Source organism: Mustela lutreola, chromosome 2 (genome assembly GCF_030435805.1).
Source record: "Mustela lutreola isolate mMusLut2 chromosome 2, mMusLut2.pri, whole genome shotgun sequence".
NCBI lineage: Eukaryota > Metazoa > Chordata > Mammalia > Carnivora > Mustelidae > Mustela > Mustela lutreola.
The window spans coordinates 138,434,188-138,506,276 of NC_081291.1; the positions used below are offsets into that span (position 1 = coordinate 138,434,188).

The window sequence follows — 72,089 nt, forward strand, 5'->3', positions numbered from 1 at the left end:
TAAAATTCAAGTATAATTGACATAGTGTTATATTTGTTTCAGGTGTATAATATAATGATTTAACAAGTCTATACATTTCTTAGTGCTCCTCACAATCAGTACTCTTAATCCCCTTCACCTGTTTCATGCATTCCACCCCCACCACCACCACCACCACCACCACCTCCCCTCAGGCAACCACCGCTTGTCTGTATTTAAGAGTTTAGGTTTTTTAAATCAGGAAGCTATAGGTTAGCAAGGATGTGGAGAAAGGGGAACCATCCTACAGTGTTGGTGGGTATGCAAGCTGGTGCAGCTACTCTGGAAAACAGTATGGAGGTTCCTCAAAAAATTGAAAATAGAGCTACCTTATGACCCAGCAGTTGCACTACTGGGTATTTATCCCAAAGATACAAATGTAGTGATCCAAATGGGCATGAATGTTTATAGCAGCAATGTCCACAATAGCCAAGCTATGGAAAGAACCTAGATGTCCATCAACAGATGAATTCATGAAGATGTGGGGTGTGTGTGTGTGTGTGTGTGTGTGTGTGTATAAAAAACACACGATGGAATAATATGCAGCCATCAAAAAACCTGAAATTTGCCATTTGCGATGACGTGGATGGAACCAGAGGGTATTATGGTAAATGAAATAAGTCAATCAGAGAAAGATAATTATCACATGATTTCACTGACATGAAGAATTTGAGAAACAAAACAGAGGATCATAGGGGAAGGGAGGGAAAAATGAAACAAGACAAAATCAGAGAGGGAAACTCTTAATCTCAGGAAACAAATTGAGGGTTGCTGGAATAGAAGAGCAGGGGAGGGATGAGGTGGCTGGGTGCTGGACATTGGGGAGGGTATGTGCTATGGTGAGAGCTGTGATTGTGTAAGACTGATGATTCACAGACCTGTACCCCTGAAACAAATAATACATGTTTTTTTAAAAAAGAGTCTAGGTTTTTTTTTCTCTTTTTTCCTTTGTTTGTTCATAAATACAATTATTTAATTAACATCCACATTTGAGTATCCAACTGGCATCTCAAAGCTAACATTTCCAAGAGATTCCACATTTTTCCTCAATAAGCCCCACCTCTTGATTATGTGCATGAAGGGGAAAAAGATCTAAGGACACCAATAGTTTTGCAAAAATCACTTTAAAATATTTGGGTTCTGTAAATCATTCAACAAACAGTATGATACAGATGCTGAGTTAAGTGCGGAAGATCCATGAGAGATGAGACAGGACCACCACTGTCAAAAAACTCAGTATAGTATATAGCCATTACTACTTACAGTTGTCCAAACTTGGCATCTTGTTGCTTTGTGTTTCCTCATTTGAAACATAATAAAAATAATTATATTTTTCTCATACGATCATTATGTGAATCAAATAAAGTACTATATATAAAACTATTCCAGTGCCTGGCACATAGAACCCACTGAATTACTTTTAATTTTTTTTAAGATTTTATTTATTCATTTATCAGAGAGAGAGAGAGCACGCACACAACAGGGGGAGTAGCAGACTGAGGGAGAAGCAGGCTCCCTGTCAAGCAAGATGCCTTATGGGGGACTCAATTCCAGGACCCTGGGATCATGACCTGAGCTGAAGGCAGACGCTTAACCGACTGAGCCACCCAGGCATCCTAATAAGTGGTTAAAATCGTATCCTGTTGTCTCCTGAAATTCCAAGTGTCATTTTCTTTATGCCTCAAAGGGAGACAGAAATATAAATAAATATGGAAATTATGCAAGACACTTGAGAGTCATACATAAATTAGTGTAAGTTCTGAAAGAAAATGTTCTCCAACAAAAAGCCCAAACCAAACAATTGCTACATAAACATCCGCTGCAGAGGACATCTTTTTCTCCAGTCTATGCTTATAAGCCTTTATCTTATTCATCTTTGTCTTCTGGTCCTCTCTTGCCTCTCAAGTATCCTTCATTAAAAAAGGCACTCCACGTCGAGAGGCATCCTCATTCTTTCTTCCTCCTACACACGAAGGATCTGCTATCTTAAAAAGCTGAGCCAGCAGAGTGATGGTGTCTAAATGCCAATTATAGAAAGTCATAAAGGAAGCCTATCATTTTGCCAAATACTTGGCAGGCACTCTGATTTCCAGACAGTAGGATTGTTTTGCCTCCCCGGCCACAAGCGCAGAGTCCTTACAAGTCTGTCCTTCCCCTAGGAAGGCTGAGGGACCCAGGAAAGGAAATTGCCTTGAAGCAGGGCTGTTCTGCAGGGTTTCAGGTACCTGTGGAGCTCAGCTGTTTTCAATCATGGTTCAGAAAAGCTCAGTCATGTCATGAGTTGTTTGAAAATTCCCTTAGAAGCTCTTACTGACCAAGCTAATCTCCACCTGTAGTTTCTTCTAAGACTCATCCCCCTTTTTGCTAATTTTAATGTATCCTACTATGAAGTCATCCACATAGCAATCTTATAGATTGTTTAAGGGATTTTGGAAGCACACTGAACCTTATGTTACAGAGTACCGACGTAAGAACTTTTTTTTTTTTTAACCAAAATCTTTGCATGCCTGTAAATTATTAGAAAACTGAACTCAAATTTCACATCAAATCCCAAAGTGTGTGACCAAGAGTGCTATTCTTCTTTTACAGGTAGAAAAACTGAAACCGGAGACATTACTAAATCCGTAACATGGCAGGAATGGGGTGATGGAAGCCTGATATAAAATGCTTTCTCTTTTTGTTTTTCCTGTTTCTCTTCTTTAAGCATGAGGTCTCATCAGCATCCTGAACAAGGGGCATCCTCTTGAAGAGGTTTGCATTTTTGCTGACAAGGGATGACAAGAGTATCTTCAAAGGACACATTTAGCTTCATGCCTTCTCCCAGCCCTCTTAAAGCAAGTGAGTCCCTTTGTGCCCCTCCTCTGATTTATTTTTGTGAGGCCCTCACTGACAAGTAAACTTTCTTGCCTCTGTTCAGAGTCTATAAATAATGAATTACTGTCTCCCAAGATAAAAGGGAGGATTAGCTCTTCCACACAGTGCAAATCCCACAGAAGGTCAACAGCACATTGTAATGCTCCCTTCAGCCCACCCAGAGCACACAAAGGGCAGGTCTTTTGTCAGGAACTTCTTCATCAGGACCAAAGAGAAAAGCCTTAAACTGACTCCTTACAGATGGAAACAGACTCAGGGAGACAGAGTTGGGTGAGCTCTCGCAGCAAGTGCCTGGCAGAGCTGGAAGAAAACAGAGGTCTGTTCCATTCTGTGTCCGTCCTACTTCCCTTTTGTACCATGAAAGACAAGGCTGCTCAAGCATCTCCAGGACGTCTAAAGATCTGTAATCTAACCCATCTAGACCCTCTGCTCTGGTTCAACCCTTGGGCCAGCCTCAGAAATCCATTTACCACCCCTAAGAAACTAGGGCTTGGCCAACGACTACTCCAGACTGGGCTGAATTCCTGAATTAGGATGTGTGAGTCTTTCTCCACCAAATATGTGTCAGGGGAAAATCAAGGCTGACTGGTTTTAGAAAATGGGAGGGAGAGGCCCTGGGACCAGACCAGGTTGTCTGCCTGGAATCATCACTTGCTGGCAGTGAAAGTGAAAAGACATTGCCCCACTTCCTCGGAGCCCCAGCTTCCTAACCCAGAAAATGGAGACAGTAGAAACTTCTGCTGATCCAACAGCATTACGCCAGGAATCAAAACAAGTAATGGAAATAGCCCAGGTGTCCCTCACCAAGGAATCAGATAAACAAACTGTGGGTACCCACACAATAGAGTATTACTCATTAACAAAAAGGAACAAATCACTGATACAGGCAACAACACAAATGACTCTCAAAGGCATTACATGAAGGGAAAAGAGACACAAAAGACTGCAAAGATCCAATTTACATGAAGTTTCCTAGCAAGAAAAGCTAAGCATTGATGATAGATATCAGGAGAGTGGTTGCATGGGGTTGGGGTGGGAGGAATTGACTGAGAAGGGTAATGAGGAGACTTCCTGAGGTGATAGAAATGTTCTGTGCCTTGATAGAAGTGCATGCATTTGTTAAGACCGATAGAACACACATTTAAGACCTATGCATTTCAGGGGCGCCTGGGTGGCTCAGTGGGTTAAAGCTTCTGCCTTCAGCTCAGGTCATGATCCCAGGGTCCTGGGATCATCGAGCCCCGCATCAGGCTCTCTGCTCAGCGGGGAGCCTGCTTCCTCCTCTCTCTCTCTCTGCCTTCCTCTCTGCCTACTTGTGATCTCTGTCTGTCAAATAAATTAATAAAATCTGGGCGCCTGGGTGGCTCAGTGGGTTAAGCCGCTGCCTTAGGCTCAGGTCATGATCTCAGGGTCCTGGGATCGAGTCCCACATCGGGCTCTCTGCTCGGCAGGGAGCCTGTTTCTTCCTCCTCTCTCTCTCTGCCTGCCTTTCTACCTCCTTGTGATCTCTCTCTGTCAAATAAATAAATAAATAAATAAAATCTTTAAAAAAAAAAAAAAAAAAAAAAATTAATAAAATCTTTAAAAAAAAAAGACCTATGCATTTCACCATAAGTAAACTGTGCCTCAATAAAAAGGGCGATAACATGTAAAACCTTTGTAAATAGAAGAGCTGTGTACAAATGTAAAAGGCCACGGTCCTCCTTCCATCACTTCTTGGTCCGACAACCTCATACAAGTGTCTTCGGGTGGCTCCCACCAAAAATCCACTTAACCGAAGTTGCCTTCTTTTAATAGCCAACGTTTGTGATTGGATCCGAACATAGGGAGTTCTGAGAAAAGCAAATAGCAGACAAGTAGAGGAACACTAAGTTTAGAGATAATGATTCATATTCTAATAGCAAAGTGGCATATGGGCCATTCCACAGCGTCTGCGCATTTCCTCTAAATCAGACTCCTAGATTTCCATAAGAAAGGGAAGTTGCCATTTAAGATGTAGCCAAGATAGCAAGCAGCAATAAAAGAATAATAGCCACTTGTATTGAATATACCAGCCTCTTTCAAAATGTTTCTGCTCACAACAGCCCTGCAAAGCAAACAGCATTATCTCCAATTCACAGCTAAGAAAACAGAGGCTCAGGAGTGGCTAAGTTACTTGACCTACCATACGAAACAAGAAGTCAAACTTAGCGTGTCTAACTCCATTGCTTCTTCACTCTACCCTGGTAGATATGGAGAGATCCGGTCTCACCTTCTAATTAGTTATCTTCACAGTTGTAGGTAATTTTATATCGTTACAGAACATCATAACAGTGATAGCTAATATTTACTGTACATTTATTATGTGTCAGGAATTCACCATGTATTAATTCACTAAATGCTTAAAATTCAGTAAGAGGTAGATATTATTAGTACCTTGATTTTACAAATGAAAAAACTGGCCATGAGAAATAAAAGAACTTTTCCAAGGTCACATATGTAGCAAGCAGCAGAGCCAGGATTTGTGCCCAGGTTGGTAGGGCAGAAGCCACACGAGCATTCCAGTCCTTGCATTATCTCTTGTCAATGCCAGGTAAGGGGTGGCTCACCTCCGAGAAACCCAAAGTGCGAGGCATAACAGAGTAGGTTAAATCTCTCATTTTGGAAAAGAGTAGAAAACTTTTCAAGTTTCCTAGGAACAATCTGCAACCAGAAGTTAGTCCGAGATTGCAAAACAATTGCATATCTCCTCCTATTTCTGTCCAACTCATAAGACTAGGTGGGGCGATCAGTACTTCTGCAGCAGACGCAACAACAACAGAATTTAACAAATCTTCACTAACAAGTATCCTAAAAAGCTCATCAAAACTGACCATCTTGTAGAATTTCATTTACCTACCTAATGGATCATCGCAACACCTCCAAAAGATGTGTTCAGACTCTCAAGGAATAGCTCACTGTGCCATAAGGGAGAAGGAAGCGTGTTAGAAAAGGAAGCAAGACAAGAAACCCAGGTGTTTCTGATACTCTCCTTCTTCTTCCTCCTCCTAGAGAATTACTGAGCTCAGGCTCCTACTCCTTTCACAGGGCTCCCAGATGTTAGCGGGCACACAACCACCTGGAGCAAGGGCAAGTTCTAACAAGTACCCAGGTGAGGTGAGTGCTGCTGGCCTGAAGACCACACATGGAGAACAACTGCCCTATAATATTTATTGCTAAGAAGCCTCTGTTTAAATATCTGCAACCACAGGGGGCAAGGAGGTGAAATTAACTACCCACTCAGGGCACCTTAGTGGCTCAGTTGGTTGGGTGGCTGCCTAGGCTCAGATCATGATCCTGGAGTCTCGGGATAGAGTCCCCCATCCATCTCCTTGCTTGGCAGGGAGTCTGCTTCTCCCTCTGACCCTCCCCCTTCTCATGCTCTCTCTCTCTCTCTCTCTCAAATAAATAAATAAAATCTTAAAAAAAAAAAAAAAAAAAAACACTACCCACTCCCGCAAAGCAAGAAGTTACAATTTCATTTACCAGCAATAAGAAGGCACACTTTAATTTTGTTCAGAAACAGCAAAAAAAGCCCATCTCCAAACTGTCTGGGACAATGTTTGCACCTGGTCAGAAAAACAAAACAAAACAAAACACCCTGCAGACCCAGCAGCTGATGTGCCCGTTCTCCATAAACATGGGCGGCCTGAGTCTCAGTTGAGCTCATTTAGCTTAACAAGTCTCTAGCTCCAGTTCACAGTCAGCAGCAGAGATCAGTAAAGCTCCATAATGCTTTTCCATTCGTCTCTGGACTTTCTTTGCACAAAATAATAAAAGATGAGCAAGGGTCAAGAGTGCAATAGACATAACCCACACCTGCAGGCTCATTAGATCTCACTATAGTTATATAGTCAAGCAGCATTTTTTAAGAAAGTTTCTGTGTTTTTCTGTGGTCATTTTGAAGAAACCCCCCTCATGCACACACACCTCAGTTTGTTACAATTCACCACATCCTAGATATGAAAGGGGCCTTAGAAATCTTTTGGCTTCTCTTCCCATTGTTAGGGTACGGAGTCGACCACCCTTAATTAGACAGAGAACACTCTCGATAATGCAAGTCACACAGTGAGGTTTATTTGACAAGCTTAAGCTTGGGCTCAAGTATACCCGACAAGCAGAGTAGGGACTCGGACCTGGAGGCTAGTTAAGGCAGGGGTTTTTATGAGTCATTACAAGAGGCTTGGTGCGACGGGGAGGAGAAGAAGAAGTTTCAGACTTTTCTGCCGTAGGCTGATTAGCTGTTGCCGGGCTGGTTACAGGGTTAGGTACTTTCTTGGAAGTGTTTCCAGGGTTAGGTTTTCCTGTTACTAAAGCAGGGTGGGGGTCCTCTGGAACTAAAGTGGAGTAGGGGAAAGTTCAGCCCTTGGGCTGAATAGCTGCCCAAGCTAAGATGGCTGTACTTAACGCTAACCCACTCTTACACCATCAGTCGATGGTGCAAGAAACTCTCCTACAATATTTTTAGGAGATGTAAATATGACAGCCTTCAAAAAGGTGAAGGCAGACCTACCAGAGTAATTTGCAGAGTAACTTTACCTGGATCCCTGACCTATTCACATGATACGATTGCTTTTTATAAAATAAATCCTTCAGGGGTGCCTGAGTGGCTCAGTCCATTAAGTATCTGTCTTTGGCTCAGGTCATGATCCTGTGGTCCTGGCATCAAGTTCTGCATTGGGCTCCCTGCTGGCGGGGACTTTGCTTCTCCCTCTCCCTCTCCCTCTGCTTCTCCCTCTTCCTCTGCCCTTCCCCCTACTCATGCTCTCGCTCTCTTTCTCAAATAAATAAATAAAATCTTTTAAAAAATCTTTCATAAACTTCACTATTAAGGAAGTAAGACAACTAATAAACCACTGAGTATCTGCTCTGTGCAAGGCAATGAGAAACTCCTTTTACAACATCATCTTACTCATCCCATCAATAGGCAGCTAACTTTCAGCCCAAGTAATCTGCATATCCAAATGCACACTGAAACCAGCTTCAAGCCAGTCAGGCAACTTTTGTGTCAAATTCAAATGATCCAACAGCTAAGTTGAAAAGTAAATTTCTAACACCTTCCATGTGTTAAATGACTAGCCTTGGCGAAAAGAAACATTAGCTTTAGTAATTAAGAGTAGGAAAGCTATTTCCCAGTCAGGTCAGGAATGCTATTTGGTATCATGGAGAGGACAGGCATTTCAAAGGACATTGATTATTTCCTCTTGAACAACAACAAAAAGTCAACCAAAAGGGCTGCAAGTGATACCTTTAAAAGGATACAGGGAGGGATACAGGGAGGATAGTGATCCTGTCCTTTGCAAGAGGCACAGAAGGTCAAAAACCTCCCCTAAGTAAAGGAGGGCTCAAATACAAGGGTATTATTTATTAGGATGGTAAAAAAAAAAAAAAAAAAAAAAGCCCTGTCTCCAGAGTGCATCTATCACTACACCCTTCCTCCCGTCTCTCATTCTCTGTCAATCTCCCTAGCTGAGCCACCCTTCATTCTCTTTTCATTCTAGGGGAGAACTGTCTGTGTGCAACCCCCTCACCTTTCCAACACCCCATCATCATTGTCCTCTCTCCCTCTCCCCGCCTTCTAGTGGCCATACTATAGGATTGAAGTCTTCAATTTCATAGTCCTTGATTAGAAATTTTTATAGTTCTCCCTTAAGAATGCCTCAGCTTTTTTTTTTTTTAATGAGCTCCACTCTTATTTAAAACTTCAAGGTTTATAATTACTAAAATTGTCTTGAAATCTGCTAAATCCAGAAAACCATGTTCTACGCCTCCGTGAAAGATAATTTTAAGATGAAATTGGGAAAAGCATGATTTCTGCAGATCTGGAGGAGTACACACCGCAGGAGGGTATGGGTCTAGGAATGCCTGACCTCTTGCAAAGCCAATCACTGAATTAAAAACAAAAAATAAAAGTCTTGATAAAAGAAAAATTCCAGTAGAGAAGACTTGGGGCAAATAAAATGTACCATCTCTGAGATACAGTGACTCAAACTATTACATTGTTTCGATGTAAAGAATGAAAACCTGAAACAGAAAAAAAAAATTTTTTTAAGAGAAAAACAGTTTGTCCTAATATAAGATATTTTTCAAAAGTACAGGGAAATTCCTAGTGCTCATTTTGTTTCAAGTATTGATCTACCTCTTAATTGCTTCTTTCTTTGCTATTATTGATTTCAAAATCAGAAGGAAGGCTTTAGCATTTATTCATTTATTTATTCCTCAAATGCCTGGGGGGAGAAAAGGCTTCTGGCAGAAAGGATAGTATCTTCTTGCCCCTGCAGCTTCTAAACTTAAGAAACAGTCTCTGAGCCAAATGCCTCAAAAGGGAGGACACCAATGTTGATATATTGCTGACTAAAATAACTTGTCCAGCTTATGAACATCAAGTACCAGAAATCTGTGCTCCAAGATTCCTTGCAGCTTCCGAGCTACTGCTGGGTTCTACCCTGGGTCCAAACTCACAGTTCCTTAAAATCAGATCTTTGGTTGCTAAGACCAATGAGCCTGAGTCTGGCTCTCTTCTCCTGGGACTTGAAATATCCTTAGTTCTTAGAAGGACTTAAGTTTGAGTTCATAGTTTCCAAAGACCTGTCAAAGAGATTCTGAGTAAACCCTCCACAAAATTGTGCCCCATCCAAACAGCGACTGCAGTAGAAATAACTTGACCCTTATAACCTGGAATTGATCGTCTATTATTCACACAATAGTTGGAGGAGAATTCCTAGGGACTCGATTTCTCAAAACCAATTATTCTATTACTCAAAAATCTATTACTCAGCTTTCCTGAAAAACAACAGTAATATGATTTGTTTCTTTTTAAGAAACCATAAGCCTCCTTGAACCTAAGATGAAAAAATAAACTCTTCCAGTTTTTCTTTAATATTCTCCTCAATTAAACTTGGATATTAGTGTGGAAGTGCAGCTTTATGACAAAAGCTTCGTCTTCCTACGATTTGCTATATCTAAGAAATGTCTAAATAGAAATGTGGAACTGCTTGATTTCCTCAAGAAAACCCCTCCATTATTTAGGTAATAAAATATTGGGGTAATGTGAAATAAAATTCAGGGAATGCAGGTATTTTACCATAAATATTCATGTTACCTCCTACTGGGTTTTTACCAGAGCTGATGGCAAGTTAAAAGTGAAAACAAAATAAAACAAAACAGCTTTTTAAAGATTACCTCTTACTCCCTAGCTAGGTCACTTCCTCTCTAAGGCACTTGCTCTCTCATTCTAACCTCAAATTCAGAGTTCAAGCCTATGTCTCAGCAAAAGCATGAATTTTATGGACCTCTAAAATAATTTGAATATAGTGGCATTAAAAATGTTATACCCACATAGACCCAGGGTCTAGTTCATGGTATTCATTAAAATATTGCCCTTTCCTTTATTTCATTGGTTAGATTCTCAAACAACTGATAAGATAATAACAATGTGGCCAAGAGCAGTTCCACTGGCATCTTCATCTGCAAGTTCTTTTGTGTTTCACTCCCATCTCAGAAGCCCCCTATCCCTCTACCTACATTTTCCTGCAAAGAAGAAATCACAGATTTTAACCTGGCTTCCTTGAGGAATACTTCCTCATTTATTTTTTAACCATTTACAATTGAAAATTTCTTCATCTTGGGTCCAGTGCCATCGTCATTCCTCAAGCTCAGTCAATCGTGGTGATTCCTCCTAGGCCACCTTGTCTCATACCCTTGTTGACAGTCATTGCTCTTATTTATTTACTTACTTACTCACTTACATATTTATTTTATGTAGGCTCTACCCCCAGCACAGAACCCAACACTGGGCTCGAACTATGACCATGAGATCAAAACTTGAGCCAAGATCAAGAGTTGGACATCTAACAAACTGAGCCACCCAGGTGCCCCTGACAGGCATTTCTCTTAATGCATCTCCTGTTTCTTCCATCAAAACTCTCAGTAGACCTCCTTTCCCCTCTCTTTCTTTCTTTTTTAAATTTATTTGAGAGAGACAGAGACAGAAAAACAGAGAGAACATGAGTGGGGAAAGTGGCAGAGGGAGAGGAAAAGTGGGCTCCCCACTGAGCAGGGAGCCCCCCCATGGGGCTTCATCCCAGGATCCTGAGATCATGACCTCCACCAAGGCAGATGCTTAGCACCCCACTTTCTGATGAGAGTTGTGTGATCAATAATATCTAACCAGGTCTAGCTCTCTCCTCTTGGTTCATTTGGTTGCCTCACCTTGAAAATGTCTTCCTGGTTTGTACGTGTTCTCTGTGAATGCTAAATAACCTGCTCTCCTTTCAGTTGCAGTAATTTATTTTTTTATTATTAATTTTAATTTTTTGTTCCAAGTTTTTGTTGAAATCCCAGTTAGTTAACACATAGTTTAAAGTTAGTTTCAAGAGTAGAATTTAGTGATTCAATACTTCCATGTAACATTCAGTGCTTATCACAAGTGTCCTCCTTAATATCCATCACCCATTTAGTTGCAGTAACTTAACTTAATACCTGTTTTATCTCATCATGCCCTCCTCTTAGCTGCTCAACTGAATGCTTAATTGGGTGCACAGGTCTAAAGCATGAGGAGACACAACTTTCTAGGAGGGGTCAACCTGTAAAAGAGAGACCGGTATACCTCTGAAACACAAATAGAAAAGAGAGTCTAGAAGGTTTGCTCTATGTTTAACTCCATCTCTGGTAGTCAGACTTTAACTTCTATTAAGTCAAGAGTCTTGTATTTTCACATCAATGAGTCACTGAAATGTGACATGGAGATAACTATAAGCCTTTTCTCACTTTTCTAATTTAGAAGCTCAAAAAAGAAATATATCATCTGAGTGAAACCCTGCTTTTAGCTCTAAAGGAGCTAGATGATATGACAATATGCATTTTTAAATGTAATTCAATAAAAATCATGTAGTGCCACCCTCCTTTTCCCCCCAATCTTCTCCATGTGCTTCTGGGTTTAAAAGCTTTCAGAATTAATACAATACTAGTGGGAAATGTTGAATCGTGGCCTCATTTTATGTTTGACACAGACTATCTTCAGCCATGCCAATTAACTTTCTTAACCTCCATATATTACCCATTAGTTAACTTTCTTGTAGTAAGTCAGACAGGAGGAGTTACCTCTTATTTAGCATTTTTGTTCTCTTTGGGTCTTTAACTTACTAGATGAGGCCCAGCCACTTTGGGGAGGAAAATCTGCTTTACTCAGTCGACAGATTGTAATATTAATTTCAAGTAGAAACACTCTCAAGGACACATTCAGAATACTGTTGGGACACATTTCTGGGGAACCTTTGGCCCCGTCAAGTTGACACATAACACTTATCATCAGAGTGGCCAAAATTTTCGAATGATTCAACCATTTTACTTTGGATTTTGACATGTAACCAAATCTTTGCCCAGAACAAACTTACTTTGCCTTTCTTTTCTAAGGCATTCACTGACATTTTTTTTTTTTTTTTTTAGGGCTTTTGATTTAGCAACAGTCTTCTCTGACTTATTTTCTTATCCTTAATTAGTTGGAGTAAGACTCCTCAGCTATAATTAATAGCTGTGTAATGAGAAAAGGAGAACTCCAGCCCCATCATTGCCCATTCCCCACTAAGTGAATTGTCACCCATCTTCAACAAAACATCTTCCTCTCTCTTTTATGTACTATGAAAATTCATAGCTGCTCTAGCATTGTGGCATTTTTCTGTGGAGAATTTGATATTCGTTGTAAAGGTGTTATTTTAATTACAATCAAATATAAATTTTGGGTCAGGTGGCTGTTCAGGATAAAAAGAACAAACAAACCCAGAGTAAAAATAAGAAATAAGAAAATAAAGCAACAAGAAAAACCAGATGTCAAGAGTAATAAACAACAGGCAAAGAATCTCATGGAAACACAATGGCAAATGGAAAGTAGCCAGGGTCCTTCTTTGGGCAGTCTGTCTCAGTCTTTAACATTTGATCTAATGACCTAGTGACCTGTATTTTAAATTTATATGATAGCTTAATGGGAGGCATCGGGGGAAATTGGTGAAGCATCTCACAAACCACAGAGTAATCACCTAAGAAATTCTTCCCAGCAAGACTAGACTTCTTAAAATCAGGCAGGTCACAACACGCCTGTGTAAATGAAAACAGTCTCACCACAAATAGCAAACAAAACTGATATTGATCTCCAACATTTTATTTTTTAAATGGCTGTCACATGCTTTTACCTATCATTTTTTAAAAGCAGCATTATGGAGATAAAGTTCACATACCATACAACTTGCTCGTTTATAAAATACAGTTCAGTGATTTTTAGTATGTTCATAGACTTGTGCAACCATCATCATTATCTAATTCCAGAATATTTTTATGGTCCCAAAAAGAAATTCTATACTCATTAGCAGTTACTTTCTATTCTCTCACTCCCACCGTTGCCCTAACCTTGGACTCGAATTGAAAAATGAATTCTTTTTTATTTATTTATTTATTTTATTTTAAAATAAATAGGCTCCACACCCAACAGGGGGGCTTGAACTCATGATCCTGAGGTCAAGAATCCCACACTCTACCAACTGAGCCAGCCAGGTGCCCCCCAAATCAACTCTTTTTGAGCGTGGGGTCTGCCATCTTTTGGATTGGAATTTCCATCATCGGCTCTCCTAGGTCTCCAGCTTGACAACTACAGATCTTGAGACTTGTCAACCTCCTTACTAAAGTGAGCTAATTCTTTACAAATTGTCCCCCTCCCTCCTGCTGCACCTCCCCTTTCTCTTTTGCTCTCACTCTCTCTCCATAATTGGATCTATTTCTCTGGAGAACCCTAATACAGCCTCTTTAGACAAATCTGTATTTCAGACATTGAGAGTTCTGTCATTATTTTTTTTAAGATTTTATTTATTTATTTGAGAGAGAGTGAGAGTGAGAGAACACAAGTCGGGGGCGTGGGCAGTAGCAGAGGGAGAGGGAGAAGCGGGTCCTCACTGAGCAAGGAACCCAATGTGGGGCTTGATCCCAGGACCCTGGGATCATGACCTGAACCAAAGGGAGATGTTTAACCAACTGAGCCACCCAGGCACACTGAGAGTTCTGTCATTGTTATCCTTAACTGATGAATTATTATCCTTAACTGATGAATCAATCAATTTCTCATAAAATTGGAAGCCGTTATGTTTAAGCTAATTTCAACTTTTAAAACCGGAGTTATTTTATCTTATTTTTTTTCTCAACTGTTGTTTCAGTAAAAGTCTTTTAAACAGATGAGGAAGTGAAGAGTTCTGTATCTGAATGTGTGATATAGAATTAAAGTATAAATGTTTAATGTTGGTCTGAAATAGTAGGCTAAACAATGGGTTTCCCTGAAAAGGTGGTTCATAGAAAACACTGTTGAGTAAGTCACAGTTGTTACAAAATGGGAGGAAGGGGAGAAGATAGGGGGGTAAAAGGGGGGCTGGGGGGAAGGAAGAGGAAGTTGTCACCAATTATTTTCCTAAAAGACTAGCTTAAAGCTATATATGATATAAAAGATTTTAATAAGCAAAAGAGATGTATTAGGCATTTTCTAAGGGTCAGATACTTGGCTAACTGCTTTATATGCACTATAATCTCATTGAACTGTCAAAAGAATAGTAAAGAACACTATGAGACATTTCCTCAGTGCCCGGCACACTTCTGAGTGCTTTTTTGTATATTAATTAAGTAACTTAATTTAATCCTTTGTGGCAGATGAGGAAATTGAGATTTTGGAGAAGTTTAAGTAAGTTAAACTTACTTAAGTGGTCATGGATTTAGTTATGGGAAGTCTGGCTCCTATATCCGTTCTCTTAACCAGGACAACACAGCCACCTTCTTTGAGAAAAGTGATATATGAAAAGTCATGGGAAGATTGTTTACAGTGAGCCAACAGAGTCTTGGGCAAATGACAGGTTTTGACATCCAGCTCTTAAAGTTGTGTCACTTTAGAAGAGTTACAACCTCTCTGATTCTTGGTTTCCTATCTATAAAAATGAGATAATAGCTCCCACCCTGCCTACTAGTGACAAGACAAAGAGATAATGTATGGAAACCTTGGTAGTAATAGTTGAATAAATTATAGTTATATCAACATTATTATTATCTTTATCCATGTTATTATTATTATTCTTTTGAAGTTTGACATAATGCTCAAAGACCCAAGCCATACAACTTTCCGAGCTAGACCTTGTTTTCAACCTTACAGTTCTAGTTCATAAAGAAAATAAAATTCTATGTTGATAGAGGTAAACTGAAACATAACAACTGATAGTAATGGAGAGTATCAGGTGCCTCTTTATAACAATGTAACTGGTGGAGGGGGATGTTTTCTATTTAACAGAAAAACAGAATTACCACTTATTTGGAGAAAACAATGATAAATAAAAAATTACTAATGAGGTTCCTTATACTAGCCAGAAGGACACTGAGATGGGTTCTTTTAGTAAATTAATATATTCCAGTAATTTATGCAAATACCTATACCATGATATGGTTCTGGAGATGTTAGCTGGCTTAGCCAAAGGTGCAGAATTGCTGCAAAGCTAGTGGGTGACTCAGTAAAGACTAGCACACATCAGCTTAATAGACCTTTAGAATTCTCAGTGTTACAAAGAGTTCTACTCTGGGGACCAAGAGTATTTTATGTCATCATAAAAATAAGTAGTGCTAATCTAATAATGTTTTTTAAAAATAAGGGTTAAGGTGTGAACTCAGTTCGTGAGGAGATTTTGCCTTCTGCTGTGCTGTGGAGCAAAGCTTGTTTCTCTCCCATGCAGGTTGAATTGACCAGAGCCATGGTTATGGAGAAGCCTAGTCCCCGCTGGTCAGGCAGGAATTTGTGAGACAGTATTACATGCTGCTGAACCAGGCCCTAGTCATGCCATACAGATTTTATGGGACGAACTCTTCTTATGTCCATGGGGGATCGGATCCAAGTGGAAAGCCAGTAGATGCAGTCTATGGACAGAAAGCGATCCATAGGAAAGTGATGTCACAAACTTTACCAGTTGCTGCACTAAGATTCGCCATGTTGAAGCTCATGCCAACTAACTGATGGTGTAGTGGTCCAGGTGATGTGGTTGCTCTCTAAGAACAACCAGACTTAATGCAGATGTTTGTCCTTGCTCCTGAGGGCTCTGTCGTAAATAAGTTCTATGTTCACAATGATATCTTCAGATACCAAAATGAGGTCATTGATGGTTTTGTAAATGAGCCTCAGGAGGAATCTGAGGAAGAGGTAGAGGAATCTGAAGAAAGGCAGCAGACATCTGAGGTGGTACCTGATGATTCTGGAACTTTCTATGATCAGACTGCCAACAATGACTTAGAAGAACAGTTAGAGAAACCTGTGGCTGAACAAGAGCCATATCCTGAACCTGAACCAGAACAAGAACCAGAGCAAGAACCTGTGTCTGAAATCCAAGAGGAAAAATCTGAGCCAGCACTAGAAAAAATTGTTCCCAAGGATGCTCAGAAGAGTTCTTCCCAACACCTACAGAAATACCTCAGATAGTACAGGAAAACTTGAGGACATTTTCTTGGGGATCTGTAACCAGGAAGAACATTTCACCCAGTGGAGCTGTTCCAATTACTGGGGTATCATCTCATGTTGTTAAACTACCAGCTTCACAGCCTCGTCCAGAGTCTAAGCCTGAATCCCAGATTCCAACACAGAGGCGTCAGAGGGATCAAAAAGTGGGAGAATGATGAATAAAAATTCCTCCCTAGAGGAGATCTATACCAATCCATGAGGCTGGTGAGCAAGGTGATGTTGAACCCCAAAGAATTATGAGACACCCTGATGGTCACCAACTTTTCACTGGCAATCTGCCAGATGAAATAGACAAATTGGAGCTTAAAGATTTTTTTCAACGTTATGGGAACATGGTGGAGCTACCCATTAACTGTGGCGGGAAATTACCCAGTTTGGGTTTTGTTGTGTTTGATGATTCTGAGCCTGTTCAGAAGGTCCTTGGCAACAGGCCCTTCATGTTCAGAGGTGAGATCCGTCTGAATGTGGAAGAGAAGAAGACCCAAGCTGCCCGGGAAGGGGGTGGTGGAGATAACCGCCGGTGGCCCTCGAGGTGGGCTGGGTGGTGGAATGAGCAGCCCTCCCTGGTGCAGAAGCCAGGATCTGGAGTGGGAAGGAGAATTGCTGCAAGGCAGTGAATTGCTCTTCACTGATCTTCAAGCAGCACTACAAATCTAGCTCCTGCAGAATGGTGAATTTCTTACACCAGCATGTGCTATCCTGGAGTTTGACCCCCGGCTGTGAAAAATTGCTTAAGTTTATACAATTTTACTTTTTGTGTTAATGATGTGTGCTCCCTCTCCCGCCCTTCCCTCTCCTGACCTTTTAGTCCTTCACTTCCAGTTTTGGGGAATGATATTTTCGGAAAAGATTTAAATTTTTAAAGAAGAGAAAAAGACTGAATTTCCTTGCTTTACTTTTGCATATACAGACTGAATTCTTTTTTTTTTTTAAGCCGTTTCCCCAAAGGAATGTGTCTTGCTTATTTCTGACATTTGGTAAGTTTCATTCATTGGAATAGTTCTTATTTTCTATGTGTTTCAAAAGCCTGTGAGAAACACGAGATTTGATAAACATTTTGAAGGCAGGAAAAATCCAAATCGTTTCTTCTTTGAGAGTCATGACTACCTTCTGGTGTGTAGAAATTGTCATTGGAAAAATTGGCAGTTTTGATTCTTGCTGGTATGGTTAAAAACTGAGTAAAAGGTATTAGAATTTTTTTTCTTTTGATATGTGATCACAGAACAATTATAAGTCTACTGTTTTTACCATTTAAATTGTGGGATAGGTTTTAAATGTCTAGGATGCAACTAATTTAGATGTCTTTTGAAATAGTTTTGTTTCATGTTTAATTTGTATTCGTAAGAAAAAAATACCCCAAAAACAAAAGAGAAACCCCAAAACCCAAATAACACAAACCACAGCAAAACTGTTGTGTCTTCTATTTATCTTTGATTCCAGCCTTGGCAGTTGTTTAAAGAACAAAAAATTTTTAAGGCTAAAAAATTAAATAAATAAAATTTTAAAAATAAATAAAAACAAAGTTTAAGGGGGTGCCTAAATGGCTCAGTCAGTTAAACATCTGCCTTTGGCTCCTGTCATGATCTCAGGGTCCTAGGATTAAGCCCCGCCTGGAGCCCTGCCTCAGGCTCCAGTCCCCAGTCAAGCTCCACACTCAGCAGGGCATCTGTTTATCCCTCTCTCTCTGTCCCTCCTCCCCTTTTCCCTCTCCCTCTGCTCCCCACCAACGCCTACCCCCACAAACCACCCCCCTCAAGCTGGCTTATTCTCTCTGCCTCAAATAAATAAGTAAATCTTTGAAAAAAAAATTTTTTAATGTTAAAAATAAGAGTTAATCTGCACATTATGAAAGTAAACCAGAAAGAAGTCAATAAAATTTATCTCAAATTTCTGGTTTTGCTATTAAATACTCCTCTTACTGGGTTTCTTACATTCTCTCCTCCTGAAAATAAAATATACATAAGAGAATAAGTGTTGATAAAGAGAGAGATTGCTAATAGAGTTAGTTGGGACTTTATTCTTTTCTCTTGGTTTCATTGGCTTTCCATTGTCTTCTTTGTCTTGTCCAAATAGCTGTAGACACACACTGGATAGTGTGTGTAAAGACAGTGTTTGAGGCTGCTTTAGAATAATAGATGCTCCTGAGAGTCTTTTGTTAAACTAGTCTTATAGCGGCTCTGGGGATTTCTGTATTCTTCTTTGGGGGGGCTCTTTATTGCTAAGAAGTATCCTTTCAAAGGCAAGAATTGTGCATATTACAATACATCTCATGTTTGTTAACAATTAGTTAACATTAGTTCCTTAATGAAATATTACTGCTTTTCCAATTTCTAGAACTACTGACTCTGGTTATTAGTATGATCTTTATCCTAATATTCAGACACAACTGTTTAAGGGTTAGGTCCTCCCATGAGAGACTTCAGCCTAAGCATCTGCATATCTGTGAAACTGGAATCAGTGACTTGGAGCAACATCACTCATGCTACTAGAGCATAGCCCCATAAGAACTTCAGAAATGTATTAAAAATGAAGGAAAGAAGGGAGGAGGGGAAGGAAAGACAGAAGGGCAGGTGGGCAATCCTGCTTTTGCCATGCACTTTATAAGAGAGGGGCTGAGTTAATTTTCAATTCAGGAGGGTCTTTCTAAAGTATTCCAAAGGTGCTCAGTCATGATGCTTGGATTTCTGAATGCTAAAGAGTCATGAAGAAGGTGGCTGAGTCACTGAAAGAAAGGGGAGGAACACAGAGCTCCACTAACAAAATAGAAGAAATGTCAAAATGCAGAAGAGAAGTTCCTGAATGATGGGTATTTAGAGAAGGCAGAACGGAGGAAGGAAGGGAAAAGAGGGGGAGGGAGATGAACTATATGAGTGCTTTGTAAACGGTGGTTCATTTGAGCCTTCAGAAGAACCCAATGATGTCAGTATTATTCCCACTTCACAGATGAGAAAATTAAGGTATAGAGATACAAGAGAATTTGTCTTAGACTATAGTTTGTTGGTAGAAAACTGGGATTTAAACCCAGGTGTATTTTGTCCCAAAGTCCATAACTTTTACTATCGTGCCATTCTGGTTAAGTTTGGAAGCTTGAGAAAACTCACATTTCACACTGTTCATTTTGCTCCCGTAGGAGTAAGACGATTCTCAGCAGACGCATACCAGATCTGGTAACTGACAGCTGGCTATTCCAAGTGGATTCTCACAACTTCTCTCCTTTCTGGTATGCTGAACTCCAGATACATTCCACACAACCTCGTACTTGACAAAGTGATCCCATTCCCTTCCAGTATTTGTCCCCAAACCTTCCAGGTTACCTAAGGAAATATACTCTTTTATTACTTTTAACTTTTACTACTTCTAAAAGATTTCTACTCTGGCAAGCATGTGTTCTTTAGGCATTCAACAGCTGCTTTATGATAATGACAACAAAAGGCCCTGTTCAAAATGTTCAGTTGATATCATTATCATTACTTCGAATTCTCATACTATTGTATTCTAAACAATTATGCCTGGCTCTTTAAAACTTATTCCCCTTTCTATAAGCTGTGATGTGTCTTAACTATTTCTTATCTCACCATTTGTAGTTAGCAGAAAGGGAGAATCCTCTTCATGGAGAAAGAACATCATTTGCGACTTGAAAAAAAAAATCCCTCTTTTCTGTGGTTATATACCATCTTTCCTTCCCAATGTTACTTGTGTCTTTGTTCCTTGATTTTTTTTTTCAGTGAATAAGTTTGTTTGTTTGGTTGGTTTTATAGATCAATTCTCCTGGATTTTTACTTTTCTATTTCATTAATTTCTGCTTTAGTCTTTACTAGTTAATATAATTCTTTTGCAATTTTCTTTTTAATTGTTTTGATTAATTTTATCCTCATTGTGCTTCAATAGATGATGTGGCCCATCTGATCACTATCTTTTAAAAATGTGATCTTTGGGGTGCCTGGGTGGCTCAGTGGGTTAAGCCGCTGCCTTCGGCTCAGGTCATGATCTCAGGTTCCTGGGATTGAGTCCCACATCGGGCTCTCTGCTCAGCAGGGAGCCTGCTTCCTCCTCTCTCTCTCTCTGCCTGCCTCTCTGCCTACTTGTGATCTCTCTCTGTCAAACAAATAAATAAAATCTTTTTAAAAAAATGTGATCTTTATTTTTATGATCTAGTTAAGTTTCTTCTTTGTTTAGATAGAAAAAACAACTATTTTCCACTGGGAATGAAAAAACCCACATATCTTTTATCTGTGTGTGGTTATATTACACATAAATCATTCAAGATCTTTTTTAATAGTCTGGATGCATCTGCCAAATGTACCAGTTTCTCCCCACCTCCAGCTGAAGTAAGTGCGAGGTCTTCTACCCGTTTCACAAAACTTGGGCAGGGAGAAGTGAGGCCTGTTTCTGTACTTCCACAAATGTACAATCACCTGGCCATTGTCAAGATCTAGTAAGGAAACTAGATCATGAGGAGTGAGACCTAAAACACGAGTGCAATGGTACTGGCCCTGCCGCACAACGGGCTTGGCGACCCTGGGCGAGTCGCTTTTCAGGTTTTCTATTTCCTCATCTATTTCCACACCTCAATGGTGTGGTCCTACTTGCTCTGCCGAAATTACAAGGTTTGTCAGGAGAAGCAGCGAGATAAGGATGTGAAACAACACAAAGTGATAATGAAATAAAAAATACTAGCAGTGGTTGCCAGTATTTAGATACAGTCCCAGGGAAGGAAAACATAAGGATGTAAAATCTGGCCAGTACCGGCTTCAGTTCCTGGAGGGTCCCTTCCCTGACCCCCAACCACCGCCAGCTTCCTTTGGGGACGCAGTCCCTCCTGCGTGCAGAACATCCCTCGCAATGACGGAAGTCTTCCTCTTCGTGGCACCCGCGGCTTAGAACCTGCTGGAAGAGTGTTGGGCAAAAGAGCCGAAACCTGCCCGTAGCTCAAATTCGCGCTTCCGCACGACCAGCCCTGGCCGAGCATGTGCAGTGCCTCCTCCCTCGGCGGTGGGGGTTGACTGGCAGTTGTGGCCCAAACGCTCCTTAATCGGAAGAGGCTCTGGGCCCCCGACGCCCCCGGGGCTGGGGCCGAGGCTCGGTGGCGGAGATGCCGGGCCTCTGCGCTCGCAGCCCGCAGCCGCCGCGTTAAACCTAAGCACCTTGACCTCGGGAGGGAAGGGAATCGCTGGGGTTCTGGATGCGGGCTTCCAGGGAAGATGCTCTTCGCGGTCCCGCGCCTCCTCGGGAAGATCGCTGAGAGCGGAGCGCGAGCGCTGGGCACGCCGGCCCCGGATCCGCTGGAGCCCGCGCCGCGCGCGTCTGCGCCGCCGAGCCGCCTCCCAGCTCGCGTTCCCCAGTTTGCGTTCCTGCCGCAGTCCGGGCCCGAATTAACTCTCTTCACTTGTGAGTGAGCACACACAAGTTCCCCGGGCACGATCCTGCCATCTGCTTCCCCGGGGGGAGCCCAGTTTTTCAACGATTAACCTCCCAGCCAAGGGGCGGAGGGAAGGTGGCAGGATGGAGGGAGCGGGGCGGGGAGAGGCGTTCCTGCGCGTTCAAAGGCAGCAGAATTAGCTGCCGGCGCTCAATGGGTTTACTTTCTTCGATTTTTGACAAACAAATGCAGGGGGATGCCTGCTCGGCCGACTGCCGCCCCGGCCCGGAGCCCTGGGCTCACTTCGCAGCCTGCTTCCGAGTTTCGCACCGCAGTCCTGCTCAGCATCCGCCGAGCTTCGCCCCCTTGCCCGAGTCTGCAGATGGATGGATGCGGGGCGCAGGCTTCTCCTGGTCGGGTTAACGCTGGCTCCGGCTAAAGCCCCGAAGCGCCCACCTCGCGCCTCCCGTTTATCTGCTCGTCCCCACCACCACTACCAAAGGACGTGCCCCTCTGGTAGTGTCGGGGCTCCCAGCCCAAGAGAGGGGGAGGACACTTCCCTCTCCCCTCCTCCCCATCCCCGCCGCGGCTCGGGGTTTTACTGCAGCAGCCGGAGGTGACAGCGACGCCTTAGCCTCCTCCGTTGCTTTCAGAGCCCTGGCTTCCCCTGCATCCGGAAAGCACCCCCTCTTGAGAGGCTGGTCCGTGGAGAAGTGCTAACGAGCTGCAGAAAACCAAATTTAAAAATGTAGAAGTCGCTGGGCTGCATTCCTCCGAGGACGAGCCCGATCGCCCAGGACAGAGAGTGGCAGCGTGTGGGAAGTTGGGACCGTAGAGCAAGGGGGGGAGGGGAGTGGTGCAGCCGGCATTCTCTTCTGGAAGAAATCGCTGGGAGCAGTGCGGTTGGACACAAGTTTGCGTGGGAGTGTTTTCCTTTTGTCAATAATTAATCACCGGAATCGGTCTGGCAGAATTGGAGTTTTAGCAATAGTGCAGAGGGCGGGGCCGAACACCTAACTCCAGGAGGCTCTGAGGCGCCCGGCGCAGTGGGAAGCTCGCAGCAGCTGGGGAGGAGCCAAAGCTTGGGCGCTCACCTAAGCCGCAGGGAGATACACCCAACCCAACCGGGAGGTAAGCATCTTCCAAAATATATGCTTGAACGCTGAAGTAGCTTTAGTAGGATAGAATTCCTGTCTCTACCGGGAAGAAATTAATTCTAGCTTTAATGCAATTTATCCGTTTATTATTTAACTGCATTAAAATTTTAAGAATTGAATGGGTTTTTCCATTTGTCTTAGTAACAGAGTTGCCTTTCTAACGTAGTTAGAAACTAAGAGGTTTCACTCAACAGAAACCAAACTTTATTACCGAAACTTTCCCAGCCAAAGAAGAGAAAATTACTTTGTGAATTACTTTCGTATTTATCTTTGTGTAGTTCAGTAACTATTCAGGGAAATATCTTTGGGAGGTGCTCGGTTTCATTCTTAAATATTCTAGTGTTGTGTTCTTATATAATACTTTTTGCTCCTAAAGCTACTTTAGGCGATAATACACACAAGACAACTACCCAAAAAGTGAAGAACTTCCCATTTTAACATTTTCTCGCGATTATTAAGCAGTGTGTATTTTCTCAAAGATGCTTACGTGATCATTCAGAAGTAACCAGACTTCTAAACCCCAGGAGAAAGGAATAGTTAACTTTGCCATGGGAGTGGAGATGTGAGGAATGGAAAGCAGAGGGTTTTAGATATGAGCAGAAGTTCTATGTCTGTGTCAACTAAAGTGACATTCAACTGGTTGGCAATTAACATAGATTCAATAAAGAATTTGAAGAATTGTTAAATGTAAATCTTAACCCTAAAACTACAAATAAATTCATCAGGGAAATTGGGAAAGTTGTTTTTCTAAAAGACATAGTAGTGTGATCGTTCTTTTGAATTAATTAAGAAATATATGGTCATTTTTGCCTGTGAACTTTTTAGATCAATACATAAAACTAATGAGGTTTTAGTAACTTAGTATGCATATTTTAATTATTCCTATGCTTTCAAAAACAGGCATCATTTTGATAACTTTCAATGGCTTTGATGGCTTTGTACATAGATTACTAGAGCAATAATAAGCTCTCATATGAAATGCACTGTCACCTTCAATATTCAAATATTTCTATTCAGCCACTTAATAACAAATTAAGAATAGTCTGTCAAACTAAATGCATGAGCATTCTAGAATTTGACTGGATATAAAGTGAAAAGTTAACCAGACCTCAACTACAATCAGTTTTCCTAATCCACTGTTTGTAAATTTACAAAATTTACTTTTGTAAAAACTGTCCTTCGTAAGTCTCTATTTACTATGTCAGCGTAAGCTATTTTACCAAGTATATAAGTTTATATACCAAGTATATAAGATGCAACATTTGCATTACAAATTATCCAAATGGAACTCAACTTCCAGAATGATTGTGTAAGGAGCTCCATGAACCCACTTTCGTAGCAAAACAACCACTGGCAAAAATTATAGATAAACTAGTTAGTCTCTGGAAATTGTTCTGAGGAAATACAACAAATGAAGAAAACCTTATTCAAGACAAACTACTGCAATTCAGTAAGAACAATAAGAGTGTGAGGCATTCCAACCACAACCCACTTCCCTGTCGCCCTCCAGCTAGCAGATGGTGCTCCATCCCAGGTGGCTGCCCTCAAGAGCACAGGGCTCCCTCTGAACTTAGATCCCAGTCTAGGGCTATGGTAGATCCCTGGGAAAAGCAGGCTACTGGCATCTTATCACCCACTTTGTGTTGTAGAAGCTTTCTTCTAGGCATGAGCAGGCAAGAGGTCTCAGGCTCTTCTAATACCCCCATTCTTAAGGCATATGAAGAAAAATTCAACATCTAAAAGACAAATAAGCCATACAAAAATGGGCAAGGGAATCAAAGAGACATTGCTCCAAAGAAGATGTACAAATGGCCAATCAACACATGAAAAAGTACTTACTGGGCACCTGGGTGGCTCAGTGGGTTAAGCCTCTGCCTTCGGCTCAGGTCACGATCTCAGGGTCCTGGGATCCAGTCCCATATCGGGCTCTCTGCTCAGCAGGGAGCCTGCTTCCCTCTCTCTTTCTCTCTCTCTGCCTGTCTCTCTCTCCATCTACTTGTGATCTCTCTCTGTCAAATAAATAAATAAAATCTTTAAAAAAAAAAAAAAAAGAAAAAACAAGGTACTTACTATTAGTAGTCATTAAAGAAATGAAAATCAAAAGCATAAGGTACCATTTCACACCAACCAAAATGGCCATAATAAAAAAAAAGACAGATAATTAACACTTGCTGGAAAGGAGGTAGAGTAATTGGGACCATCACACATTGGTGGTAGGAATATAAAATGGTGAGTTACTGGGGCAGGGGCACCTGGATGGCTCAGTCAGTTAAGCATCCAACTCGATTTCAGCTCAGATCATGATCTCAGGAGCCCATCAGTCTTCAAGCTCAGCAAGGAGTCTGCTTGAGACTCTCTCCTTCTACCTCTGCCCCTTCGTCTGCTCACACAAACTCTCTCTTTCTCCCTCTTTCTCTCTCTCTCAAATAAATAGATACATCTTTGAAAAACAAAAGTTTAACACAGAGTTAGCACATAACCCAGCCATCCCACTTCTAGCTATATATCCAAGAGAATGAGAATGTACTTCCACGTACACGAATGTATGAATGGTACATCAAGGTTCAGAGCAGCATTACTTATAATAGCCAAAAAGTGAAAACAATCCAAATGGTCACTTACTGATAAATGGTCACTTACTGATAAAATGTGATACAGAATAGAAAAATGGAATAGTATTTAGCAACAAAAAGGAATGAAGTACTGATACTTGCTACAGCATGGATGAACCTTGAACAGATTATGCTAAATGGGAGAGGACCATATACTATGTGATTCCATGTATACAACAGATCTATAACAGGCAAACTTCTAGAGACAGAAAGAGCGGAGTTGGGGAGGAATGGGGGAATGATTGCTAAAGGATACACGGGTCTTATTGGGGTGATGAAAATGGTCTAAAATTGGCTGGTGATGTTTATATCACTGTGTGTATACTAAAGACCATTGAACTGTGTACTTTAAATGGCTAAATTATATCTCAATAAAGCTGGTTTTTCAAAATAAATTGACCAAGATACTCAAAACACAGATGGATTTAGAACTTGGGAGTTCATGAATTCCCATATACCACTAAACCAATGGCTTATATGGGGCTTTTTTTTTTTTTTTTTTTTTTTTTTTTTTGCTTTCTAAGATTTTATTTATTGATTTGTCAGAGAGAAAGAGAGAGAGAGAGAGAGAGCGAACACAGGCAGGACAAACGGCAGGCAGAGGGAGAAGCATGCTCTCTGCCGAGCAAGGAGCCTGACACGGGACTTAATCCCAGAACCGAGGGACCTTGATCTGACCCAAAGGCATATGCCTAACTGACTGAACCATCCAGGTGTCCCTACATGAAGCTTTTTCCCAAGGACCACACGGAAATATATGAAATAATCAAGAGTGGCTCAGGTATTACACAGCTCTGTGATTTGCACATGTTTACACACTCACCCAAGTTTTCCTCTGTTTAGAAATAAGTCAAATGTAGGGCCACCTATGTGGCTCAGTCAGTGAAAGATCCCAACTCTTGATTTCGGCTCAGGTCATGATTTCAGGGTCATGATCTCAGGGTCGTGAGATCAAGCCCTGAGTTGGGCTTGTGCTGGGCATGGAGTCTGCTTAACATTCTCTCTCTTCCTCTGTCCCCCTCAATACCACCCCTCCTGTCCCCGGCATGAACTCTCTTTCTCTCTCTCAAAAAAAGAAAAAAAAAAAAAATATATATATATATATATATATAGGAAAGTAGTCAAATGTCACTAGTGTAGTCTTATAGAGAATTGGCTTGTAAATGCCCAACCTTTTTGGACTAACCAACTTGCTATATTAATTTAAGCCCAATGAGGCCGGTTGTTCCTCCCATTACTAGATAACTCTAGTCCTTTTATCAGTTCTTCAGGCCAGTTGTTGAAAGACGTCACACTGAGGGAGAGAAGGAGGTTACTTAAATCCCAACCAAGAGCAAACTTTGCCCCTCAGATTAGCCCAGTTTCATTCCCCCAGATTGGCCCCCAAAGTAGGAGTCTTGCGGGGACAGGAAGAGCTGGAACAGTCACTCTGGTTTCAGAATAAACTGATATGTCACTGCTGGAAAGCATTTCCCGTGATGTGACATCTCAAATACAAGAGAAGCTCTCAAATAATTCATATATTCTTCTAGTCATCTTTATGTTCTGAGTTCTCATAAACTGCCTGATCTTGTACCAAGAACCAGGGAACTGGATGATAGTGCTTTGTCCAAAAATAAGGATATAAAGTTAGTGAGTCTCTGAGTTCCATGGGGCTGGTAAGCAGCAGCTAAACTTGTTGCTAGAAATAGTTAACGAGTACACTGAGCCAAACCATACCCTTAGCCTTAGGGATTCAAGTAAGTCTGCCTGCATCAGGAAAACTCAAGATTTTCTATTCTCATCAGCACAGCCTTATCATTCCATGTATATGTTTAGAAGAGTATGCCATGCTGATGAAAATGGGTTCCATGTGGCTTTTGACCATCAGAGCTTTTGTATAGGTCCTATTGTCACATTTCATCCAATTAGAAGATTTACACAAAAAAATGTCAAAGATCCAACCAGTTGTCTATAGATTAAATACATGTAAAAAAAACTTGATCACAGTTATTACTTATTAATATGGCTTTGATCAGGATTAATAATTCATTTATCCAACAGATATTTCTTATGCACCTATCTTGTGCCAGAACAACTCTAGGCCCCGAATGAGTGATAAAATAAGCTCCTTCCAGGAGCTTCAATTCTAGAGGGGACATCAGCCATTTAAAAAAATGATTAAAAAGTAATTATAATAATAAGTGATTTACAGTGTATGATAAGAGATAAGGGCTCTGGAGAAAGAATTAAGCAGAGAAAGGAATGAGGTAGTTTTAAACTGTGGCATCATGCAAGGGAGTAAAATTGCGTAATTAGATAATGTAAAGAAGACGTAGAAACCTGGCTACATGTCTCTGAGTTGGACCATGAAGATTACCAGCTCCAGGTGAACTCTTCCCCTTGGGAGTCTTGGTTTCCCCTTCCCATTAGCATTATTTTGCTACCTTGGCTTTGCTGCTCCTTCATTAAGGAAAATACTAGTCTTAACACAGGCACAAGGAAGACATAGCTTAATACCTGCTCCAGAGAACTATAATCCAAATAAAACACCACCTTATGATAACAAAAATTCTTGTTGAGGGAAATCATTAGCCTGGGGTTTTGGTTTTCTTTTCCTTTCTCTCTTTCTTGCCCTGGATTCTTGTCGTCTGCCAGAGGACAGTGTGGTAAATAATTAAGAACTGCTTTCCCGAAGTTAACATCTTTTTGAAGGGTTGGGGTTGCGGGGAGGATGAGGGGAAGAAAAATTTCCAGGTCATTTTGGAAAGGTGAAGGGAGAACAGAGCTTTCAGAACTAGAGCACAGAGCATGGACTCCCACAGATCATTTGAAAAACGTGGGGAGGGGGGAAGCAACCAGAGTCTCCACTTTCCTGGACTGTCCCAGAATCTCTACTCAAGGCTCTCGTTTTAAAAGACACCTGAGGACACAACGTTCTAGGAAAAGACAATGGGTGTGGCAGCTCGCCTGGAATAGAGCTTTTAGAAAATGGCTTAAAAGGGAGCAGGTACTTGATGTTTTAAAGTCAAAAAAAGAGCATTTATTTCAGGCTTAGAGGAGAAGCATTTAAGCATGGTCAGAGTCCAGTTAGAAATAAGTCAAAAGACTCCCTGTTATAATGGGGGTTATTTTGGTATATTAGAATTCTAATTTATTTATTCTACAGATGTTAATTGAGCAGTCCCCTGGGTGCTGGGGGAATAACAGAGAGGAAGACCTTGTTTCAAAGATCTTTCTTTGGGATGCCTGAGTGGCTCAGTCAGTTAAGTGTCTGCTTTCAGCTCAGGTCATGATCCCAGGCTCCTGGGAGCAAGTCCCACATCCGGCTCCTTGCTCAGCAGGGAACCTGCTTCTCTCTCTGCTTCTGCCTGCCACTCTGCCTACTTGTGCTCTCTCTCTCTGACAAAAAAATAAAAATCTTAAAAAAAAAAAAATCCAAAGACCTTTCTTTGTAGAAGTTACATTATATGCCTTTTGCAACAAAATAGCTGAAGCACAGAGTGATGAGGATAAGAACTTTTTGACCTGCCTGTCCTGACACCTCCTTCCAGACTGGGTTAGCACCTCCTTCCAATGCTTTCCTGTCATAGTACTTACCACACTATGTGGGGATGCTAGCCTAACTGTCCTTTCTCCTCTCTGGAAAGTGCTAGAAGAGATTGACCTGTCAGTCTTAGTCATAATTTACATCTCTAGAACATTTTCTTTTTTTAATTAAGGACTTATTTATTTATTTCAGAGAGAGCAAGAGCAAAGAGCCTGGGGTGGGATCATAGGGAAAGGGAGGGAGAGAATCTCAAGCAGACACCCCCCCCTACCTGTGTGATGAATATTTGATTGGATGGATGGGTGGGTACATTAATGATTTGCCAAGTTAAGACCAAAGCTCTTTGCATAGATAGGCAGTCCCCCAGAGTTGTTAAGAGTTGTGTACTCTACACTAGTTGTGAGACTTTGGGTCAGCTTTGAAATTTCCCAATGTCAGGGGCACCTGGGTGGCTCAATCAGTTGAGTGTCCAGTGATTTTGCCTCAGGTCATAATCTCAGGGTCCTGGGTTCAAGCCCCGCCTTGGGCTCCACACTCAGCAGGGAGTCTGCTTCTCTTCCTCTCTTTCTGTCCTCCCCCACCCCCGCTTGAGTTCTCTCTCTCACTCTCTCAAATAATCTTAAAAAAAATAAAATAAAATAAAATAAATTCCCAATGTCTCAGTTTCCTCATTTGTGAAATGGTTACAGAAATAGTGCCTCCACCATAGTGTTATTAAGTGAACTACATAAGGTAAGCTATAATATAAAGCAGTTAGCAAAGTTCTGGGACATAAGTTGTTCAATAAATACTCTCTGCTATTATTACCCATATAGAATGGCAGTTTCCTGGGGGACAGTTTGCTATTCAAATATTGCATTCCTGCCCTTTCAGCTGCATTGTAAGGTCAAAGGATGTCAATTAGGAATTCCAAGCCAAAGCTACCATTTTGAATCAAGCTCTCTGAAAAGATTAAAAAGAGAATTTGGGAATTAATATAAGTAGGATATTGAACAAGAAAATTAAACAGACTAGAAAAAGAAAGGAGGAAAACAAGCTCAAGATGGTATGTCCAAAGCAAATTTTTTGGAGTGATAATAACCTCTACAGCTCTCACACCCAGACCTCCCGTTTAGACAGCCCAAGTACCAGCCCAACCCCATTCTGGAACACACTCATACCTCATAAAATGTCAGGCCCCTTACGCATCAATAGATGTTCACTGATGCAGAAGAAAGAAAAGTGAAAAAAAAGTTATTTGAAGTGGAGTCTTATCTAACCCTGAAAGTGTTAGAGCATCCTCTTCATTTTTTTTGAAAATTGAATACTCCTCTTTTTGTGTGAGACCTTTGGTCAGAATTATCATAGTGCCTCTTCACAGGCAACTCCTTATTACCTTCTGAATGAGACCAAACGCCAGCCTGTGACCAACATATGGAATCCCAGCATCCTCACTGCTTCCCTCTGTTCTGGCAAACAGAATGCACATGGTCTCTCTCCCAACCATGGTGGAGTCTCATGGCTTTCGTCTTCTCCTAAGAATAGTAAACTGCTGCTCTCTTACTAACTCATCAACTGGAAAGTCAGTTTTAAATAAAAGTAGCTTAGAATCACTCTACTGATGGAAAAACTAGGCCTAAAAGAAGACATAAGTGACCCCAATTCTTCAGTTACCAACTCTTTTCATTCCTCAAGGCTGAAGATATGTTCTCTACTCCACAAGGGAGATCTTGGTCCTTAAATTTTTAATAAGGTGTTTTATTGCCTCAATTTTTCAACAAAGAAAAAAAAATCAATCAGGTTGGCCTAGTTCTGGTTTTGATGGGCAGGAAAATCAGGTTATAATTTAGGACAAAGGAGTTGTTCCACAGGTTTCCTCCATTTAGGAGAAAACAAACATTGGCCGCAAACACAGGAGAGATGATATGGGACCCCTATGACCTTCAGAGTGAATTCTTCCTCCTAGACTCACAGAAGTCACCATTTTACCCACTTACATCATATGTCTCTGAAAGGTTCAATGGAGTCACCTGGAAGGAATCTCACAGAGGAAATAAAATGCATGTAGAAAATAAGAGGAACAATTATTAACTGTAATAAAAGTTACTCTCTCTGAGCCCTTACTAAGACCAGGCACCATTAAGCATCCTTTACCAATGTTATGCTATATCATCTTCACAGCAACACAGAAAATAATCATCTCTGTGTTACTGACAACCTAACCGATGTTCCCAGAGGTTAAATGATATCCTGGATATCACACAGTAGCAAACTCCGGCTTGCCATTTTCAAAATCCACACTTTTATCACAGACCAAAAATATTTAATGAAGTGAATCATTCTCCAGTGGGATATTGAATTCTATTATACAAATAGGATCTCGCATTTGATGAAATCTTAGTAATTTCTTCTTAAAATCTTCCTGATGGTTGATAATAATCCTCAGAAGATGTGGTCCAGTCTCTGCTTCAACAGTTTCCCTAATGGAAATATCACTACTTCAACTAGGCAATCACTTTCCCTTTAGAAAGCTCTTATAATAAGTTTTCCCTGAGATTCACCTCTGAAAACAATAAATTCCAAAACTTCACCTCCAGGACTGCCTGTAACACCATTTAAAACCTTTCAGATCTTTTAAGACCTCCAAGACACGTTTTTCTCCTCAAATCTTCTCTCAACATTGCCCTTAAAAACCTTCCAGACTTTTCTCTATTTAGCTTCCTTCAGGTGTGCTCAACTGGCTGGAGTAACTGCTTTTTGCAGCTGGAAGAAGGATCCTAATCAAAGCCAAGGGCTGTAGCCCCTTTTTGTCATCTGTGGCACTGTACTCCTATAAATATATAAGGATACTGGCACTGTGGTTTGAATCTATTCTCCCCAAATCCATGTTGAACCTGAACCTCCGAAGTGATCATAGAAGGAAGTGGGAGGTCATCAGGAGGTGCTTAGATGATGAGGATAGAGACCCTCATGAATGGGATTAGTATTCCTATAAAAGGGCTACAGAGAGATCTCTTGCTCCTTCCACCACACAAGGACACAGTAGAAGGTGCCAGCTATGAACCAGGAAGAGGGTCTTCACCGGAATGACTTCTTAGTCTCCAGAACTGCAAGAAATAAATTACTATTGCTTACAAGTTACTGAGTTTGTGGTATTCTTTCATAATAGCCCAAATGGACTGAAACAATTAGATCACTTATTTATTGCCCAACATTTTACAACACTAATGGCTCATAATGAACTTGAAGTCAAATTAAATTGTTTAGTCTTTTTTACTTGAACTGATCATCAACCACATTTCCCCCCACATCAGATCCTTGGACCGTTAGCTTTTTGAATTGAAGAATGAGGTTTTATACTTCCCACAAAAGTTTTACCATACTTGGAACTCTGTAATCTGCTAAGTCTTTTATAACTTCACCTCATAATTTGAGCTTTTCTGCAAATCTGATCATGCATAATTTCTATGATTTAATTCAGATGGACAAAAATCCTACCAAGGTCAGGACAAAATGCAGACCTGTGGGCCTCACCACTAGAGACCCACTCCCTGACTTTATGATGCATTACCAGTTACGGAGCACTTTCACAAACATCTCACTTGATTTTTACAACTACCCTGTAAATCAGAAACTATTATCATTGTATGTGAAGACAAAAATTCAGAAAGATGTTTGACTTCCCTAATGGAACACAGCTAATAAATGACAAAATAGGAAAAAGCCTTAAGGCTTCTAACCATTTCCAGAGCATTTTCAAAACCAGATTTTTAAATACAGTGGATTAACCTAATCTCTTTTTCCTTTTTCTCCCCACCATAGATATCAAAAGAGACTAATAAAAATTAAAAGCACTTTCCAAAAAAAAAAAAAATCTCACTTAAAACCCACCATATAAAGCAGATTAAAAGCTGGCTGTTCTGATAGAAATGAGGTACAAGATTCTTAGTCTCTGTGTCTGTCCCACTTGGGGCATCCCCTCAACCTCCTGTAGATGGTAACGTGGCGTCTCGTAGTCTCCCAAGCACATTCCAAAGTCACTAACCAGTGGCATGTTTTCAAACTGTAACCTGCTCTGAAAGCAGCTCTTAAAATATGGCTAGCTTGTCATACTTTGCTTTTATAATACATTTTAGATTTTTGTGGGAGATAACCATTCAAGAGGTTTCATAACCTTTACACAGAACAGAACTATTTTAAAGTTTGAAGGCAACTTTGGATTAATCCAAATCTTTATTTCACAGATGAAGAAACAGCAATCCAGAGAAAAGAAGTAACCCACACAGGATTATTCCACAGAGGCACAAAGGCAAGAACCAGGATCTGAACCCTCCTAGGCTGGTAAATTCTTCTGATTATATCATGGAGTCTCACTTTTAGAAATCTGACCCTTTTGATGACAAGACGACATTTTTAACAACATGGAGCTTCTGGTTCTCACTTAAGCAACCAACAAATATTATACCCTTGATATCAGAATGGCATTTAAGATGATACAAAGGAATAAAATGTGGCAATTAGCTTTAGTAATGAGGTCTTGAAACAGCGGCTCTTAGCTTCAGAAATCACAAGTTCCTTTGAAGTGTGTGAAGAAAAATGTTTATGCAAAATTTGCAAACATCTCAAGGGGTTTCTAGATGCACCCCACCACCAAGTGCTTGGCCTCTAGGTTAAGAACCTCTGGCCAAGCCCAGAACAAGTGCCAGGGCCAAGACTGCATAATGCCAGCTCCTTTCTTATTTATGGGACTTCTGGTTAAAGGCTGCTTCTGTTTCAGAGTCCTTCATCTTTTATTTAAATGAAATGGCATCTTATCCTGGAAGACCTTTGATATAAGAGAGTAGTAAGTTTTAATAAGTACTTAATTAAACAGGACAAATTGAGAAATACAAGAAAATGAAAACATTTTTCTTTCAAAAATATAAGTAGTGAAAGTAAGGATGACTTGTGCTTGTAATAGGACATTCATTTTCTTTCTGTTTCTTTTATTCTTAAGAAAGTAAGAAAAAGGGGCACCTGGGTGGCTCAGTGGGTTAAAGCCTCTGCCTTCGGCTCAGGTCATGATCCCAGGGTCCTGGGATCGAGCCCCGAATCGGGCTCTCTGCTCAGCGGGGAGCCTGCTTCCTCTTCTCTCTCTCTCTGCCTGCCTCTCTGCCTACTTGTGATCTTTGTTTGTCAAATAAATAAATAAAATCTTTTTAAAAAAATAAAATAGAATAAAAATAAAAAAAGAAAAGAAAGTAAAAAAAGGAAATAAAATGAAAACAACTTAGATTACCACTAATTGCCTGACCACTTTGATGAGATCTATGGGGAAATGGGAAACAGAGTAGGGGTGGGGACAAAAAGAAATAGATTTATTTTCTGAACTGATTGTTTCTTAAACCTTCCCTTTGCCACAATGTGTTAAAAGATTTGTAGTTCTGAAATGGCTGGCAAAAATGTCATTTTTAAATAGATTGGGAAGCTCCAATATTACTTTAAAGTTATTGATAATGAGGTCTGTTTTACTAAGTCAGAAACACTTATTGGACACTTAGCATTTGTGCAGCACTCTCAAGCATGACATGATAGGAAGGCTGCTTGGAGTGAGAAGGTCCTGGGACTGAAACTCATTGTTGATTCTGCTTTGGCTTTGGCAATAAACAAGGTGCAAAAGTTAATGAACTTCAGTTTCTCATCTTTAAAATGAAGTGATATATTTTTTTGCCTCCTTAATGACAGCCACACCAGAACTGAATAAACATACTGAAGAAGAATATTTCTAGGGGGTGCCTGCATGGCTCAGTGAGTTAAAGTCCCTGCCTTTGGCTCAGGTCATGATGCCAGGGTCCTGGGATCGAGCCCCGCATCAGGGTCTCCGCTGAGTGGGAAGCCTGCTTCTCTTCCTCTCTCTCTTTGCCCACTTGTAATCTCTGGCTGTCAAATAAATAAATAAAATCTTAAAAAAAAAAAAAAGATTATCTCTAAAAGTGGCCTCGAATTGAATAACTGATAAAATTCAGATGCCTCGTCTTCAAGATGAGTTTATTTTCCTTTCATCTATACCTGGTATCCATAACTAAGGAAATGATTAGTAATATTAATAGAGTGTGCAGTGTGTAGTAATGTAGTGTATAGAACAGCATGTAGTAATCACAATAGTTAATATTCACTTAGCTCTTCCTACTCCTTATTGTAAATACCTTGTATTTTTTAATCTTCCCAGAAATCTTAGGAATGAAGTTCTGTTATGATTTCTAATTCCTACTTGAGGAAACTGAGTCAGAGTGGTTGAGTAACTTAGCCAAGGTCAAACCCAGATATGATTCAGGGCCAGAGCTCATCACTACTCACCACACACACTGTCTCTCGGCGAGATTCTCACCCAGCTCCACATGTGTTCACTGTGAGACTTTTGCCCTCAGTTTCTTCATCCTTAAAATAGAAGTCCCTTAAGTTAAGCATCTACCCAGTGCATGTCACAGTGTACTTAATAAATGTTATTTCTGTTCCCTGGAAAGCATTTCATATTATAGAATTCCAGTGTTTTTAAAGAAATCTGAATTTGTTACCTAGACCTGGGTAGCACAGTACTACAACATTGGTGACTTAAAACAAGAGAAATATATTCTCTAGGTAGCTCTGGAGGCTGGAAGTCTGAAATCACCGTGTTAGCTGGGCCACACTCCTTCCAAAGGGTTTACGGAAGTTCTTCCTCTGCACCTCCCATGCTGGGATTCATAACTTAATTATAGCTACAAGGACCCTTTTCCCTTAAATAAGGTCATATTCACAAGTTCCAAGATGTGGGCATATCTCTTTGGGATTCCCCATTCAACCTAATATGGTATATGTATATTTTTAAAGTTTTATTTATTTTTTTTTTTTTAGTGTTCCAAAATTCATTGTTTATGCACCACACCCAGTGTTCCATGCAACATGTGGCCTCCTTAATAGCCACCACAGGCTCACCCAACCCCCCACCCCTCTCCCCTCCAAAACCCTCAGTTGGTTTCTCAGAGTCCACAGTCTCTCATGGTTTGTCTCCCCCTCCAGTTTCCCCCAACTCACTTCTTCTCTCCATCTCCCAATGTCCTCCGGGTTATTTCTTATGCTCCACAAGTAAGTGAAACCATATGATAATTGACTCTGCTTGACTTATTTCACTCAGCATAATCTCTTCCAGTCCCGTTCACGCTGATAAGTTGGGTATTCATCCTTTCTGATAGAGGCATAATACTCCATTATATTTATATGGGTCATATCTTCTTTATCCATTCATCTGTTGAAGGGCATCTTAGTCTTTCCACAGTTTGGCAACTGTAGTCATTGCTGCTATGAATGTTGGGGTACAGATGGTCCTTCTTTTCACTACATCTGTATCTTTGGGGTAAATACCCAGTAGTGCAGTTGCAGGATCATAGGGTAGCTCTATTTTTGATTTCTTAAGGAATCGCCACACTTTTCTTAATTCAAATACACTTATGTCTTGGGAGATTCCCTCTGGTATTCTTCACCAGCCAGCTCACATTTACTCAGAGAGGGAAAAGGACATTTTATCTCACCTAATTTAGGCCTATAGTTAAGTTGGTTATAAAATCTGCCAGCTGAAAAAAATTTTTTTAATATACCCAATTGCCATTAGCCTTCCCACATTTGCTTGAAAATCAACAAAGTGTTAGGAAACAAATAGTTGTTACCCATTTAAAAGAACAGGCCTGGAGCTCAGCACTTGTCCACTTTTCACTAGAATGAGGCAAGGTAGCCATGTACTTGGGAACAGGTGAAAGAAAATGAAGTCAACAATAATATGTGTACACTGTTCTCGCTAGGAGAATGAGAAATCCATTTGGCTAAACTAGGCCAGTGAGACTTTTTCTTTTAGTATATCATTTAAGTAACTCAATTTTAAGTACAAGATCATAAGATTTAGAGAATTTAATTGCCTAAAAGCAACAACATGTTTTGACATGACTCTATAAACACCTGTCTTTCCTTTCTTCCCTCCTCCTCTTCCCCCTTTATTCCTTACACCAGAAACTAGCTGACCTACAATGCCAACTAACCCACTAGGGAGGTGCCCCCTGCTCTGGGCCTTGGCAGAGAAAACACCTAAACAAAGTTAAGTCTATTTCCATGACCCTTGGAGTCAGCCTAGATGTCCACTCATTTGCCTAAAAGCAGTAATAACTGAGACACAGAAGCAGCTCAGTTGAGGACAGTGAAAAAGTAACAGACAATATGACCAATGTCACAAAATTCATGCCTATGGGAATTCAGTGTTACTGGTCACCAAAATAAGAAAAACAGTGAACTCATCACCAGAAGCACTCCAAACAGTGTAATAAGAAGTGAACAATAAACCAGAAGAATGAGAAAGAGGAGGAAGGATGGAAAATAAACAAAACCAAAAAAGTTTTATGATCAAATATTCAATGCTATCAAAAAATTAAAATTGCAAAGAAAACTACTATTAGAACATACTACTGGAAGTGTCTTTGTTGACCAGCTGCCTATCAAACAGATTTCCATTGACAGAACTCTGGGAGCAAGTACTCAGCAGGTATGATGGTGACAAATCAGTATTATTACAGTAACTCACCTTCTTCAGCCTCGAATTCTTTCTTAAAAATAAGTTTTCTGTTTCTGAAGACAAATCAAATATAATGACGATAGGATGAGATAAAGGCTTAAATTTTCATGGTCAGACTTCTAGCTCCTAAGAAAACAAAGTCCTTAGAAACAAATAGTAAACATGTAATTCCTTTATCAAATTGTGCGTTTGATGGCCAAAAGCTGGGGAAGAAAAAACTAAGGCAAACTGTTACATCATGCACAGAATACAATTACCTAGAAAGGGCTTTGTAATGACAGTAGAAAAGTTTCAGCCAAACAGTTTAACCACTTTTCCACTCTTACTCCTTTTCAAGTGCTCTAGGCACTGGTGTCTTATAAACCCCATATTTCATATCACTGTCAAAAACGAATAAGCATATCATAGAATTTACAATTCCCAAAAGTACTGTATTCTATATACTGAATTTCACTGATGGGAACAACACAGATAAACATGTCATCCCTCTTCTCAGAAGGTTCTTTGTAGTTTGCCAATTCCCAGTTTTCCTCTTGTATCCTAAGAAAATCAAAAAGAAGGGAAACCCACTGGGACTTCAGAATTATTATTTGAAGACATTTGGGGTTATTTGTTTACTCAGCTTTGGATGGTACATCTATGTGATTTTGGTCAGCTAGTCATGCCCCACTACAAATTGAGAATCTCAATGTAAAATATATATATATATATTTATATTTATATTTATATATATTATATATATGTATGTGTGTGTGAAAATGAAAAAATATATATATATTGTTCAGACTATTTTATTTTTTTAAAGATTTTATTATTTGAGAGAGAGAGAACAAGAGAACAAGCATGAATGGGGGAGGGGCGAGGGAGAGGGAAAAGCAGATTCCGTGCTGAGCAGAGAGCCCAATGCAGGACTCGATCCCGGGACCCTGGAATCATGACCTGAGCCTAAGGCAGAGGCTTAACCCATTAAGCCACCCAGGCGCCCCTGTTCATACTGTTAAACTGTATTTTTAAATTTCAGTCCTCCATAATGTTTAGAGTTATTCATTGACATTTAAAATTTTTAATTGCAGTAAGACGTACTGCATGTAACATAAAAATTTGCCATCTTAACCATTTTTAAATATGCTAAATATTAACCATGTTTAAATATAGAGCTCAGTAGTGTTAAGTATACTCACATTGCTGTGCAACCAGTTTGGGGAATGTTTTCATCTTGCAAAACTGAAATTTCATACCCATTGAACAACTCCCACCTTCCTCCTTCCACTAGCTCCTGGTAAGACCTCCATTCTACTTTGTTTCTATGAGCTTGACTACTCCTGTAAGTGAAGTCATACAGCATTTGTCTTTCTGTGACTGGCTTATTTCACTTGGCATAATATCCTGGAGTCATCCATGCTGTAGCCTGTGTCAGAACTTCTTTCCTTTTCAGGGATGAATAATATTCCATTATATGTATCTACTACATTATTATTCAGCCATTTATTCATCTACCACTGGAGATTTTAGTTGCTTCCACCTTATGGCTATTGTGAATAATGCTGCTTTAACATGTGTGTACATTTAATAATTTTTTAAAAATTATTTATAAAGACTTTAAGGCCACTGTTAGTGCTACAACTCTGTTTACATTTTACCTCTAAAAACAACTGGCAGATCTTGGGAATAGTATCTTCAGAAGGAAAAAACCACCCAGAAGCAATACTCTTTCCTCTTTCCTTCATTACAGGATAACAGGGTTTCTCCTCCTTTAATAAAAGAGTAATAACGAGGTTTACCTTAAGAAATGACATTCTAGTTAAGAGCTTGGCTCAGAAGCCCTACCCTCCACTCCAGTTTTGGCAGAAATAAACAGGGGTCCTTGTTCTTTTTCTGTATGAGCAAATGAAAGGATACGAGGAACAACACAAGATATATCAACCTGCTGGTTACAAATTTCTCTTCCAATTTATGACATCTACTCAACACTAATGTACTTACTGCTCTTGTTTAGTTTCAAAATATTTATCTTCTTTTTGAGAGCTACACAACATAGAGACTGATCTAATGTGAACTTCATATTTCTTAAACTATTATAAAATTTTCTGTTGAAGTCAAATTCCAAATTTTCTTTCCCAAGCAGAAGTCTTTAATCCCTAAATCCCTCTGGAACCTATCGGAAGATGCCAAACAACAAGGATTACTTTGAAATTACAGTTATTTAACACATGCCACGTTGCCCAGCGGTCTCAGCTGATAATTGGGCTAGAAATACATGTTTTCTCTTGTTCTGCTTTTGTTAGTGTCAATGACAATTGGAGGCAATAAGTTCGGTTCAGATAGCCTCAAAAAAAAAAAAAAAAACTCTGCTCTTGCATAGAATTCAAACCAACACTGCACCAACAACAACGTAGCTAAAATTGTTGGTGAGACTTTTTCCTTTTAGTACATTATTTCAGTAACTCACTTCTAAGTAAATGATTAGACAATTTAGAGTAGCTTAATTGCCCAAAACGGTAACAGGCTTTGGCTTACAACTGTTTCTTTCCTCCTCTCCGAGGAGCCCAGAATTATTCAAATCCATCACTTCTGGTCTGACTTCTAATATTAACCCTGGTATCAGCATGAGGCATTGGTTGGCAAAGGATGGCTGGAGAGTATTCTAATATGGAAAAGAAATTCACAGGAAAATCTTAAGCAAGAATGGAACTTTCTGCTAGGCGCAGAAAACATTGGAGTCATCCGCAGAAAACAGAGCAAGATATGTGGAAAGTGGGAAACCAATAAACTGCTATTATGCCTTATTCTTACATAGATACAATATGAGGTTTTGCCGTTAACTGTAGGAACTTTGTATCTTTGTGAATCAAACTGTGTTCACATAAAGCAGTGGTTTGCAATTAGATCCCCAAGATAAGAACTATTACATAAGATTGTGCAGGCACAGCTCACACAGTTGTATGCAGTCGCCCTGCCCAAGACGCATTTGAAAACATGCTTAGAGATTGGAATGCCTCTCAAGTAGTGGTTTGTGGTAATCGCTTTATACATGTGTTGTTTTATTTTTTCAAAAACATTACTAGACAATTCAATTAGCGAACGTAATAAGGTTTGAGGTTTTTTCCTTATAAAATATACACACCACTCCATTATAGGTAACCGTTATTTCACAAAGACTCCTTGACTCCATAACTTAGGAACAATCTTGCAAATAGTTTAAAGGTGTACCAATTCACAAGAAACAACAACAAACACTTCTAGGACCGTGACTATGACTTCTAAAGAGCTCACAACTTACCCCTACATTCCCTGCCGCATCACTGAGACACATAAAGGCAATTATGATTATCTTAATTTTACAGAGAGACTGGGGCCCAGAAGATTTTGGAACTTGTTCAGGAACATGAAGCAAAATGAATGAATGAATGAATGAATGACTAGAAAAGAATAAAGCTACAACACAATTCAGACCTCCAGATGTTCCCATCCTGGGATTTTTCTCTATTAGAACAATTTTCTACCTACCAATCTTAAATTACTACTCACCTAGAGTAAGCACTTGTAAAAGCCATTTTAATGAGCTTTAAAACCACTTCACAAGTACTTTTTTTATTCTCCACAAAGTCCATGAACTTTTAACAGTATGAGAAGGAAAAAAAAGCATTTGTTACATTGAAAAAAAAATTTAGTACCAGCTTCTTTCCTTCCTACAAAAAGACAGATTGTACTGAATTTGCAAAAAAACAATCTGCCTAAAACTCTTTGCCTGAAGACAGACAATGAGAATTCATAAGTACCTTTTATGTAGCCCACACTGTGCTATGGAAATATTAAATAAGTACAAGTGCATTCCCTGCCCTCACCCCACTTACAATTCAGTCAGCCAGCCAACCAGCTCACCAGCCAGCATGCAAGGATCCCCCATTCCAGGCACTGGAGATAAAGAGATGACCGGGGCATGTAGTCCTCATAGTCTAGTAAAGAAACAGGCTGTACATGGCTAGTTATAATATGGTGTAAGTGCTGAGACATTGCTCCAATTCAAACACATAAACAAAAGCAATATATTTTCCTCAGGAAGGGTAATTTCCTGAGAATATTCCATAGAAGAGAGACTACAGGAGCTAGGTCCTGAAAGTAACAGGACTTTATCTAGAAGAGAAAGGGCACAAGATCATTTCTAGAAAAAAAAAAAAAGATGAACAAAAGCATGGAATCTTAACAGTGAATGGAATATAGCAGGAGAGTTCAGATTTGCTGCTGGAGAGGTAGAAAAATGAAATCGTGAAGGACTTTCAAGAAATATTTCATATCATAGTAAATGGAGAGCCACTGAAGGGTTTCAGCAAAGAAATTAATCTGTGATTTTAGAAAGTTAATTCCAAAATCAGGATGGAAGATTGTAAGGTGAAAAGAAGATAGGTTCATAGGCTATTTCATTAGTCCAAGCAAGATATGGAGAGAATCCATAGTGCTGCCCAATAAAATTTGCTGCCATGATGGAAATGTTCTCTATCCATGCTGTCCAATATGGTAGCCATGAGCTACATGCGGCTACTGAGCACTAAATATTTAAATTGCCCCATGTGACTAGTGGCTGCCATATTGGTCAGTACCGAGGCATCTTGAAGTAGCTGGCACTTGAGTTAAGCCTTAAAGCTGGGTGTTTCCAACTGTAGGTTATATCTGGTGTAGCTCGCAATTGGGATATTTTGTAATGACTGAAGAGAATAACATAGAATGCAGTAGAATTAAATCAAATCAAATAGAGCAGAATAGAAAAGAAAGTAGCATGCACTGTAGAGTAATCCTTTGAGAGATTTGTTTCTGTCATAGAGCTGTGTGCATGTGGGTACTCAGGATCATGATGCAAAATGTACTTTTCCCTCTATATTCTGTTCAAAAATGTTTGAGAGTCACTCCTTTATGAAAGGGTATTATTTAACTATGTTCAGAGTTATTGACAAGATGTTCCCAGAAGAACAGAGTTTAGTTCATTGAAGTTTGAATAGGGAGAACTCTGGACCTTTCAAGACTTTCCTAATTATTATTTTGCCTTCAAAATATTAATAGACCATATTGTTTAGAACAGCTTTAGACTTAGAGAAATATTGAGAAGATAGTACAGAGTTTCCACATGCCCTGCACCCAGTTTCTCCTATTAAGATCTTACATTAGGGGCACCTGGGTGGCTCAGTGGGTTAAAGCCTCTGCCTTCGGCTCAGGTCGTGGTCCAAGGGTCCTGGGATCGAGTCCTGCTCTCTGCTCAGCAGGGAGCCTGCTTGCCACTCTCTCTCTGCCTACCTTTCTGCCTATTTGTGATCTCTGCCTGTCAAATAAATAAATAATATCTTTAAAAAAAAAAAGATCTTACATTAGTATGACATGTGTTACAATTAATGAGTTAATGTTGATACGCTATTAAGTAAAGCCAATACTTTATTCATATTTCCTTAGCTTTTACTTAATATCCTTTTTTTCTATTCCAGGATTCCATCCAGGATAACACATTACATCTGGTTGTCACATTTCCATTGGCTCCTTTGAGCTGTGACAGTTTCTCGCACTTTGCTTGCTTCTGATGACCTTGAGATTTTTAAGGAGTACTGACCAGATGTTTTGCAGGATGTACTCTATTGGAATTTTGTCTGACGTTTTTTTCTCATGATTACACTGAGGTTGTGGGTTATTTGGGGGAAGACTACAGAGGTAAAGTGCCATTTTCATGCCATGATATCATGGATACATACCATCAACAACATTTATCACTATCAACCTTGGCCTTGATCCACTGGCTGGGGTAGTGCTAACCAGTCTTCTCTGCTCTAAATTTATTTTTTTATCCCCCCCCCTCTTGTCAAACAGTACCCTTTGGGAGGAAATCACTCTGCTCCTTTTAAAAATGAATTACCTAGAGACCCCTGGGTGGCTCAGTTAGCTAAGCGGCTGCCTTAGGCTCAGGTCATGATCCCAGGGTCCTGGGATTGAGTCCCGCATTGGGCTCCCTGCTCAGCAAGGAGCCTGCTTCTCCCTCTGCTTCCTGCTTCTCCTGCTTGTGCCTGCGCTCTCTCTCTTTCTCTCTCTCTGACAAATAAATAAATAAAATCTTTAAGAAAAATAAAAATAAAAATGAATTACTTAATTAAAGGAAGGCTTGAACCTGAGTAAATCATATTGAGTTCTTTCCAAAGAAATCTACTTCTGAGTACAGACACAGTCTCTTTTTAGATACACCATCTCCCTCTGCAGCAGCCGGGACACTTTTTTCACATCTCAGATTTTCAGTTTCCAAATATGAAGCTCACACACACACACACACACACACACACACACACACGCTGAGTGATTGATGCAAAGTTCCAAAATAAGTCAGAAAGGAATTAATCAAATCAATTACAGAGCCTTCTGACTTTTTTCCTCAGCCCCAGATTCTGGCATTTTAGAAGTAAATTTAACCCAAAAATGTGTTAGGGGTTTGTTTTTTGTTTTTTGGGGTTTGTTTTTTTGTTTGTTTTGTTTTGTTTTTTGTTTTTTGTTTTTCTTTGCCCCCAAGAGGGAAGATTGATTTTTAGCCAATGTTTAGAAAGGGAAATCTCACACTAAGAAAATCCGGTAATTTGGAGTACCTTCTTTAGGTGGAGGAGGGTTGCAAGATCAGGCCCCTGCAATTTCCGCAAGGTCAGTTCCAGCCTGCCCCACCACCGGTTGCTTCCCCCTCAGTGCAGCTGCTAACCTCCTGGCATCATGGACAGAAAACAACACAGAACTTCCTGAGCAAGCCCAGCTTCCTTTCTTTCCTTCCCTCCACATTCCTTTTACAACACTCTTGTTCCATGACTCATATACATGGGTTCATGGGAACACGTGGGGTTTTCTTGTTGCTCTGTGTATTCTTTCTTGTCCATACAGGCTGGAACAAAGCCCTGCCCTGAGTAATGTGGGTCATAAGTTCCAGGTCCTCTCCGTTCATTCTGAGAGAAGAGGTGAAATTTTATCTCCTTCCTCACTGTACAGAAATCTAGTGAGGGGAGGAAAAGTCATCATCTGTTGATAAAAGGGCAATGATATTCTGAAGTAAAAAATAGTCACTAAGTCTCCTATCAATTGTAAGATAACTTCTTAGGAGACTTCCAAGCCCTTATTATTTTTCCAGGGCCCCAGTGTCCCTCTCCATTACTAGATTCCCTTCAGGATTTAGTCCCTTCCTGTGTCCCCTGGACTCTAATAATCCTTCTCCCTCTTCCTCCCCTCCACTTAGTAACACTCCGCTTTGCCAAGTTGGCTAAAACTATTGATAAAGCCAATTATCAGAGCTTCTCCAATAATCACAACAAACCAATTTATTATTTTGCGCATTGTGGCGTGGGTAAAAGTCATGCTAAGATGTGTATCGCAAACAAGAACTTTAATTTTTGCCAGTTCCCAGTACCATTTGCAATAAACAGGCATCCGTATCCTCATTTAGTCAGAGGAGCATCTGATCTGTGGGAATTCAGGGAAGAGCCTTGAGTAAGGGAAGAGTCGAGTCTGGAGAAACAGAGGGTAGGGCTGAGATCTTCCAGATATCCTACACAGCTGATTGCATTGTCCTTGCTCAGCTTGGAGTCCTTTAAGACCACAGAAAACCTGCACTGGAATTTTCCTTTCATTCATCCAGTGTCAGTTGCCAAGACACAGGGTGTCCCCCACCGGGTCCAGTCACTTCAATTCAGTTTGACAAACCAACTTCAGTGTTAACCAATTTAATATCAATTTGATGTCAGCCCCATAGACTTGGTCCTTTTCTTTAAAATGAGTGATTTGGTTTAGGGGATCTTTACAGTCCATCCAGTCAGGAATTAACATTCTAAATTTTACTTTAGCTACTCAATATTTGTGGTAAATATTATCTCTAATGTATGCTGGTGGAATATACTCAGCTGAATTATAATCCTCAAGGGCAATGACGATGGTTACCATGGAATCTCCAGTTCCTAGTGCAATTGCCAGCATGTCAATAATTATTTTCAGCAAACAAAAGGGACAGAGGGAGGGAATAAGGGAAGGCTTTCTCCACTTAGACTCGATCTTCCGATCTATGTGATTCCTCCATACGCAAGCCCATTGAATTGATGCTTTGCTTGCATTTCTGTTAATCCTTCCAACAATTCTAAACAGTAGGGATTATTGTCTCCATTTTACAGGTGAGGAAATTGAGACCCAGCACAATTAAGTAACTGGGCCCGAGTCACACAGGCAGTGTGTGGAAGAGTCAGGACTTGAACCAACGTCTATCTTTATTCCCAAACCCATACGCTGCATTATGCAAATGCAACAAAAGCACTTTCCAAACTATAAAGGATCCTTTGAATATATAAGTTGTTTTGTTGTTGTTGTTATTAGAGAAACTCTGATAAATTAGATCCATTAGGCACCTTAGAATGTTTTTCCACACTGGTCCTCAGGTTTTGTTTTTGTTTTTGTTTTCAGTGTTCTAAAATTCATTGTTTATGCACCACACTCAGTGCTCCATGCAATACCTGCCCTCCTTAATACCCACCACCAGGCTCACCCATTCCCTCAAAACCCCCTCAAAACCCTCCCTTTGTTTCTGAGTCCACAGTCTCTTATGGTTTATCTCCCCCTCCGATTTCCCCCAACTCCCTTCTCTCCGTCTCCCAGTGTCCTCCATGTTATTCCTTATACTCCACAAGTAAGTGAAACCATATGATAATTGACTGGAAGAGATTATACGGAGTGACATAAGTCAAGCAAAGGGAGTCAGTTATCATATGGTCCTCAGGTTTTTAAAGCAATGGCCCAGGGAAAGCCTTTCCTTAGACTTCACCATCCATTCCTCCACGTAACACTGCTGCCCTTTGCTTCACCCCCTGCTTCTTTCTTGGAATTTCACTTGCTTTGTGTTCCATGGGGCCTCCCAGTTCACTCAAGCCGTACCCATCACTCAGCCTCAGCTGTCAGTTGTACCTAGGCAGGCTCCCGAAGACACATCACTATCTGCTTAAGCAATGCTGCCCCTAAAAGCACAGCCTCCTTAAAGGTCTAGGAAGGTCTTAAAAATCGTCAAGTTTAGAGAGAAGTTTTTTTTTTTTTTTAAGAGGCAACAAACTACAGTTGCCCTCATTTCCATGTATAGAAATCATCTTTCAAAGCACACAATGGAAAACAAGGAGATCTGTTATGTGCTTGAGTAAAGTTACCATTTTAAGTCCTTTATTTAGCTTTGCCGGGATAGGGCATTAGGTCTTCAAGGAAGTGAGCAAATGAATTCCAAATTTCATTGTGAGAAATTAAGACGTTAAAATGTTTGCTCTCATCCAATTCTAAGTTACCTATGGGTAATTGATTTCATGGCATTTCTGCCATCTTCTTTCCCCAAATTCAACCTAGTCTCCTAGTTTCCTTCCTAGCATCTTTCCATGTCCTTTCCCCTCATTCCTGACCCCTCATCCACCCCGCATCATCAAACACCCCAAATCTATGTGTTTGTTACATGGTGTACTGTGCTGCCTAGAAAAACATCTCCTGGCTGCAGTGCTATTTTGGGGATGGATTCCTTCTGAAGCCACTGCTGTTCAGAAAAAAAACACACAGTAGTATTCAAAATGTATTTGTTAATGAGTGAATTCTTCTACCCACATTACTCATCTTGAAGACTTTCTCTTTTCTAAATCTTGGATATAGTCCCATAGGAAATTTTAAAATGGGCTCAAAAGGAAGTAGAAATATATTACCTAATCAAATCTAGAACCTAAATATAGTGTTATTCTAACAATAGATTGTAACAGATGGTTTACAATAATAACCAACTCTCTCATCTCACCTTTTCCTTTCTTTAATGTTTTATGAAATATTATCCCATTTTATTCTGTAAAAATGCACACAGATTCTAGAACCTACTATAATTCTATTTACTTTTTTTTTCTGACTGCATTAGTAATATTTTTCTGCTAAAGTGTGGCTGACATACAATGTTATATTAGTTTCAGGTGTACAACACAGTGATACAACACAATCACCAGTGCTCACACTCTAAGTGTAGTCACCATACAAAGTTACTACAGTTAATCATTGACTGTATTTCTTATGCTGTATTTTCCTCCCCATGACTAATTTATGTATTTACCTTTCCACCCAGGAAACAAATAAACCATCTTTAAAATTGCTTTTCATCAATAAGGGAAAAAAGAACCAAAGTGAGGGGAGAAATCAATGGCTTTTATTGAGTTTTAGGCTTCAGGAGGCTGAAGTGAGATGTAGTGGTACAAACATTTTATTATTGTTGTTGTTATTATTATTATGTTATGTTAATCACCATACAGTACATCATTAGTTTTTGACGTAACGTTCCATGATTCTCTGTTTGCATATAACACCCAACGCTCCATGTAATCTGTGCCCTCCTTAATACCCATCACTGGGCTCACCCATCCTCCCACCCCCTTCCCCTCTAAAACCCTCAGTTTGATTCCCAGAGTCCATAGTCTCTCATGCTTTTCTGCCTCCGATTCCCCCCACTTCATTTTTCCCTTCCTTCTCCTAATGTCCTCCATGCTATTCCTTATGTTCCACAAATAAGTGAAACCATATGATAATTGACTTTCTCTGCTTGATTTATTTCACTTAGCATAGTCTCCTCCAGTCCTGTCCATGCGGATGCAAAAGTTGGGTATTCATCCTTTCTGACAGCTGAGTAATATTCCGTTGTGTATATGGACCACATCTTTATCCATTCGTCTGTTGAAGGGCATCTCATCTCTTTCCACAGTTTGGCTATCATGGACATTGTTGCTACGAACATTGGGGTGCATGTGGCCCTTCTCACTACATCTGTATCTTTGGGGTAAATACTCAGTAGTGCAATTGCTGGGTCATAGGGTAGCTCTATTTCTAATTTTTTGAGGAACTTCCATAGTGTTCTCCAAAGTGGCTGCACCAATTTGCATTCCCACCAACAGTGTAAGAGGGTTCCCCCTTCTTTAGAACCTCTTCAACATTTGTTGTTTCTTACCTTGTCAATTTTTGCCATTCTCACTGGTATAAGGTGATATCTCAATGTGGTTTTGATTTGAATTTCCCTGATGGCTAATAATGATAAACATTTTTTCATGTGTCTGTTAGCCATTTGTATGTCTTAAGACTTTGGAGAAGTATCTATACATGTCTTCTGCCCTTTTTTTTATTTGATTATTTGTTTTTTGGGATGTTGAGTTTGAGAATTTCTTTATAGATCTTGGATATCAGCCCTTTATCTGTAGTGTCATTTGCAAATATGTTTTCCCATTCCATGGGTTGTCTCTTTGTTTTGTTGACTATTTCCTTTGCTGGACAGAAGCTTTTTATCTTGATGAAGTCCTAAAAGTCCATTTTTGCTTTTGTTTCCCTTGCCTTTGGAGATGTGTCTTGAAAGAAGTTGCTATGGCTGATGTTGAAGAGGTTATTGCCTATGTTCTCCTCTAGAATTTTGATGGATTCCTGCCTCACATTGAGGTCTTTAATCTATTTATAGTTTATCTTTGTGTGTGGTGTAAGAGAATGGTCAGGTTTCATTCTTCTGAATATAGCTGTCCAATTTCCCCAGCAACCATTTATTAAAGAAACTGTCTCTTTTCCACTGGCACAAAAACAGACACATAGATCAATGGAACAGACTAGAGAGCCCAGATATGGATCTTCAACTCTATGGTCAACTAACCTTTAACATATCAAGAAGAAATATCCAATGGTACAAGAACTTTTGCATGTCTGAACTGGCTCCTGAGAGAGTGGGAAGTGACACAGGGGCCTCAGAAAACTGGCAAGGAAAGAAAAGCTTTTAAAATCTCAATTCTTTAGGGGCCCCTGGGTGGCTCAGTGGGTTAAGGCCTCTGCCTTCGGCTCAGGTCATGATCCCAGGATCCTGGGATCGAGCCCCACGTCGGGCTCTCTGCTCCGCGGGGAGCCTGCTTCCTCCCCTCTCTCTCTCTGCCTGCCTCTCTGCCTACTTGTGATTTCTCTCTCTGTGTCAAATAAATAAAATCTTTAAAAAAAAAATAAATAAATAAAATAAAATAAAATCTCAATTCTTTAAATTATTAGTAGTGTACAACTGAAGTCTTAACAGGTATCCACCTCTGATGTAATGCGTGTTGGTGTGTTTCAGATCTAATGTTTGCCTGTTTGATTGATGGGTTTTTATAGTTGAAAACAATGAACATTGACTCACAGGGTTTCTGTGGCTTAGGAATCTGGGCACAACTTAGCTGTGTGCCTCTGGCTCAAGGTCTCTCATAGGATTGCAGTCAAGGTGGCCATCAGGGCTGCTCAAGCAAGAAATTTAATTTTAGAAGAGAAAGCTACACCCAACATTGGGTGTAGAGACTACTTGAAAAAAAAATTAAAAAGAGAAGAGAAAGCTATGACCAGGCAATTAATTATGTATATTTTTAAAAGCTAAAATGTAGAGAGAAAAAGTCAATGATATTTCTAAATAAGTACTTTATCTCATTTATAAAAGTGAAAACAGTATTCAGAATATTTTAAGCATATTTTTGGTAGAAGGTTGATTCTGAATGAGTAACGCCCTTGGGACAGCAGAAGTATAGATTTTTTGAAATGTCTGGTCTTCAAAATCATTTCAACTTGGCTTTAGAATGTAGAGACAGCCACGTGTCCACATGAACTTAATGCCTTATTCTCCTAAATCCACCACAGCCCACTTCACTCATAGGATAAAGCTAAAGTACTTAGCTCATCCAAATAGGCCCAGCAGTGCTTGGCCTAACTCTGGCCATTCCCGTCTCTTAAGTTTTCTCCTACTCCCACTCTCCATCCCCATATATCTATGGCTCCATTCCCTGAGCCCCACAAACATCTGTCAAACCTCTTCCCACCTCTAACTTTTGCACAAACATCGGTTGATCCCTCTCTTGGCCATTCTCCCCACCCCCACACTACCCATTTTATCTGTATGACTTACAGTCATCCCTCAGATCTTATCTCAAGCATCTCTTCCTCCAAGACTTGCTGAGACTGGATCAGGTTTCCCACAGCCTCTCATACAATGCTCTTTTCCTTAAAGGCATAATGTAGTTGATAATTACATATTTGTGTATACCACTTGATTGCTACCTTTTCCTCAACTGGGCCCAGCTTCCCAAGGGGAGGGTCTGGGCCTGTCTGAGCCATCAGTCTCCCACCTTTTCCTACAGCCTGGACATGATACCTGATGAATGTTTTCTCACACTCTGGAATGGTTACCCAGTGCCACCCTGAACCCTATCTAGATAATGAAGAAGAAGCAAATATGGGTAGCCATGAGTGAGATATTTAATGATTAAGGTTAGTTTGAAATATATAGTTGTCTAGTAGGACAGTCTAAAATCTCAAATAGTGATACCTCCTAATTGTCTCCATTTTGGTCTATCAGTGGAAAATGTTGGTTGCTTAGATAATATTGCTCACTGAAATGACCACTTCTGTCATTCATTCCCTCTGAGACCTAACTCTATTGGCCTTGCTCTTTCTCTGCAACCAGATCTAGGACTTAAAAAGAATGTTGAAGTGACTTCTTAATCAAGGTCCACTTACCAGGACAAGGCATTTCAATCCAATTATGTTGTTCCCACTCTGGCTTCTAGGACAGTTGGGAGACTGACTTTTCATAAGAAAGAACAACGACTTCAGTTTGTATTGTCTACTTATTTGGATTATCCTGGCCATTATTATAGATAATCATAACCTGGTAACACAAAGACTTTCCATTTTAAGTTTTTGTGGAAATTACCCTTATCAGAAAGAGTTACTTATCAAAACCAAGCTGTCGAAAGTCAACAATAGCTAACCATATCCTACTTAGGTTGGAACTGTCAGTGAGCTATATATTTTTTTTTAAGTTGGTTACTCATCATTCATTTACTCATTCATTCAGTACATATTTACTTATGACCATCTTTGTGGCCAGGGTTTAGGATGATGAAAGTTTTCCCCATATCCTGAGGAGGACATAGTCTAATGGAGCAAAACATCTTATCTTTACTCAAAGAGAATCAAAGAAAAGAGAGATATTTTTAGGTCAGAAGATAGAAATGATCTTCAAAAACTTTAACTGTGATTTGAATAGTAAACATAGTCAAAGTAGACTTTAGGTACCACGATATTCTTAGGAGTAAGTAGAAGGGGCACAAAGATCAGCTTATATTCCCATAGTGTCTGTGAAAGTTTACGGAATCTTCCCAAGAACCTTTTTAAGAAATAACAGATGCCCTTCTTTCTAGGAAGTTTTACATGCATGTGATTGTAAGTGTAATTCTAACTGGGGACCAACAAACATTTTTATAAGTTTTCATAAATTCTCTACCCAAAACCCAAATGATCACCCAACTTTGGGCTTCCCATTTGTTTCAGAGGTCCCCAAGACCTCCCACATACCCAGTGACTCACTAGAAAGACTCACAGAGCTCAATATATATTTACAATTACAGCGGTACTAATAAGGACTGTTACAGTGAAAGGCTGTACAACAGGATCGGCAAAGAAGAAAGATACAGGTAGAATTGGAAAAAATCCATTTGCAGGCTTCCGATGCTCTCTGCCTCCCATGAGTGGACAGACCAAGTGTGCTGCTTTCTCCACTAGCAAAAAGTACAGTGATACATATGCAATATTTCAACCCAGAGAAGCTTATTAGAGACTCAGCCTCAAGATTCTTACTCAGGCTGGTTCTGTGGATACCCTCTGCCTAACGATCACCAAAATTTCAGTCTTCCAAAATAAATCATGTATTCCCCAAAATTATGGTGTTTGCACAGTTTAGGCATAGTGAATCATCCTTATCCATTAGGGAGTAGAGAGAACATTCCAAAAGCCAAGTTCCCGGATGCCAGCCGAGGGCCAAAAACTTGCAAGCAGACCCTTATAAAGATAGCATCCTCAGGCTTGCTGTTATTAACTCTTTTCTGCACACCATTCTTTAAATCTTCTTCCAGAATACATGTTGTAGGAAACAGAATATTCACACTTCTCACTCTTTATATACTTAGCTAAAGAAAATGTGGTTAGCCTTGATTTTTAGGTATTTTCACTAGACTATCCACCAGCAAATTATCATTTTTAGATAAATATTACTATTATTAATAATATTGCTCCCATTAATCCTATAGTAATTATTATTCATAGCGGCAATATTATGAGCTCCTATGATTAATATACTGTGAATTATTTCTATATAATATTCATATAGACAATCCATCCAGTGGTCATTGACATTCTTTGAAAGGTTTTAACCTGCTGAGATCATGAAGCTCTAAGGAGAGTTTGTGTTTGGTTCCTCATTTTATTTTTCTTCTGATCTGTTAACAGGACAGACTTTCCGCAGCTTGAAGGAGCCAACCATGGATTTCAAGCGTGTGAAAGACTACTTCTCGTGGCTCTACTATCAATACCAAATCATTAGCTGCTGTGCTGTCCTGGAGCCCTGGGAGCAATCCATGTTCAATACCATCTTACTAACCATTGTTGCTATGGTGGTGTACACCGCCTATGTTTTCATCCCAATCCACATTCGTCTGGCTTGGGAATTTTTTTCCAAAATGTGTGGCTATCACAGTACAATTTCTAATTGATCTTGTTTGCGTTCTGTGACTTGGCATCGCCTATGTACATTTTGCTTACAACTTACCGATTTATGTGAATACTATGTCTTCTTTCACTATCTGCTCTGAAAAGCTCTCTTCTCTATGCACTCTTATATCTTGCCTGAAATGTGGGATAGATGTCTTTTAGGTTCTTTCATACACTCTACATTGTGCATCAACCATATAACACAAACATCTTACCTCACATGCCAATCATATTCTCTCAACTGAAATCTACAACTTTAGATTTTTTTTTAATCAGGAAATTTCATAGAAATTTTTTCTGAAAAGTAGGCTCATAAGAAACCTACCAGAATCATCTAAAATGCTCCCTTGATACTTATTCTGCACTAAAGGGTATATTTTTTAAAAAAAATTTGTTCATAAGCTCCTGTCAAAAGTATCCTATCCTTGTTTACAACATATAAAAAGACATGAATAAATTATATGGGCCCCGTAAAGTCTTATTTTCTAATAAGTTGCTGATACCTAAAATTCTTTTACTTAAAGTGCAAAAGAATAGGCTGGAGGCAATTACCTCTTTTCAGACATGGTTCATGAATGATTTCAAATGCCTCTAAAAGTCTGGCTTTATAAGAGTTTAAAATCAACAATGTTGATTTTAGATAACCCAGTAAGTATTATAATACAAAAAATATTAAGTGTAAGGAACAAAATATAATCAAAGTAAATTCAGATATTGTGACTTGTGAGGCTGAACCTTGCCTTGCATGATGCTGGGAAGGGAGGGGGGAAGAGAAAAGAAACTGCTTTCTTTCTATGATTTCACTCAGTGGAGGTGGTGGGGGGAGTACGTATTGGGCTACAGGAAGAAAAGCTAATAAATAGGCTGGAAGTAATATTCTACCAGCAGGAACTCGACAGCTTCAGTTAAATGCTTTGATATAGTGGCTCCTTTGCACAGCAAAAACAAGATTTATTAAATTTCCTTCAAAGTGTTTATCTTAAAAACAAATACAAGTTTTTAATTGTACTGCTGAATTAAATGTGAATGCCAAAGACCAGACCTTACAGTTTGTCTTTCCTTTCAATAAATATTAAAGTTCGTAATTCTGAGGGTAAAAATGTAAATAGTTTTTGGACAATATTTACACCCATGTTTGTGTTATGGAAAAAACATTTCCAAGGAAGGCTAGAGAGAAAGATTTTTGGCATGCCTGATTAATGTGCATGTTTGTTAAAAACAAAATGAAGCAAAACCAAAAACACATGTTTTAAAGATAAACCAGATCTGAACCTGGACTTGTTGATTTTTGCAAAATAAAATTAGGTTTAATTTTGTAAATAAAATATTCACCTCCAGATTTGCTTTTTCCTCATATTGCACTATCTAGGTGCTTCCATCCACATTTGTCCCCAAATTTATCTTTTCTTACTAGTCCATTGGGACAACTGATCTTAAAACAGCAGGATAAAACAAACTTTTATCAAGGGTCTTCTCCATAATGAACCCATTTTCCATGTTGAAGTAAATATTAAGGTCTCCCAGTTACAGGTATGTGGAACTTAGAAAGAGGCATTTCTTGTTCAAGGTCTTTTAGCTCCTAGAGGCAAAGCAAGGAAGCAAATCCAGGGCGGGGCCACTCAGGTCCCAGAAATATGTGCCACATGCAAGCTCGTAGGAGGACAACGTGAGCAAATCAAAGATGATGGGATGGGGTCACGGCCAGTTAGAAAGCAGAACCACATCGATTAAAAGAGGCAAGGGCTCGAGGAGACAGCTGAGGTCAGAGGCACAGAAGCCCAGGTCCCAGTTTCCACATTTGCTGCTTATCCAGGTACTGTGTTCACCCATTTCTATGCTGTCCAGGCCTATATGCCTATTTTGAAAGATTGCTTTCACTTTTAAATATTTAACAGAAGATTTGCAGTTAAGCATGAACTTGGACACATTCCCAGTTCACAATGATTCAACACCCTTATATACATGGACCCCTGCTAAGTACTCTTGGAATCCAATTACAAAGATACTGCCTTGACCTTCTTAAAATCCTCCTTCTAAAAATAAGAGTTAAAATAAATGTGAAGAGACACAGTAAACCTTCATAAAAGATATTGCACAGCACTGTCCTAGGATGTCACTTTGAAGGTAAGCATTTTCTCTGAGGGTTCAACAAATGTAATCAAACATAGTATGGGAGGAAAAAACCTATTTGCACGCAGAAGGGAAGAAATGCCCACCTGTTATGCCTGCTCTGTCAATTTGCTATTAGGCAGAGATGCTCTTTATGGTGACCATCGTTAGCCTAGATAACAAACACTTTTTATATGCTTTTTCTTTTCTTCTGTCATTTGTATATTTCAATGGTGATCATGGAAATTTAAAAAAAAAAAAAAAAAGTCAAAAGTTTCATGGTTAAAATGGGCTTGCAGGGCACCTGGGTGGCTCAGTCAGTTAAGCATAGGCCTTCCACTCAGGTCATGATCCCAGGATCCTAGGATCGAGCCCCACATCAGGCTCCCTGCTCAGCTAGAAGCCTGCTTCTCCCTCTCCCTTTGCCCACCACTGTCCCTGCAAGTGCTCTCTCTCTCTCTCTGTCTCTCTCTCTCTCCATCAAATAAATAAAATCTTTAATAAAATAAAATGGGCTTGCCTTTGTCACTCACCAAATTTGGAATCCTAAAATATTCCTGCCCTGATATTGGTCAAGTCAACAACTGCTTTTACCTATTTGTGCAACAAAAGAATACAAAATACTGAGAAATCAGGCAGTTTTAACACCAAGATAACACTGGTCAGTCTTTGCTAATAAGTTGCATGTACAAAAAGAAAGAAAGAAAGAAAGAAATCACTAGTTCTCATCTTCTATTTCTTTCCTCTTCCATTATTACCATATTTAGATTCTCTCTCTAGCAGAGCATGTGCCCTGGAAGGCAGGAAATTTGTTCTTATTTCTTAGTCCCCAGTGTCTAGCCCAGTGCATAATACAGAGCTTAGCAGGTACACATTCTAGAGCACATCACATAGTTGCCCATACCCTGTATCCACACAGAAATAAGGAAGCTCAGTATTTGTATTGGGCCAATCTCAGAATGAACAGCTTCTGTCTACCACCCAAAAGAATAGCACTCATTCATTCATTCATTCATTTAGCAAACATATTAAAAGCCAACCATTTATTGCTAAAGGAATGGAGAGAAGGACAGATATCTGATGAAAAAATCCTAGTAGAAACTACGTGGCAGGTAGTCACAAGTCTGTGGTAAAATTCTCTTAACTTTACTGCATGTTTGAAAGTTGTTTGTTTTTTGGTTTTTGTTTTTGTTTTTTGTTTTGTTTGTTTATTTAAAATAGAGAGAGAGGGAGCCAGAGAGAGAGCCAGAGAGAGAGAGAAAGAGAGCTGAGCATGGGAGAGGAACAGAGGGAAAAGGAGAAGCAGGCTCTCCACTGAGCAGGGAGTCCAATGCAGGACTCGATCCCAGGAACCAGAGATCACAACCTGAGCCGAAGGCAAATGCTTAACCAACTGAGTCACCCAGCACCCCTGTTTGAAAGTGTTTATTAAAAAAAAAAAAAAAAAAAAAAGCTGGAGGAAAAGTCTACTATGTTCTAGTCATTGAGCTTGCCACTGGGAAACAAAGATAAATGAGACAGAAACAAGAACATTCCCAAATTCATGAGTCATACAATCTGGTATACAAAAGGACACAAGAAAAAAATAAGCAAACAAAATATTTATGAGTTGTGGTAAGGTCTTATGAAAGGAACAGCAACGTGCTGGAGAGGAAGCAACAGAAAATCAGGGAAGGTAGCGCACTTTGGGGACCCAGTGAGACATAAATCCAAACTTCTCTCACTGTAGGATGGCAGGCAGGAAGATGAGGTGGGAAGGAGGTTATCTCACCCTATAAGAGAGGGACACTGGCTGTTGTGTGAGGGTGGGAGGGAGAGGCAGGGGTCAGAGTGGGGAGACCCCATGCAGGAGAGGGCTGAACTAAGGGGGCAGCAAGAGAAGCAGAGACTCAGATGGTCTGATTTGACATATATTGTGGATCTAGAAAGTCAACACATCTTACTTATAGATCAGAGCAAAGGAGTAATTCCATTAAATACTCAAAACCTTTTTCTTTTAAACTCCAAAAGTTTTGGCGTTTTGGTAAAGTTATTTCCGGAGCTGATTATCCTAGGAGAGGTTGAAGGAAGCCAGCTTCATATATTTTTTCTATTTTTCCCACTGTATCTCATCAAGAGTCCTTATACTTCTGACTGGAAAAAGGACTCCATTTTCCACCATGAAACAGAATGTTATTCTCTAGGTACTTTGCATTATCAAAACGGGACTAACCAAATATCAGTAGCATGGTTGTTCCTAGGGATTAAATTATCCCAAGACCAATTCTAGAGCTTGAAAACACTCTGAAAGCAAACTTCAGGGCTCGAGTTCTCTTTGATTCATTACTGAATTATTCTGCTGACAACAGTGAAAGTAATAGTATTGAGAAGATTTAATAGTAGTGTTATCAGAGCACGGCTGACCAATTTTTAATTTCAGTTATTTTTTTTTGGAAATTATGAGGAAACAGGAGGCAGAAGGAGTTCCAAAATAAAATTACAGTTGCCTTTACTATAATGGCAAAGCCTATTTCTGTAGCTTTTTTGTGAACAATGATGACGTATTCCATTAACAAAATTCACACTTCTAATCATTTCCAGATGGAATTCAAAACTCAAATTGCTGCTTTTTATTATTGTATTTTTTGTTCCTAACAGAGGGAGCACTTAACCCAGATGTCTGATTGTGGGGGAGGGGAGACTGCAAAATGGAGGAAAGAGTGCCCCAGGTCCCAGCCTCTGCCTGGCGCACACGCGCGTGCGCGCGCGCGCACAGCCACCCCCAACCCCCCCCACACACACATTAGTGGGTAAATTCCCTGGATGGCAGGCAGCAATAAAGGAGAGCCCCACGTCACCCAGCTTGGACTCCCACTCAGCAATGAGACTGGAGAAAGGGACAAGGAGGAAGAAGAGTCAGAGATCGGAGGAGGGAAGAAGGAAAATGGAAGGAGGCTTATCCCTTGTTTTCTGAGTTCACAGTGGGAAAGTCCATCTCCAAGTAAAGTGTAATGCCTCTCTTCCACCTTCATCCCTCAAAGAATTTCCCTAATCTCATATATTTTTTCCTAACATGAGCCATATCCAAATGTTTTACATCTTGTTCATATTAATATTTCAGTTTCTTTTGTTAAAATAGTGCACCTTTGCCCATAGTTTAAAAAAAAAAAATCTTATGAATAATTCAGGCAACTGATCCTCTCTCCGTCCTCCAGTGGGTCTAGTCTTTCTTCCCCTTTGGCCTGGCTTCTAAGTTTCACTCCTTCTCACCCCATCCCAACCCCACTATGTCACTATTTTTCAAAATTCGATAACCTCCTTAGAAAATTAGGGAATGGACTTGAGTCTCTCCAGAGAGTCTTCAAATTAAAAAGTCTACAGTCTCTGAAATTCTAGTGACTTTCAGCCTCTCAGCTTCCTGAAGCTTTCCCGGGTTACTGGGTTACTGATAGGAACCTGACCTTTCTCTGAAATTCCATGACCTCTGTAACCCTCGCACTAACCATCATTGTTATGGGAGAAAGGTAGGACAGTCTATAAATAAAAACAAACAAGCAAACTAACACACAAAATCCCAAAGAGCCATCAGTCAGTGCTTTACCTCCGATTCAGTTGAGAAAAGCTAGCCGGTTGAAGGGGCGGTGGGTTTACAGGAGAGGCCTCCCTGGGGGATTCAGCGTGTAGGTTGCTTCAGTAGCCACGCCTACTCTGCAGCCCCTCCCCCACCCCACCCCCGTGCCTCTTCCGGGCTCAACCCCAGCCTACCCTTCCTTGCAGCCCCAGGAAGGGTTCACTGTCATTCTCAGCAACCTCGGTTTTCACCGCTGGATGAACACAAAGGACTGGGGATAGGAGGACAGGCTCTAAGTAGAATCTACAAAGAGAGAAACGGTTGGGTTCTTTTCCTCCTCTAACTAACTAGTATCCATATAACCTCTAGTAGCTTATCTTTTACACCTTGTTATGCAAAGGCATTACCATCCTCCCAGCCCGGAATTGTATTTCCCTGAGCCAGAAGGAGTAACTGGCTCCAAAGCAGAGGAAAAAAGGAAAAGTCTATTACCCAGATAGGCATGTTCTGTGTCTCTCCTACGTCGGTTCCCCCGGAGTCCTGCGCCAGTTGCTTCCAGAGAGCACAGTCCGTGTGTTTTGTATATGTATGTGTTTTGTTTTTTGTGGTTTTGGCTCCATGTAATTTTGTAGAAGATCATTCAATGAGCTGATTGATGAATAAATTAAGTCCTTTTGAAAATTCCGGGTCGGGAAGCATAGAGTCCTATTTCCACACATCACCTGTTCCTAGAGTTTGTATTGAGTGATTCACCTCTAAGGAGAGCTTATAAACTCCGGAGTAGGTGAAGGTTTTGAGAAATTACTGACCCTCCCTTAGATTCTCCTACCTGTAACTCCTCTTCCGCCCCTACATTTTTCCTTCACCGCAATCCCGGCATGCTCACTGCAGAAAGGAGGGGGGATTTTAAAGGCTAATCGATGAATTTGCTCCTCAAGACCACACCGTTGGTTCTCATCTGCGGTTATACATTAGAATCATGTGGGGGCTTTAAAAACCACAGGGCCTGGGCCCACCCAAAATATTAAACCAAAATCCCTGAAGGGGATCCCAGCCTGGTAGTTTCAAAAGCTCCCCAGGTGATTCTAATATTCAGTCTAGACTAAGAACCACTGTACTTGGGCTTCACTAAGTGCTAATTAAGTCACTAAAATCCAGGTTAAAGCTGACACTCCACTGAACTCTTGCCCGCTTGCTAATTTCCCCAAACATGTCTATGACAGGGTCAAGCTTCCATGCTTCTCTAGACACAGTCTTGATCGTAACAAATATCACTTCCCTACAGGTTTTCTGTCAAAGTACTTAAACACTCCCTTAAGAGCTTAAAGTGCTAAAGAGTTAAGAACATCACACTCCCTGCCAGATTCCTCTCCACCTAATGATGTCTTCAATCATTTCAGCATGCATCATTTAAGAGTAGTAAAATATCACAATTTATGCTTCTAGGCTTAAAGCTCTAAGTACACTCAATCTGCCGCTGATGAGCTCGTTGGAGCTTTTTCATTTGCAACCTGAGTCCAAGATCATGTCACCGTAATTCGGTTAAGCCAGATAGATAGTGTCATCAGCCCTGCGGCAGTGCACTTAAGGCTTCTCCGTTTCACCCTAAGGTTGGAAGGCACCCAGACGTCCCGCGGATGTGGGATTGCACCTCGCTTCCTTTTGTTTTAATTACTTGCGACTACCTGTCCTTGACAGTATGATAGATACATAGTACAAGAGATTGTTAGAAATCTAAAACAAACGGAGACCAGCCTTAAAAATTCCCTGAGCGGACAAAACCAGTTTAGTCATAGAAGCAAAGCTTAATTTAGCTTATGTTGCAGGATTAACTGGACTAGGTCATTTCTTGCTTATGCTTCTGGAAATCATAAGCAGAACAGTTTCCCAAAGTTGGTATGAGTTAATCACTAACCAGTTCCCCATCATTTAAGAAAATTATATTATAAACCAATCACTGCGAAGAATACAGAGTCACTGCCTTTCTACTATATAAATTGTTTTATAACAATACACCCTTTAGGGATGGCTGGGTGGCTCAGTCAGTTAAGCGTCCACCTTGGGCTCAGGTTATGATCCCAGAGTCCTGTAATCAAGATCCGCATCGGGCTTCCTGCTCATCGGGAAGCCTGCTTCTCCCTCTGCCACTCCCCCTGCTTGTGTTCCCTCTCTCACTGTCTCTCTCTTTCTGTCAAATAAATAAATAAAATATTAAAAAAAAAATAGTGCACCCTGAGCCTCATTCCATGTTTTGGTTCACGTGCTCTCAGTTTGAGCATCGTCTTTTCAATGTATGCGCAATAAACTTTTACTAATTACTGCTTAGATGATCCCTGTTTTACTTCTGTTATTCATGAACTTTCGACAATACAGGCACACACATATTTTTAAATCATCCAAAGCTATACCAACATAGTTGGTGACAGAAGTCACTCTAATTAGAAATTAAATTAACCAAGTGATAACATGTACTAGAAAAATGAGTACCAGTGGTGGTTGATGAAAAGATAAATGCTAACCAGAGACCAGAAAAACCCAGGTTTTCGTTCTTGCTCTGGTAGCTGCCTGTCCTCGAGTGTGGGTCACTTCGCTTCTCTAGGGCTCCAGGTTTCTCTGCTATGAGATGAGGCACTCACCTGGGAATGACACATATGTTTTTGCTTTTTTTGGTTCTTTGGTCACTGGCAGGGCCTTCCTGGAGGGTGTGTTGAGAAACATTCTGAGGCTGAATCAGCTCCCTAGACAGAAATCCATGATTAACTCATCAATGTCTATCAGGAGGTCAGCAGGAAAGTGATGCTTAATTTCCACTTGGCCGAACCCCCGAGAATTACTGTCCCAACCCAATACAATGGATGGGGACCAGTAGAAATGAAATAAAAAGAACAATTTCCGCCACCTTAGTGCTAATCTTTATAGCCATATATACATATTGGCATCCAGCTGTGTTTCCCCAGTCACACTTACCTGTCAGCTCCAGTTCAAACTCTGTCTCTTAGGCTAGGCCAGCCATAGGCCATGATGATAAAGGGTAACACAAGCGTAGCGTTCTATGTGTCAGGCACTACTCAAAGCACTTTGTGTAGGTAATTCACTTCATCCTCACAGCAATCCATTCAGGGAGATACTTTTATTACCCCCATTCTATAGAGCAGGAAAGCTGAGGCACAGATTGTGTGAGGGACCCACTCCAGGTTACACGATCCCTGAGAGGGCTGGAATTTGAACGGAGGCGGTCTGTATCAGAGGAAATGTGCTTCACCATGGGATGAATGGCATCTCCTCTGAGCATCCGTATCAATCATCCCCCAAGACTATACTTTTTAGACAGAATTTTACAGAGGGCGACCATACCATCCTGGTATGCCCAGCCAGTGTCTTGGGTGGGGGTGGGAAAATTCAAAGGCTTTCTACCTGAGATGATGCCTGAGTTACATATTAAAGAATCAATAGGAATTGGCCACCTTAAAATCAGTATCCTCCAATATAAACATTCTCCTGTTCCAGTGGGTAATATTGCTTGGACCCCAAAATACATTCTTTTTTTTCTTTAAGACTTTATTTATTTATTGAGAGGGAGTGAGAGAGAGCATGAGCAGGGTGAAGGGAGAGCAGAGGGAGAGAGAAAATGAGACACTGCTCTGTCCCCATTGAGCAGGGACCTGGACACAGGGCTCCATCCCAGGACCCTGGGATCATGACCTGAACCAAAGTCGGATGCTTAACCGACTGAGTCATCCACCCCCCGCCCTTTAAATACATTATTTCATAAACAGAGCTGACCATCCCTCCCCCAAACTCAAAAAAACCCATTAATATATGTGGAAGAATAAAGTGCAGTCCTGACCTAACTGCGGTAACTTGCTTTACCTATGGAAGGCTTAAAATGTCATTTCCAGGTGATGTTCTTGGAATGTTAGAAAGGGAGGGAAAGATTTAATAAAATTCTTGATTAGGAAAGGAGAAAGCATTTCAGGACACCAGAAAGTGAGGGAAATTGTTCCCTCTTACAGGCAAGAGTTTCAGACTCTCCAATAAATCAAAGGTAATGAGCTGGTAACTCCATGAGGACATAAGGGAGAAGATGCAGGATTTTGGTGAGTTTCAGATAAAGACTGGTTCCACTTAGACACGCTGAGCCCTACTTTAAGGATGGTTGGGCCAGGACGACAGCCCACTGATCAAAGAAAATAAAAAGGGACTTCATTGGAGCCCTGTTTTTTTATTAGTTTCTGGTTCGGTAATCATGCCTCTTTCATTTAACAGCCATATTTTTCCAAATTAATTATAATAATGAATAACTTTCAACCTGACCATGACAGCGACTTTACTTGATGGACACGCAGATACAAGCCTTGTAAGACAAATTTACTTGTAAGACCTGAAAGCATTGAGAAACTCAGAGAAGAAATGACAAGGAGACCATGGTTGCTTCTCACTTCTTCAAAGCCTGGGTTGACTCTGGATTAATTACCATAACGAAACACTCAAACTAGACTTAAAAGTTGATCTGATTTGAAGACGGTCATGTATCTTGGAAACTTAAAGTTACCTGCCTCCCAGATGAGAGGCAGGAGAAAAAATGGTGAAATCTATCAAGATGGTGGGATCCTGACTTTTCCAGAGACAGAAACCAACTTAGAAAAAAACAATAAAGCCAGGGCTCCTGCGTGGCTCAGTTGGTTAAATGTCTGCTTGGGATTGAGTCCTGCATCTTGCTCCCTGCTCATCCGGAGACCTGCTTCTCCCCATCCCAATCCCCCAGCTGTGTTCCCTCTCTCACTGTTTCTTTAAAAAAAAAAAAAAAAAAAAAGTGTCTTCCTTTGTCTTGAGTACTGCACTGGGCTCGCTGACCTGCAGGGAGTCTGCTTCTTCCTCTCCCTCTATAAACCCCCTCCCCCTTCACACTTGTGCCCCCCCCCCAACTCTCTTTCAAATAAATAAATAAAATCTTAAAAAAACAATAAAGTCATTCAGAGGTGGGAAGCTGGGGTGGCACAGTTGGTTAAGTGTCTGACCTTTAGTTTTGGCTCAGGTCATCACCTTAGGATCCTGGGATCAAACCCCACATTGGACTCTCTGCTCAGCATTGAGTCTGCCTGGGATTTCCTCTCTCTCTGCCCCTCTTCCTCTGCCTCCTCCTACTCTCTCTCTCAAATAAATAAATAAATCTCTAAATAAAAACCAGAGGTGATATCAGTATATTGGGCAGAAGTTAAAAATGAAGATTAAGATCTGGCCAAAAAATAAATAAATAAATAACCTCGCCAATTGTTTGGATTGGCAGGAACCAGGAGAACAGAAATAGGGTGTCAAGACCAAGTGCGAGGGCGCCTGGGCTCATTTGGTTGGTTAAGTGTCTGCCTTCAGTTCAGGTCATGATCCCAGGGTCCTGGGATCGCGTCCCAAATCGGGCTTCTTGTTCAGTGGGGAGCCTGCTTCTCCCTCTGCCGGCCACTCCCCGTTTGTGCTTGCTTGCTCTCTTTCCCTCTCTGTCTCTGTGTGTGTCAAATAAATAAATAAAATCTCTATTTAAAAAAAAAAAAAAAAAAGACCAAGTGGGAAACTCCAGAGCCTGGAGTGGAAATAGTGCCCAGAAACTCCATCATTCCCACTCCTGGTAAGACATGTCTGTCTGGGGTTCTAAATTCCAGGCTGCCCCTGGGAGCTGGGGTGGAGGGAGCATTCGGTGAAGGTGAGCCAGCTTCCCAGGTTGGATGCTAAACACCAGCTCCACTACTTTCAGAGCACACTCTTGGTCTAATTCTTGGCTTTGATATGGTGCCTTATATGGATCAAAAGATTCAGGAGGGCAGCAGAACAAATTTCCACTTGAAGTCACCTAACGTCAGTCCACAGTCAGAGTGGACCTAAGAGTTATAGCAAACCCAGTGTGCTCATTTGCACACTTCTCTGCAAATTAGAACATTTTTCATAAAGATGTCGTGGCCTTCCCTTTATTAATTTGTTTAGCAAAATGTGTGTTCACAGGACAAAGGTGACCTGGAGTATAGCCTTGTTTGAATGATTACAAGCCATAACAGTATGCCTTGTTCCTTTTCAATTTTTCATAATGTGTGACATGATTTATTTCATGTCAATTCTCCCCTTAGACAGTAAGTGCCATGGGGGCAAGGGCTGTCTATTTTTGTCCACTACTGGATCCCTATCACCTGAAACAAGACGGGGCCCCAAGTAGCCCTCAATAAATGTTTGCTGAACAGATGCTTCTCACTCAAGAAGTTGTAAGGATCAAAAGGGAAAATATACATGAAGTAGCCATCATGGCACCTGGCAACTGAATCAGCACTTTTTTTTTTTTTTTTTTTTAATGGAGTAAATGAATGGAGAAGGTTTTACTTCACTCTCCCTTGGTGCCCTGACTGGTTACTTTCCTATTTTTCAGGTTTCTTTTGTCTTACTTTTCACACAGGTGCTTACCACTTCCACTTCCTCTGTAGCTCCTCTCCCACCTCTGCTACTTTGGCTCCACTGAAACCATCCCCTCAAAGCTGCTTCCCAATCCAAACAGCTGGCAAACTCCTTGAGACTCTTTTCAATGTCTGCGACACCACCGCATATTCTCATACAACTTTTCCAGTACTTTCTCCCTGTCGCTGACCCTTGATTTTGTCCTATTCTCTCTGTGTCTCAGCAGGACTCACACCTTGACCTTCGGCCTTTTTATTTCCATTAAAATTGGACTTAGCCGGTCTTGGCTTCTACTTATTATTTCTTGCAGATGACTTCAACATTTTAGGATCTCCCATATTTTGTCTGACCTGTAGTCCCATAGTCCCAGCACCTTGAGAAACTCGCCCTTCCTTGATGCTCCTAGAACCTTTTCATGCTCTCTACAATCATAACATACATGTCTATCTCTACCAGACTTCCCTGGGATACTATATGCGGCACTTAGCGTAATTCCTGGCACAAAACACATGATGGCTTCTTCAATGAATGAATGAATGAATGAATGAGTTTACAAAACTATTACTAAAACATTTTCATTCAGATCTCTTATAATATCTCAAACTTTATACCAAAATGATGTCTTTTTCCCCTGAATTCATTTGCCTCCTGAATTTCCTGCTGTCAGGAGTACTGGCACCTGCTTTCCTGAGCCTAAAATTCTCACATTCTCTACGACTCCTCTCCATTTCCCTCATATTGATCAAAACTTGAATGTTTCCTATATATTCTGTGTCATGTCCATTCTCCATCCCCACAATCAACATGCAAACCTAGCAAGGCCTCAGGTCCCATCTAGATCGTTACAAGAGACTCCCTGTTTCCAAACATGTGAAGACTCTATTATCTGCTACAGGCTTGTAATCTAATATTCTTGACCTGGTTTTCAAGAATCTCCATAATTCAGTCTCCCTCCTTCCCTGCTACTGACTGGCTACTGATCAAACATCAGGTCAACATCCACTGGCTCCCCCAGGCAGGCTGTGCTTCTCCTGGTCACTTGAGTGCTGGCTTGCTGGCTTATTCTCTCCCTATCTGAATTCCTTTCCAATTCCCCCATCTATGGGATTCTGCCTGCAATTCAAGACTGAGATCAAATAATTTCTTTTTATTAACAGCTCTCCTGAGAGAACCTTGTACATATAAATAATGTATTTGTTTAATGTGTACAACTTGATGTTTTGATATTGAAATAATTTTTTTTATATTGACATGATTTCTCATGCAGGAAAGTGATTGTGAACATTCCAACCCCCTAACCCCCTCTCCTTCCACAGCACTTAAATTCTGCACCACAACCTCATTCAGGGCTTCATTTCGGGGTTTGCCCTGCTTTCTCTATGTTAACTTGTTTTTCCGAAGAGAATGTGAGCTCACTAAGGACTATAGCTCTGTCCTGAGTTTTCAGCAAGTGGTAGGTAGACATGTGCTGATTAATTTTATCAGATTTGGATACAACTATGACTCATTAAAAAAATGAGATGTAGTCCCTAAAAGCAGACTACCACCGATAACTGGGGGGAAGCAAAACTCATTTTAAATCCCTATAAAAGTTTGAAATGAGTTCCCAGCAGGAAAAAATATGTGTTCAGAATTTTATAATGATAACAAATACAACACAATTTTCAAATCACACTTACCAAGGAAAAGCAGGATGTTTTGGCAGAACATGGAAAAGGAAGGACAAAATAAAATCAGTAAATTCCTCACACATCATCACACAAACTACAAGATACAAATGTTGGCAAAGATCTTTATCCCATCAACTTGCTTGGCACTCTAAAGATGGTCCTAAAGATTGAAATTTTTTCTACCCTTCTCAAAACAGAGTCTCTGTTCTGAGTACTTTTTCTTTTTGTTTTTAACTTTTTATTTCCAAATAATTTTAGAAGTACCTGGATGATGCAGTGGGCTAAATGGCTGACTCTTGGTTTTTGACTCGGGTCATTACCTCAGGGTTGTGAGGAAGAGCGCCACATTGGTCTCAGCTCTCAGTGTGAAGTCTGCTTAAGATTCTCTCTCCCTCTTTCTCTGCCCCTTGCTCCATTCTCTCTTCCTCTCACTCTCTCTGTCTCTCTCTAAAATAGATAATAAATCTTTAAAAAATAAATACATAATAGAATTTTAGATTTGCCAGAAAGTCACAAAAATAGTACAGAGAATTTCCATATACCCTTGACCCAGCTTCTTCTAATGTTAATATGTTGTACAACCATAACACAGTGATCAAAACCAGGAAATGAATCATGGTACAATGCTATTGACTGAACTATAGATCTTACTTGAATGTATTTACTTTTTCCCTTTAATGACCTTTTGTTGTTCTGGAATTGATTCAGGACCCCATTTGGTTGGCTCCTTAGTTTCTTCCAACCTGTGGCAGATCCTCAGTCTATCCTTGTCTTTCATGACCTTGACTTTTTGATGAGAACTAAACAGATGCTTTATAAAATGTTCCTCAATTTGGATCTATCTGGTATTTTCTCATGATTAAACAGGGGCTTTATGCTTTTTTTGGACAAGATTACGCTAAAAGTGATGTGTCCTCAGTGCATCATATGAAGAGGTATGTAATATTGATACGTCTCAGTGCCAGTGACATTGACCTTGGCCACTTGGTTACTGTGGCATCTGCTGGGTTTCTCCACTGCAAGTTACTATTTTTCCTTTAAACAGATACTTTGAGATTTTGCTAATAACCTGTTTCTACTCTAGCTTTCACCCACGGAATTTATCCATTAGAGGATCTTGCCTGCAACTGTGATTATGAGGGATTTGCCCAATGGCAGTTTTAGATTTCCCTCATTCCTTCTGTATTTATTAATTGTATAAAGTATTCTCTAAGGCTCAGTGTGTGTTTATATATTATTGATTTATGCTCCTTAGCAGATGCTTAGTATGGTTAGCATAGTTCTGGGGGTCTTGGAGATTCTTGTCTAGCAGTAACGCTGCCCCAGTGAGATCTATCAGCTTGGGAATATCTATTTTATACTTCCGAATCAAAGGAGATAATCTCAAGGGTATCTTTCAGAAAAATAAAGAAGGAGGAAGAAGAGAAGGACTAGGAGAGGAGAGGGGGAAAGAAATAAAAGAGGTAAGGGGAGAGGAGAGAAAAAGGAAAGATAAACCCTTTGTATTTTTCCTAACTATTGGTTAGTCTGAAAAAGTAGTATTTTAAGGGGACACTTTTCATTCAATGGGATATACCCATATTGAATCACAAGAAAAGATCTAGAAACAAAACATGTTTTTGGCACTTATACCACCTGGGTGAGTTATAGAGCAGGGTAATACATTCATGAGGCCATTACCATACAATCACAGTTATGGATTTTCCTCCTACTTTTTACAGCAAATGATTATACCTTGGAATAGGAAACAGGGTCTCAAGCCCCAGTAAAAACTGGTGCAGTGATAACTTGGAAAGTTGACATTAATCTTTCAGGGTCTAGACATCACAGAAAGAATTCAGTCTAAGCCTATCTGAAGAAGGGAGAAATATCTTTCTGGGTTGGGGATTGGGGAGGCAGAAACTCACACAGATCACAGTATCTTAATACCAACTTTCTTAACACCAGCTCCCTTGCCAGCAGCAGACAGAAACTCTATAAATTCTTGGCTCTAGCAACTCTTTCTTCCTTGCCCCCAACCCTGATTGCCTTTATACCCCCACGAAGGAACATAAAACATGGTGCACAGTGGTTCTTAAACTGTGGATTTCACTTACACATAACTAGAAAGAGAAAAGTATACCTACAAATAACTCGGGATTATTTCAATTCTTTATTTTCATATGGTTGATACTCTTGAAAAAATAACAGGCATATTCTGGGTCAATCTGAATGACCACTAAATCCCCACAAACTGCCACTAATTCCAGTGTTTGCATGTTTGCACTGCTGTTCATAGTCAGCTTATTATCTATCACCTGATCATCTGAAAGGACAGCATTTAACTTTTATGTGTTAATAGGCATAACTGGATGGATCTGAGTTGCCCTATCTTCATACCCAAATGACAACATGGCTGCTATTATATTTAAATGATTTATTTTAGCCAATTATAAAGAAATCTTGATATTTGCAATCAGACTCAAAATTGAAAGACATTTTCATGGACTAAGGCTTTAGTTTCTTAAGTTACTTAATAAATTGGCATTTTGATATGACATCATGAGAACGAGCAGTAATATCCTCTAAAGCACCAAGCTAATGAGGAAAGAATTGAGACAGACCTTGAATGGAAATGAGGCACCAAGTTCAACTGGAGGGCAAATGACTTCATCGGGTTCTATGCAAAAGCTAAACAACGGATGGAGAATCCAGTCACATCAGACACAATAGTTCAGATGTAAGGGTATGATTGCTAGTACCATTCAGGAAGCAAGCTCATTTTTTGTGTGTATCTCCTTCTGTACCAACTGGTTTGCAAAAGTTTACTGTCAAAACACGTAATTGTAGAGATACATGGAAAATATTTTTGCTCAATGGTCCTTTGTAAAATTTTCAGTATGTTTTGGCATGCTCTATTACATAGATTGGCCATAGGATCAAAAGAGAATGTAGTGTTTATTGTTCAAAAGGAAAAATAAAAATAATGATGATGTTGATGACATAAAAAATGGGCCATCATGCTCAAAATCAAAAGGATCAAGTCAATAACTGAAAAATAAAATATCATCCTATTGTTAAACACAACTATCTATAATTTCATTTCCATTACATTAAACTGTGTTACATTAATGCTGATAATGCTTTACTTTGTTGGTCCTTAATTTGTTTGGGTTTTACAGTTGTATATGACCTAGAAGCACAAGGGGGTTTTCTACGTAATTATATATCTATATGTATTTAAGCTATCACATAAAATATTTGAGTCACTATGGTATGGAGGGGTCAAAGTAGGAGAAAAAAGTCAGGGTAAAAAAAAAAAAGTTGGCAAAACGGGTGAAGGTGAATAGGAGGTACAGGCTTCCAGTTATGGAATGAATAAATCACGAGGATGAAATGTACAGCAGAGGGAATATAGTCAATTGTATTTGTAATAGTGTTGTATGGTGACAGAGGGCAGCTACACCTCTGGTGAGCTTAGCATTTTTTTTTTCTTTTTTTAGCAGAGGGGAGGGGCAGAGGAAGAATCTTAAGCAGGCTCCATACCCAGTGTGGAGCCCGGCATGGGGCTTGATCTCACAACCCTGAGTTATGACCTGAGCCAAAACCAAGAGTCAGACACTTAACCAACTGAGCCACCCAGGCACCCCGAGCATAATGTATAGAGATATTAAACCACTCTGCTGTATACCTGAAACTAATGGAGCATTGTGCGTCAATTATACATCAATAAAAAAATCAGTTTTTTTTTAAAGTTCAAGAAAATTATGATCTTATTTATGTAAAAATAGAATAACTGCATACGTACATGTAAATTTGTAAATGCGTAGAAAAAAAGAATTTAAAAGGAGAAATACCATATCATTAACAGACTTCTTAGAACTTCTGAGAAGGGAAATATTTTAAGGGACAGAAATGGGAAGGAGTAAATTGAACTTTGACTCTTTAATTTCTGTCTTATTGCCAAGTATATGTAAATAGATTCATCTAACTGAGTAGAAAGCACTTGAAGTGAATGTGTAAATAAAAGAGATCAGTTGTTCACTCAAGGGCTAACAAGGGCGTGGACTTTGGCTTCAGAAAGCATGGGACTACATTTTGAGTCAGGTGTTTCCTTTGCACTGTGGTACCTGAGGCTGGTCAATTAATTCTCTAACCCCTCAGTTTTCCTAATCAGTAAAGCAGCAGTGACACTAACTATGGGAATATTATGAAGACTGAGTGAACTAAAGCGTGCAAAGAGCTGAGTACAGTGTCCGGCACAGGGGGTGCCCAACAGATAAAAGGCAGGACTCTACTATGACGATTATTACTATTCATAATAATCATGCTGTTTTATAAGATTACATTGACTCTGAAAGTAGCAAAATGGGCTGCCTGGGGGATGCCATGATTTTGTTTCAGCAGGACATCCATGATTTGTCCCTTCAGGTCCATGCCTCCCTGGACCCCACCTGCTCTGTGCCTTAGGAAGGCTGAGCTTTATGGACTGCATCAGTGTACTCCTGGGCTTTCTGGCTTCCAGAAAGTTACCGCCAATGGGCACACTGTTAGAGGTGGGAGCGTGCGGCAAGAGGAAAGTCCAGGATGTGTTCTCACAGGGGAAAACCATTGGTTCTCCCAGTGGTTGGGCGTCCCCTGTACCAAAGCCCACAGCTTCTGTCCTCAGCCCTCTGTGGGTTCTGGTGAGCTTCCCCCTACTCCCGACCCCAGGTCTGGGGGGCTCAGATCTTCCCAAGTTTGCAAGTCAGGGTTCTGCATTACATTTGTTATATCTCCCAACTCTGTAAAATGGTCCTTTCCTTAAAACTCTTTTCAAATTATGCCGTTGGAGTGTATGTAGCATCTGTTTCTTCCCAGACTCCTACATATTCACCGTTCTGTAGTTGGGCTCCAGCAGGATGACCTAGCACAACACAGACAACTTCATGGCAGGAAACTTCCGGTGGAAATTCCTGCAAATCTCGAGACCAGGGACCATAGGGAGACTCTTACATTGTGTCATTTCAGTGGGATGGAAAAAAAAAAAAAATTCCTCTTCTGCTGGTCTGAAATTCCACCTCTATACCTACAGTTTGTTCATTAACTGACGGTTATAAAAGATGAAAGTTTTCTAATTACAGG

At 40.2% G+C, this 72,089-nt stretch overlaps 1 protein-coding gene and 1 pseudogene across 1 annotated transcript; both read left to right on the forward strand.

Annotated features, from left to right (window-relative positions):
- Positions 1-15,674: 15,674 nt before the first annotated feature.
- On the forward strand, positions 15,675-17,049 carry LOC131825885 (ras GTPase-activating protein-binding protein 1-like; annotated as a pseudogene).
- A 5,357-nt stretch (positions 17,050-22,406) lies between these two features.
- Positions 22,407-54,564, forward strand: SPTSSB (serine palmitoyltransferase small subunit B). Its single transcript, XM_059163588.1, has 3 exons — positions 22,407-22,922; positions 33,313-33,409; positions 52,965-54,564. The coding sequence occupies exon 3, from the start codon at positions 52,997-52,999 to the stop codon at positions 53,225-53,227; it is 231 nt and encodes a 76-aa protein (XP_059019571.1). The 5' UTR covers positions 22,407-22,922; positions 33,313-33,409; positions 52,965-52,996; the 3' UTR covers positions 53,228-54,564.
- Positions 54,565-72,089: the final 17,525 nt, after the last annotated feature.

Excerpts from the sequence above, each read along its gene's own strand:
- SPTSSB (XM_059163588.1), top strand. The coding sequence starts at position 52,997 with ATGGATTTCAAGCGTGTGAAAGACTACTTCTCGTGGCTCTACTATCAA.